At 46.9% G+C, this 71,285-nt stretch overlaps 1 protein-coding gene and 1 long non-coding RNA gene across 4 annotated transcripts in view; both read left to right on the top strand.

Annotated features, from left to right (window-relative positions):
* Window positions 1-5,693, top strand: part of LOC141578753 (uncharacterized) — a 6,444-nt gene extending 751 nt beyond the window's left edge. Inside the window, exons 2-3 of the long non-coding RNA XR_012509410.1 lie at window positions 196-273; window positions 713-5,693. This is a non-coding gene — a long non-coding RNA (uncharacterized LOC141578753). The remainder of the gene's footprint in view (window positions 1-195; window positions 274-712) is intronic.
* A 13,794-nt stretch (window positions 5,694-19,487) lies between these two features.
* On the top strand, window positions 19,488-69,408 carry NGF (nerve growth factor). Of its 3 annotated transcripts, none has more exons than XM_010968833.3 (3): window positions 19,488-19,643; window positions 61,929-62,052; window positions 68,511-69,408. In XM_010968833.3, the coding sequence occupies exons 1-3, from the start codon at window positions 19,591-19,593 to the stop codon at window positions 69,249-69,251; spliced, it is 918 nt and encodes a 305-aa protein (XP_010967135.3). In that variant the 5' UTR covers window positions 19,488-19,590; the 3' UTR covers window positions 69,252-69,408. The 3 variants fall into 3 exon arrangements, with proteins under 3 accessions (XP_010967135.3, XP_074226349.1, XP_074226348.1); XM_074370248.1 differs by lacking the exon at window positions 19,488-19,643 and adding an exon at window positions 19,730-19,807; XM_074370247.1 differs by lacking the exon at window positions 19,488-19,643 and adding an exon at window positions 19,749-19,853.
* Window positions 69,409-71,285: the final 1,877 nt, after the last annotated feature.

Genomic DNA, 71,285 nt, shown 5'->3' with positions numbered 1-71,285 from the left:
AGGGTTTGAACAAGATTTTCAACTTTCCGAACTCCTTTTACCTGTACATTAGGTGTTTTCTCAATTTCAAATCAGCATTAGGGGAAACCTTAAGGCAATGGGCTTGAATAGAGAATAAGGATAGTATTTTACATTTTTACTGTGCTTTATACTTAACACGTCACTTTCATGTCTCTTCTTTCCTGTGGGTTTCAGAATCACCCACTGAGGCCGAAAGGAAATGACTGGACTCCATTAAGCTCCTTGAAGGCCTAGACTGTTCTGTTCATCACTGTAAGTAACCTAAGTACTTGATATGCTGCCTGCTGCAGAGTAGATACTCAACTAAATATTTGCTCAATAAAGGGGTGGATGGATGGGTGGATGGATGGATGAGTGGATGTCTGGAATTTGCTTTGTTTTTCAAGCTGGATTCTATTCCCAACTCTACATACTAGTGTGTGACTTTGTCCAAATCGCTAAACCTTTTTCTCTCACCTATAAAATAGCAATAATGATATCATGTCTGCTGCCACAGTGTCACAGAGATTGGGAGCAGAGCCGGGGCTTGAACTGGGGTCTCCTGATTCCTGGTCCATTGTTTGTTCCATCGCTTTATGGGGTGGAGGGGAGGAAACTACTGCACGTTTGTCTGTCAAGCTGTGTTTTAGGGACTTTAAAATCCTCATAACAGCTCTGTAAGTTAAGTGCTATTATTATTCCCAATTTACAGATAAAGCAACTAAGACTCAGAGAAGTTAAGTGACTTGTTGAAGGTTCCACAGTGGAGTTGGGATTGGCACCCAGGCCTATCCAACCTCAAAATCCAATTTTTCCACCATCTGCCGTATTTTTTCTCAGCTCACACCAAATCCACAGTTGGAGAACTCCCAGCTTCCCTATCCACCCTGGAAACCAGACTGGCGATGTCTGCCTGAGACTCTAGCACTGCAGTGGAAGCAGCCACCTGTGCAGTTGCCAGTTTAACTGTTGACCAATACATACAAACAACTCTGCAAAGTTGGAATATCTTGGCCAAAAGCATGGTTATCCACTACCACTTCCTAGATCAGCAAATTGCTCTCTGGTGGCCCAGAATTTTTATTCCACCCAGTCTGAAAAACAGAAGGTAATGGTAACCTTTATGAGACTGGCCCTATGGAAGCATTTATGGCCCCAGATAAACACAAAGTGTATGAAGATTTATTGCGGAGGTCACAGAGTAGGAAAAGCGAGAGGAAAATGAAAACAAAACGTAGTCTTTTCAAGCCTTTTTATCTGAGTAATTGGTTGAGTTCACTTCCAGCTAGGAAGCAGGTGTACAAAGCAACTTAGGATTCAAAATTCTGATGCAGAATGTTCCAATATGGGGCACACCTGTGCTCGGGAGGAGGTGAAGGAAAGTGGGGTGGAGGAGGAAGAAACAGCTTTAATCCTGGAGCAAATGAAAACTCTTACTGGTTGGGGCTTGAATACATCTGTTTCCAAGCTGTATTTCTTTATCAGTTAAGGCTCAACTACAAGTGACTAAGAGCAAAATCAGTCTAGAGCAAGACATTGATTCATAGGTCCACACAAGTCTAGAGGCTGGTTGTTACAGACTTAATGTCTGTGTCCCCCCAGATGCATATGTTAAAACCTTCATCCTCATTGTAATGGTATTTGGAGGTAGCGCCTTTGAGGCTAATTAGGTTTAGATAAGATCATGAGGGTAGGGTCCTCATGTGGAGAACAGGGCCTTTATAGGAGATCAGAGAGCTCTCTCTCGCCATGTGAGGACGCAGCAAGAAGGCAGCCATGTGCAAGCCAGGAAGAGAACTCTCACCAGACCCCGACCATGCTGGCACCCTGACTTTGGACTAACTTCCAGAACTGTGAGAAACAAAAGTCTGTGGTATCTTGTTACAGCAGCCCCAGCTGGCAAGGACACGGGTCTCGCTTCAGGCCTGGCTGGCTGCAGGGTTTTGGAGCTGTCATTATTACCTTGTTTCTCTCTCCCAGTATCTTGGTTCTCCTTACTCTCTCAAGGCCCCATTCTCAGAATAGCTCAGGCCCCCGTGAAACAAAACTGGCAGCCAGGTTCAAGTTGGAAGGCATCTCCTTCTATCCCAGAATTCCCAGCAAAGTCCCACTGCCTTTCACTGGCTCTGATGGGGCCACATGCCTACTCCTGAACCAGTCTATGCGGCCAGGGAATGTGGCATGCTGATTGCCTTTGGCCTGGGCCACGGGCTTCATTCTGATTCTTTGGGCCTAGCCCCGCCCAAAGAACACAGACCGAGGTGGGGGTCGGGGTGCTGAAGACACAAAGAACACACGCCCAAAAATAGATTAGCGGAGCCTGGATAGGGGTCAGGCTAGACCTCAGAAACAAACCTCCAGGACCAAGAAAAGAAGGATTCAGCCAGGGAGCAGATAAATACCAGCAAAGAAAAGGCTGTGACTTGTCTCAGTAACCTTGTACACTGAGTTTATTATTAAGCTGTGCGATGTTTTATCCCAAATAGTAAGTTAAAAGGCAGAGTTTGTTAGAATGAAAATCCGTAACTTACGCATCTTAAACTCAGTTCACAGGGCCCTGCAGAAGAGCTGGTTTATCCTATAGAAATGTTTTCTAATGCAATCATTACAGATATGGCTCACTTTTCACTGTGCGTTTATTCCTGAAATAGAACATTTAAACTGATTTTTTTTTCAAATTTGAAACACTTAAAAGAGCATTGCAAAATGCTTCTATGGTGTGAAAAACCTCCCTAATTTTCTCTGTAAGTTTGGATCATGGCCTATTGGGTTTTTGTAAAGTGAGGCATCGTTAAACACACACACACACACACACACACACACACACACCCCTTACTCCAAAATCTGCAGACCACATAGCAGTATCTGCAGAAGGATCCTAAAAAAAACACTTTTCCCAACAATCTTCTTCCATATGAGTCCATCCTCGTAGGACTAAATCTCTTTAAATTCACTTCCCCAGACTGTGTTGCTCCCTGGACAACAAATTCCATAAACAAATGGCCCTTCAGTGATTTGACAGCAGAAAGACTCCAGGAGCCAATGGTCCCAGAGCCAACAAACAAAATTCTGTTTCGATACAATTTCCGTTGGGTCAGAGGTCAGGCCTCTGTGTATCTCCATGCTACCAATTAGCATGACATTTGGGCTAAGTTAAACAGCTCTCACTGGCAGCTTCTACCCCACTGGGGGGCCATCAGGACAGATTCCAAAGTAGGCATATATTGTGCATGGATTGTTCTGATTTGTTGATTTGGAAATTTTATTTGAACTGCTGATAAAAGCTGATATTTCATCAGTACTGGAACTACAGTTGTGCTTATTAGGAATTTTCTCTTGAATAGGCTGGGAACTCAGAGGCTTCCTTCAGCCAGAGGCATGTGTGGCCATCTTTTAAGAACCCTCTCTTCCAGCTGAAAATGAATTTACGAATGTGATCATGACATAAACATCTGAAAGTAGGGCAACAAGGGACACAACTTCTGCCTTTGATAAGAGGCTCTTTTTCAAACATAAAAGACAGGGGAGGGCAGATGGCAAAGGACTTGGACGTGCTTGCTGGTCCTATTTCACCCTCCCTCGCTACCCTTTCAGGAGGGAAGCAGAGCGCGCGTCTCTCCTGGAAGGAGCAGGTAACTCTCACCCTAGTGTGTTTCACGGGGCACTTGCGGCTCACCTCGCCCCCCTCCCCCCGCCTCCAGAGCAGCTCTCCCAGGTGCTCTCCTGATGCCAAAGCTCTTTCCACAGCAGCCACACTGCTCGGTTCCTCAAGTTCGGAGGCAATGGTTCTGGGAAATGTTAGCTTAAACTTCTAAGCATCCACATTAGTGATGTCAGAGCCTTTCCTGAGAGGTGGTATGGATGATATCACATACCCATCATTGGAACTCTCATTGAATCCAGCCTGCAACTTTATAGACAGGCATAGTATTATTAATCTTACCAATGAGGAAGCTGACACTGAAAACCAAGATAAGGAACTTGCCTGGGTCCCACAAGCTTTTGTGCAGCAAAGGGGTTGAAAAGGAAATAGAAAAGTATGAGGACAGGTAAGCCTCACCTGCTTCACAATTGTTCCTCGGGTCAGGCCCCCAGCAGTATTTCCATTTTCTCGGTAAGAAAATGGGGCCAGAACAGGCATGGGGTGGGATGAGGGTGGGATACCCCGCAAGGAAGGTCCAGCCATGTACCCATCTGAGCAAACATGTCCTCTATCATGTTCCCGTACCAGGTTTTGAGATAGAAAAGAAAGGAATCGTGTGCTTCTCCCTTCTTACATCCTGTCAATTATGAACATGCTCCCCATCTCACTGACTTTTTACACATGGGGGAGGTTGGGAGCAGCAGCAGCAAACAGGAAAGAGATGTCCCATCGGCCCCACACAGCATCAGATGCTGGAAACAGAATCGAGTCTAGAACTAAGATTCACGGTAACTGAACTCTCCCTGGGTCTCCACTCACAGCTATACCCTCCAAGACTGCCACGTGTAGTATATTTAAGAACATGAACCACCCTCACGTGTCTTCACTGCCAGGAATTTTCTCTCCGTATCTACACTGTGCTTTGCAATCCTAAGCCAGTCCCACCACAGAAAGCTTGGGTGCATCCTAGATGGGACAGATCAGGAAATCGCTGACTTTGCCCTGAGTTCCCTCAGGCGGCTGACCCACCTGGGAAGGTCTGATAACTGGACGGAAAAGCGCTACATCCTCAGAATCCAGATGCTCCTTATTAAGACATTTCAAGTTCATGCTGCTGAACTAATGTGTCCAGTTTCAAGGGGAGAAAGAGGCTCTGACAGCTCTGTACAGCTTCCCACACTCCGAGGGATGAAAGCTCCCTGCCACGGACCGCAGAGGATCTGAATAGTCTGACTTCTATTCTGTGAGTGTCCGAACCTGGTGACTCATTCATCAGACAACCCTCTGTTGAGCTCCTATGGTGTACCTGACCCAGCGATGGCGGCCAGGCCTTCAGAGCTCCCCACAGGGACACACCAGAGACAAATCACGACAATGGCAAGTGACCAATCTGCAGTAGGAACAGACACGTCCGGCACTGCGGGAGCAAAGTACAGGGTTCGAGGCCACAAGTGAGGCTGACCGGTGATGAAGTGTTCGCCTTTACAGAGCAGCTCAGTTTTCTTCTGCGCTCTGAGCTCCAGGGTCCATTTTTGCCAGATTCAAAGAGCAGCAGGATACTTCCTGGGCAAATGAATCCACGCCACCCGCCACACATCATTACATCCAGGGAAGTCCTGAGCAGGGCTGGATGCAGGCATTTTAGAGACCCTGAACCTGTGCAGTCTGGCCTGGCAGGGGGAGCTGGCCCTGCGGATGGCCTGCCCACGTTGAGGCCTGAGGACCTTGGGGCCAGGGTAGCGGGAGTGCTGGGCGGCTTGCCCGGTGGGGCAGCTGTTCAAGCGGTCACTCTCTCGTTCGTGCAACCAATGTTCATGCTGCGCCTATCGTTACCCAGCACTGCTCTGGACCCAGTGCTGAAAAAGGACAAAAATCACTGCCCTGTGGAGCTGACAGCCCATGGCAGCCAATCAGACAACTGATAAAAGTGGCAAGTGCTTCAGTAAGTAAGTAAGTAAATAAATAAATAAAACAAAAAATGAAAAAGCATCTGTCTATGTATATATGTGTATAACTGAAATACTATGCTGTACCAGAAACTAACACAACATTGTCAATCAACCATACTTAAACAATAAAAGACTAGCAAATGCTGTTGCTGTGTGCCAGTCCCTGTTCTAAGGGCTTTCGTATTTTTCATCTTCGTCACCACTCCCTGCGGTAGACACTAGTTAGCGTGAACCAGCACTTACAGACAAGGAAAGTGAGGCACAGAGAGGGCAGGTAACCTCCCCCAGGTCACCAGCTAGGAAGTGGAGGAGTCATGGGTTTGAGCCTCAGTGATACAGAGCCCACGCTTTCAACAGTCACATTCTGCCATAAAATACGTGTCAATTATGTGCTATGTTAGGGGGTGATAAGTTCAGTAGGAAAAACTAACAGGGAAGCAGGACAGGAAGTGCTGGAATGTCTGTGTGAGAGAGGGTGGTTTATATTTTTAATTACGGTTCTTGGGAAAATCCTCAGTATGAAGGGACCACTTGAGCAAAGACTTGGAAGAAGTGAGGAAGTGAGTTTTTGAGGGAGAGCACTCTGAGGAACAGGCAGCAAGTGCAAAGGCCCTGAGGAGGAGTAAAGGTTCTGCACTCAATTTCAGTGTAGGAATTGGCGGGGGGGGGTTGCTTTTCCAACTATCAAGTCATCTCTGACACCAATTCAACTCAATTCTGACACTATCAACGCAGAAAGAGCAACAGAATCCACAGGTTAAGGGTTCGTGTCTACAGAATTACCACCGCCAGCAACTCCACTCCACTTCAGATGCCAAGCCCAAATCCAGGTTGTCACCTATGCTTCTGACCAACCACCTATAGACTGGAGAGTCCAATGACCCCTTCCTTGAGTTTAATTAATTAAATTAATTGTGAGCCAGAGAGGCTCACAAAACTTAGAAACATTTTATCTACTGGATTACTGGTTTATTATAAAAGCATATAATCCAGGAACAGCCAAATGGAAGAGATTCCCAGGACAAAATATAAAGAGAGGGTGTGAAGCCTTCACATCCCGTCCTAGTACACCACTTTCCCAGATCTCCAGGTGTTCACCAATCTGAAAGCTCTCCGAGCCCATCCTTTTGGGTCGTCATGGACTCATCATTATATAGATGTGACTGATTAATCATTGGCTACTGGCAATTGATTCAACCTCCAGCCCCTCTCCCCTCTGCAGAGGTCAGGTGGTAGGGCTAAAAGTCCCAACCCTCTAATTATAAGGTTGGTCCTTACATGTGGTCCAAAGGCCATCTCCTTAATGAAACAAGAGACTCTCATAATAGGCAATTCCAAGGAGCTCTGTGCTAGAAATGAGCTGAGGACCAAATACATATTTCTTATTATAAGACACAAAATCTCAGGGAGCCTGCCTGGAGCGTGGAGTGGCTGGAGTGAAGGGAGAAAGGGAAGTGGAAGGAGATAAGACAGACAGAGGTAGTGGGGTTGGGATGTCATGCCATGTGGGGCGGTGGAGAGTGTGATGAAGACATGGGGTATTTTCTGAGTGAGATAAAAGCAGTGGTAGTCATGATTTCTGCTACGTATTTCCTGCCTTCTGACCTCACAATAGGATTGCTGTTCCTTGTCTCGTTGAAGCTAGGTGTAGCCATGTGACTTTCTCAATCAACAAAATGAAAGCAGAGGGGATGTGGTCACTTTGAGGCAGAAACGCTGGATGAGAAATAAGCTTTGCTGGGTTAAGCCACTTCGATTTTGGTGTCATTTGTTACCTCCACATAACTTAGCCCAAACTGATGAATACAGATTCCAAGAGGGAGTATGAGGGTGTTTTTGATCATCACTAATATTGGAAATAATGAAAAGTGATCAGATTCTAGATACATTGAGTTGAATGTGCTAGTGAATTTGCTCATGAATTGGATATTGGGTGGAAGAGAAAGGAGTCCAAGATGACCTCAAGTTTCCTGGTGCGGGCAACAAAAAGGACAAAAAAGCCCTCAACCCTCCAAACCACCCCCTTCGTGAAACACACACACACACACACACACACACACACTTTTCAAAAAAAGAACTCTGCTTTTCATTCGGCAGGCAGAATGCCTGAAATTTCACCATTAAGGAGTCATTCCTCTTGGATAAGCATTGCCCTTTCGGGCAGCTTATTTTAAAATTAAAATACCCACAAAAGCAGTTGTTTAATGTGGATGGATTTATTTTAGCCACTCAAAGACACCCTTGAAATCATCTAGTTCAAGCCTCTTATTTCATTTGAAGGAACCAGAGCCCCAAAAGGTAAATAATGTTGCCCAAGGTCATGTAGAAATTGAAGTCCAGCTGAGAGTCCAAGAGAAGAACTGACTCCCAGTGCCCTGCTTTCTCCCTGGCCTCTTGTCCAGCCTGGGCAGGAGGGTGGGGTGGGGTGGGGTGGGGTGGGGTGCTCCTGGCCAAGCACTGGCCTTGGAGAGGATGCAGGGAAAAGCAGGGAGCCACGTAAAGGAGCATCACCTCCTTCACTATTTTGTGTGGACCAGTCCCAAGCAGGACTCGGGAGCATCTTCCTTCAATGTTGCAAATCCTTCCATGATGCTAACCTTGACTTGGTTGGTCCTGAGCCAAAAACCAAAGCTGAGAAGAAAAATTATTAAAAGGAACTGAAAAAAAAAAATGCATCCTGTTCAACTCTGTGATTGTGTCTGACGATTAGCAAGCATGGAGCACATTCAAGTCCCTTCTCCCCTCCGTCTTGTTAGATGTCTTGTGCCCTGCCAGCTTTGTGCCACTCTTCCTGCAAAGCATTCTGTGAGCTGCTCCCCATGGGCCGGGTGCAGCTAAAAGCAGACAGTGCCAACACTCCTCTTAGTATCCTAGCACATTGTACCCTGGCACCCTAACTAGAATCATTTGATTCTGCATTTTTACGTCAGGCTTTAAATTTGCAAAGCGCCTGACTGTAATTTTTATTAGATTTTTTATTATTAGTTGTACCTTTTAAAACAGCTATTTGAAACCATTAATACTGAAATTCCTCTCTGACTTTTGCAAATCTTGGACAATGGCCATTTTTAGTGACTTTTGTCTTAGACCTACTCTGGGGTGTAGGGAAGCCAAACAACCTTTTTAGGTAGTTAGCGACCGGCAATTTCCCATGAGTGGCAGAGTAGGGAGAGGTAACAAGGAGTTTTAGACCAGAATCTCATCCTCTAGAAAGGAAGTAAAGAATAACCCAAAGAGAGAAATACTGCAGAAGAGATTCACAGGCTTCAAGGCCACATAGCAACTCTCAGAGCCATTGGCAGCTGAGGGACAGCTTATAATGTTTATCAGGCCCCCGTATTAGAAAAATGTGTAGCATAAACTGAAATTGTGTTACTTTTTCCTTCTGAAGTTTAACTGAATATCTATCTATATTACACAAAAGTGCCGAAAAGTACATCAAAGCCTATAAAAATGTTAACTAAGACGGTGTTTCCAATGATTTTGCTTTCATTGGAAAAGAAATGTCCCCATAAAAAGGCATAATCTGTGCCTCATTCCCCTGTTGAGAGATCTACAGATTCTGCACTCGATGTCCTGGGTAAACGTCCCTTTCTTCCAATGCAAACCAATTTTTTTCTTTCCCTGCACACGTGCAAGGAGTTTGGAAAGCTCGCTCAAGCCACACTTGGAACCGTGTGATGTTGTGTGCTGCTTCTGGACACACGGCCTGTTTCATATATTAACCGCATTCTGAATTCCACTGATGACAATGCCATATGTGCTGTCTTCAGTTTTCACCCCCATTTATACCTTTATTCCCCCTAACAGATCCCAGCTGTTATTAAAGAACAGTATTTAGGTCCCATTACAGCAAAGATTCCTCTATAACAGATGATCCCAAGCAAATGGCCCATTTCTTGGAATAATTTTACTCAATTCAGTCTCTGCCACGTACTGTATGTATTCAGATCCACCAACGCAAACAGGAGAAAAGCTGAATATCCGATTTCAATGGGCTCAATATTTGAAATGACAAGATTCCCAACACAACAAAAGAAAGGTGGTTCCCCCTTGAACTTTATCCTGATGGGACCTAATAGAGAATTCCAAGTGGGGATGGTGCTGCGACCCTATCGGGATTTTAAGGGGATTTTCCCCCCTTTTTCATTTCTCTTTCATTTAATTTCTTTTTTTCTTTTTTTTTTTTTTTTTTCACTTCACTTCACTTCAGACCTTCTTGGTCTGAGGGCTCTGAGGTTCTACCACAGGGATAAAAGTCCTTTAGCAGCTGCCGTTGCTCTGTGACAACACAGACTCATTCCTTACTCACACCAGTCAGGTCTGACAGTATGATACTGGCATCGACACTAGGTGGCTTAACAGGGATTTATCTGCCCCAAAGCACACACCAGACGCAGAGCGGAACCCAGCTCTTTGCCCCACCCTGAGACCTTAGCAGCAAAGCAGCTCTTTATTCCGTCTCAGCGCAGTGGGACGACATCGCACATTGGAGCTTTTCTTCTTGGGCCTCTTGTGCAAGCATTTTTTCCCTCACCACAAAATGCTTTTCTTTTTTTAAAAAATGAATTTGCTGCTCCAACCGGCTTGGTGTCTGGCTCTGGGTTCAGAACTTGAGGGTACGTGGTGAGGGTGAAATGTGTTTCTGGATTCTGTGGTTTCAAAGTGGCTACTCTTTCCAAACCAGGGTGGGCCCTCTGGAAACCGTCAAGTTGGCGAGGTCTGCCTTTCCCTCCTCTGTCACCCCAGCTTGATCTGAGTAGGAGGAAATGCATCCCTGGAATCAAATAATAACCCCTCCACTCAGTACTCACTCGATGCAAAGGAACATCCCAAAGTGCTTTATCTCCACTGTCTTGTTTAAATCTCCCAGTGTTTCCACGAGCCTTCCAATCTTCCTCCTCCAGAGGGGGTCTTCCTCCCCTGAGGAATCTGATGCTCAGAGAGGTCAACTTGCCCAAGGTCACAAAGACAGTCAGTAGTTAAGGCAGGCTGGACTCCATCCTTGGATAAAGGAACTTTGAAGGCCACAGGCCCAACCCCTATACCAATACAGTCTTCTATCAAACGTCAGTCATATTCTTTATGCTACATAATACAAAGGTGTGTTACTTTCCAAAAGAGACAAAGAAGAAAATTTCTTATAAAAACATCTAACTCGGCTTCAACCAAGGCCTTCCCAATCCTCCCACGACATCATATAAGCCCAGCACTGTCTTCCTCCCTGCAGCTGGGACTTGAACTCCTTGCTGGATACACGACATTGCAGGCAGTGAGGGTATACACCTGCTCGGTGGGGCCGGAGAAACCTGTCTGTCAGGAAAATGCCTTCCCCTCATGTACTTCCTTTTTAATTAAAATAACATTTTGAAAGTAAAATTATACAGTGTGTAGAATAAACAGCACAACAATAGCTGTGATTAATCTGTCAGAGATTGTATAATGTGATGCTAATAGGAAGAAATAAACTCCCGCTGAAGCTCAAAGTCAGCTCTGCACATGGGGAACTTTTAAAATTAGAATGCCAAGAAATGAATCTCCATCCTGGAAAAAAAAAAAACAAAAAAGCCCTCTGCAGGCCTGCGGGATGAGGGAGGAAAGACAGCCGGAGGGGGACATTCCACTGCCCAGAGGAGTGGGGAGCCTGGAGAAGGAGAGTCCAGATCTGCAGCCTCACCTCGTTGTCCCCCAGCATCTGGCAGCCCCCACTCTCTAACCTGGTGGCGGTCACTCCAACCTCCCTCAGCCCGCACACGTACTGCTACAATGCATCCAGCTCAGCCCCGGCAGGGCACATGGGGGTGTGCACGCATGGGGCATGTGTGCATGGAAGTGCCCGCGTCTGTGCTGAGCACCTGCTAAACAGAGCCTCTGCTATGCCTTATGGTCAGGGGCTGCTTTAGTTTACAGGTATTGGGCTCAATAAGCAAAGAAACTGGAATTAAGAACCCAGATCTTTCGGGATCTAAATCCTGGGCTTTTTTTTTTTTTTTTTTTTTTTTTGCTTCTTCTGGGGAGCGGTATAAGCTAAGAAAGAAACTACACATGTTTGACTTACGTCCATGGAAAGACAAATAACTAGTTGAGGAGCATGTGCCTAAACGTAAAGTTAAGCAATGATTTAAAATGGAGCACCTACTGTGTGCAGGGACTGTGTTAGGTGCTAGGAATGCCCTGGCCCCTGATACCCAAGAGATAACCTTGTTGCAGGGGAGAGAAGGGAGACCAACAAGCAGACAGACACTTACAGCCTAGTGCACATGCTTCAGGGGCCCAATCAGAGGGGGCGACGGGGCCACAAGGGAAGTCAGGCTGCCTTCGAAGTCATGTCTACACTGAGGTCTCAGAGACAAGGCAGGGTCAGCTTAGTGAAGGGGATGTGGAGCAGGGAAAATGTCCCAGGAAGAGGAAAGAGCATGTGCAAAGGCCCAGAGACCAGGAAAAGCATAATCCAGGGATGTCCACACAATCTGTTCATGAACAAATGAGACGTGATTTCAAACCCCACCCCCAGATTCTGTATTCCCCCAAATACTCTCTTCACCTAGTTTACAAGTTAGCCCTGCTAGTGACTGTGCCAGGCCATTTTCCAAGAATAGAATTGGGACCTGAGGGTGATCACTGGTCCCCTAAACAGAGGCAATTTTTGCCAGATTCACAATCTGGCAGAAGTGAAATCTTGTTGGTACCAAGACCCTTGTCAAAAAGGTGCTATCTTCAGGGGTGATGCGTGTCTCACATCTGCTGCATCTGCAGCATATCAGCAGATGCACCATCAGATCCCCAAAAGGGATCCCTGGAACTCCCTGCTGGTCCCAAACTGATGGCTATTTAACAGGACTACAGCCTGGGACTGAGCGGGGCTAAGGGACCGTGGCCAAGGTCAGGGTGGAATTAAATTATTAAATAAGCCAGTGCACACAACTGGTTTACAGTCTTCTTAGCTTCCATCATACTGACCAAAAAAAAAAAATGACTTTAGAGACCTAAGACTTAGTTCTTTAAGATTTTTTCCCAAATATTAGTCAGTAAGGTGTGATGCTGAAGGCATGGGCTTTGTTGGTCAACAGATTAGGTTAGTTATTTGCTAGCCGTGTGACCTCAGGCTGGTTATTCAAACTCTCTGAGTTTCAATTGATTCATTCAATAACATGCATTTGTTGAGGACCTACTACATTCCTGGTATTATGATGGGAATTTACAGTTCCTAGGATTTTACGGTTTAGTGGGCATGGTAGACTCTTGCCTGTTACATAAATGTAATAAGGATGTATGTACGTACACGCTCTTTTGCATTCCCAGTATTTGACCTCCCCCTCTTCTTCCAGAGACATGTGGTTTCCATAGGAGACTTTTGGGATTTTTGTAGCCTGAATGCCAAGAGAAAGAAAGAGTCAACATTCAGCTTTCCACATCCAGAATAGGATTTTTGAGTCCACTGCAAGACAATGATTTTGAAAGCCAGGCATTGGGGTGGGGTGGGGGAAGGGCAGTTCTGAATTCCTTAAGCTCCCATTAAAATATCAAGAGCCAGGCTTGGAGTTTTTGATCACAGAGTTTCAGGATAAGCCTGGGGTGGGGAGGGCTCCGGGTGTGACATAAGAGGAGTCCTGACAGGGAAGGAGGAGGAAAAAGCTCTCCCCTTCAACCCCACAGGGGAGTAAGGGAGGGGAAAGACAGGACAGGGAAGGAGATCATTGGCCAGTATCTCATTTTCCCTCACTCTCGGGCCTACCCCTAAAGGTGGGAGTGAGTATTATAGAAACAGAGAGGTAGGAGAGAACCAGAGAATATTGGAGCTAGTGGCCTATTTCCCTGGGCTCAGCCTCTGGGAGATGCCCCACAGTCGGTTTGGCGCCAATATGGCGGAGGAATGAGAGCATGGCATTGGTGGGGAGGGGTCCTCAGTAGAGACTTTAGGAGGATGTGGCTGGCTCCTGGTAGCCTGCACGCAGTGTGCAAAGACCACTAGACCTGACGTTGTTGACCTCCAGACTTTTGTGTTGCACATAAGCGCTTGAATGCTCCATAGGTCCCCTCAAATCCTAAACTGAAGATCTCTGCTTCTCAGCCCACCCACAGGCTCCACCACTGATGCCACATCTCCATAGCTGGCACCAACATTTACCTGGTCAGGCAAATCAGGAAGCCAGGGGACATCCAGGAGACCCCTGTCTCTCCCTCATCCTCTCATCCAACCATTTCCCATGTCCTGACAAATTCACCCCCTACATTGATTTTGAATGCATCTCCTCGCTATGCTTAGCTCCCACTTCCCCTCTTGGGCCATCATCATTGTTGTTCACTTGGATGTGAACTTTATTTTTCAATCCAAGTAGAGCAAACTGGGAGGACAGAATGGAAGACTTTGGGGCATTGGGCTAAGAAAGTGTAGCTTAAGGTGCTGCCCGTTCTCCCTCTGATCTCACTGTGCTGATGGACTTTTTTTTTTTTTTTTTTTTTTTTTTTACAAGCACCTGGGGGCTTTCTCTGGCTGCAAGAGTGTGTTCAACAAGTACAGGAAGCAGACTACTAGTGATGGAGGATTAGTCTCCCTTCCCCCAAAACAGCCTTCAACCAATTTTTGGATGGGAGTTGGTGGATAAATACCCCAGCTCCGTTACTCTTCATGAGAGATGCCGCTGAGGAATGACCGTTTTGCCTGGGAAAGACCCTAGACCCCAGATGGTCTCCCTGCACTTGGTCTGACCCTCCGAAATTCACACCTTCTTTGACCTGCCCTGTGACTCTTCCAGCTTCACCGCCTACCACTTTGTGCCCCATTAATTCTGAGCTGGCTGCAGCCTCCTGCACGCACAATGCTGTTTCACACTTGTACACCTTACTTCAAGTTGTTCCCTCTGTCTGAAACGATGCACTTCTTCCCTGGCTCTTCCCTAGCTCTTACCCACGCCTCAAAGCTTAGCTCCGGCAATAACTCATTTACATATATTTCTTAAGCCTTTGCTCTGTGCAATACAAAGAGCTATAGAAGAACCTAGAAAGGGCACCCAGTCTTGACTTTTGGGATTGAGGAAAGCACCTTTTAGAAGTGTCATCTTAGATTCTAAGAAATGAGTCTCAGAGGAAGAGGAATGGGCTCCTGAAGAGTGCTGAGGATTGGCCCTAGTGGGAGAGGAGTGGGAGAGCCTCAGGTGTCTGAACACAGCACCCACGAAGGTGTTACCTGGGCTGTCCGAGTGGTGGCTGTAGGGTTATTGGAGGCCCTTGTAGGGACAGAGCTGGACCAGTCTGAGAACTTGGAGGCTCACAGCTATTTGCATCAAGAGAGCAGAGGAAAGACTCCAGTCTGCCAGGAGACCCGCTTGCCTCTGTCTGCACCTAAGGAGATCATTGCCTTTATCAATGTGGCTGATTTCTGCATCTATCTCACCTTTCTTTCCAAATCAAGCCCACCCAAATCACAATTTTATTTTCACACACCTGGTGTATAATGTATATTAAATAACTATTTATGAAGTGGGTGAAGCAACTCACTAGAATTTAAGTTCCATGTGGCTAGAGGATGTTGTGTTTGCTTGCTGAATCTCTGGCACCTAGAACAGGACTGGCCTGTAGCGGGTGTTCAGAAATTACTCATTTAATATATGTAACTCTATAATTACAAGTCACTTAGTTATTATGGCTCCAAGAGGATAGATCTTTCTCCCAAGGTTGCACCACCTTTGAGGAGCTAAGTCTTCCCGATTCCAAGCCGGTGGCTTTCCTGAGCTGCGGTGCCCCTGCTGGAGAAGGGCTGAACTGCTCTGAGTCCCACTCGGTTCCCTGACCGGTTCCAGTGATGAGATCCATGGCGGCTGCTGAGTTCAGAACAAGGACTCTGGGTGGAGGCACTGAGGGTGCAGGTGGGATGACAGCAGAGTCAGTGATGGTGCCTGTGCACGTGCACGTTGGCTAAAACAAGAACCCAGGTAGCCCTTGGCACATAGGGACATTCAAAATGTCAGTGACAGAGGGAGCATGCGTGAGAGGTCAGAGTTGAAGCTGGGGGTAGAATCAGAAAGCAAGGAGGGAACACCCGGGAGAGGGTACACGGGGAGGAATGTGAGGTCCAGGACTGAGCCACGGGAGGCACGGGCATCCCGAGGGCAGAAGGAGAAGTCAGAGCAGTAGATGGCAAGTTGGGACAGGACAGTCATAGAAGCATGGAAAGAAAAGCGTTAGATGCAGGAGGCCATCGGAGAGCAGGCCGAGGACTGGCGAAGTCTGCTGAATTTGGCTGAAAGGAGGAAGAAGCATGGTGCTGAACAGCAAGAGCTTCACAGGCTCGGGTCAAATCTCTGCTCAGCCATTGGCTGGCTACCAGTGACTTACGCTGAGCAGAAGACTTCCCTCTCAGGTCCTCAGCTTCCGTGTTGACAAACACATGATACCTACTGATCAGGCCATAGGATGCCTTGCCCAGGGCTTGAAAGGAGGGATGTGCTCAATCATGCTACTGTTATTATGTTGGTGGCAATGTTGTTATTGCCACTGGTGACCTTGGAGAAGAAAACATCAGTTCCGTAGGCAGAAGGGAAGGAGAGGGGAAGAAGATGGGAACCAGATAGCAGGAAGTTAAGGAGATCCAAGGAAATGGTGGGTGTCAATGACTTTGTTGAGGAATCTGGTAGTGAAAGGATTTGGGAAATCTAGTGGTCCAGCAGCAGGACGGTCAGTGGTTTCCTTAAGAGAGAAAAGGCAAGTGAGTGCTCGTAAACACAAGCTTCCCTCTGTAGAGATTGAGAGTCTGAAGATATCAGAGAAGGGGGAAAGCCAGGAGCAAGCCCCATAAGAAGGCAGGGATGGCCTCTGAGAAGGGGGAGCCCCCTGACTGCACCCCACCTTCCTTCGCTCCTTTTCCTCAGCCTCTTTCAGAAAGAAGACTTGCCTGGAAGCCAAGAGGCTCACGTTCTGGTGCTGATCCTGGCTGTTCGTAATCGGCTTCCTGAACACTTGTGTCCTCCTGCATAAAAGAGGTGGCTGGAGTGATCGTGTCTGTGATTCTGTAACCATGTTATTTTACTTGGCATTAGAAAACATTTCTTCTTCTGAAGTTTTTCTCCACGCTGATTAAAAGGACGGGAAAAAATGCTTTGAGCTGAAGCTATCACTTCCTCGAGCAACTGGGACAATATTTCTATTTCACACGTACTGTGAGCAGATCCGGTGATTCCATCAGTACTGGCAGATCACTGCTGAGCCTCCTGGTATTTTAAATAGCATGTGCACTTTGTCCCGGCCTTCTGGAAAGAAGCAAGGGAGAGGCAGGAGCTTTGTGCTAGGCTGAGTGGTGCTGTTGACGAGGCACTCAATGGCTGCAGGCTTCTGAATCCTCAGAAATAATGACAATTACTGTGCACGCCACAATCTGTCCTCCAAGGCAGCAAATGTATCAGCTGCTGGTTATTTTGATACCCTGGATAAAAAGCTCTTTCGAGAAAATCGAGTACAGAAAAACATGCTTATCCTCTGCTGGTCTGCACCATTCGTTCTGCCCACTGCCCTCTCAGCTGTTTTCATTCCTCTCAACAAAGCTGGTCCAGGCCTGAAGGGCCCTGTCTCAATGACCCAGGAGAGAGACATTTTTGGGGGCCCTTCGTGAAAGTGGAAGAGGCAAGGGAAGAAGACACCTCGCTATGTGACTTGATGCCAAGGCTGGTCTGACCTAGAACCTGCTGGAAACCAATCCAGTGTGTGTGGATGGGTTGTCTGACAGCCACAAATGGCTCTGATCATTGTTGGATTCAACAAGCATTCACTGAACACCTACTGTGTGCCAGACCCTGAGCAAGGACCAGGAGAGATGGTGATAACCATGGCCGGGATCTGATAATCCAGCCCCGACAAGAGCACAAGCTCTCTGATCAGGATCATGGCCATCTCACAGTGCCTGGCACATAGTCAGTGCTCAAAAATCTGTCTTTGGAGTGTATGTGTGTTATTTCCATGCTATAATTTACTCAAGATCCTTAAATCTCAGGGACAGAAACAGAGCTAGTCAGGGATGGAAAGGAGCTCTTATTAAACCAAATGTGCCATCAGTGTGTGACCAATCATTTGAGGGGCGGGGCATCCAGTCTTATATCCTGCTTACATCATTTTAAAATTTCCCTCTTATACACCACATGAAAAAGAACCACAAGAGACTCAAATCCTTTTGTCCTTCTGGGTGATGCCACAAGGACACATCCAAAAGCTCTGGATTCAACCTTCAAATTCTGTTATTTCAAAATTTTCAACTTTATCCCTAAATTCTCAGGCAGCTATTATGTAAGGCTTAGGGGCTGGTGCTTTCAAACAAGTTTATACATGGCATGGCTGATGAACAAATTTGTCCTATTGTCTGGAAATTCCTTTGTTTCATTGATGATGATAAATTTCCTAATGGATCACCCTGACTCTGACGCGACTTGTACAGAAAGGGCCATTCGTGGTGGTCCCCGAGGCTTGCACCCATCTCCAAAGTGTGTTCCTCCACCAGTCTATATCTGAACAACTCAGAAATGGACTAGCCTTTGCTGAGATGTAACAAGGTCAGATCAAAGCTAAAGCTCCCTTCCCTTTCCCTTTAGCTAAAGCTGAAGTCTGGGGATTTCTTCCTACCTCCTCCTTCTCAGAGGATGCATAAGTGGGTGAACTTGGCTATGGGAGCAAAGGTGAAGACAGGAAGAAGCGACAACTTCAGACCAGTCTGTGTCAAGTGCCTGAGCAGGACCTCACTTTGCTCAAGTGCCCTCCACTGGAGTCAACAGTCACCCATGGACTTATATTAGGAACCTCTGTACTTCACTAGATCCCAGCACCTGAGGGTGACCATTGCCTTAATTGTGCTGGCTTAGCTTTGTCCATAATGGGAGACTCTACCTCTCCCTCATCTGTCTCTCCCTACATGTCTTCCTCCCTTGTGGCATCAGGCACAGAGTAGGGCTCAGCATGTAATCTGTTCAAGGACGAAGTGAGGACATCTTCAGGCTCAGCACCAGAGCGGGTGGGGGTATGGATTTTCAGAGACCCATGAATCCCCCAGAACATTATTACAATTAATGATGCACATTTGGTGGAAATCAGACTTTACAGGTATTTCTGGGTCTTGCTAGTATGGACCATAGGTCAGACAAGCTCCCCCGGCAGGCTCTGAATCCACGGAACCCAAGAAATCTTGGAGTGCCGGCCAGGAGATCCCACCTCACTGAAAGTCTGGATGGTGGAGAAAAAGAAGAATTTGGCTTGGGGTGGGGCAGAAGGCTCTCTGCCTAGGTCAGTTTAGAGTCAACAAAACTCTTGCAAATTTGATGAAAGTTGCAGACCCTCAACCCAGAAAAATGCACTCATTACACACACACACACACACACACACACACACACACACACACACACACACACACACACACACACACAGTTCTGCCTACAAGTTCAGAGGGGTCAGGGACCCCAGGAACGAAGCTTCTGGAAAAAGGGCCTTAAGTTAAGGCTTCGATTCTAGGACTTGAAGCCTAAATCCTCTGCCCCTCATTCCTGCGCTGGATTTGTCTCTGCCCCAGAGACCTTCAGGCTGGTTCTGGTTCTCGGAGCCACAGCTCTGTGTTGGAGGAACCCCCGCACCTGCATCTCGCGGAGCTACCCTGGGTGCTCTTTTCGCCTAGGGTGACGGGAGGCGTCCTGGGAGAAAAAGGTCTCTGGGCTTTTCTCCCCTGGCTGCCAGGAGCAGAAGCAGCTGAAGCCTAGGGCACGGAGGATGGAGCCGGGCAGACCCCCCCAGCCCCACCCCCACCCCGCCCCAGGCGCTGGCTCGAGGGAAGGGCGGGGAAGTGCGAGGAGCTCCGGGCAACTCCGCCCACCCACAGCCTGCTTGCCCATTGGCGTCGGGGGCCAACACCCCCTCCTGGTACTCCAGAAAATCCCCAGCCAGCCGGGCTTTGAGCGCGGACCCTCCAACCCCCGTGCGTTTCCTTTGACCTCTGGAGGTTTGAACCCCTCCTGTCACGGGAAAGATCGATGTCTGGTCCCCAAGATCCCTACGGGCTGGCACCTCCGCTTGGCCAGAGCAGGTGCGGGACTGGGGCCGGGGAGGGTTGGAGTGGGGGAAAGGATTTGGAGTGGGTGACTCAGGAGTCCGGGAGGAGGGGCTAAGAATTCAAGAAGCCTGTGTTAGAGCAGCAGCTCGGCGCTCCGGCACAGCAGAGAGCGCTGGGAGCCGGAGGGGAGCGCAGCGGTGAGTCAGGCTGCCCCAAGCCGAGCCGGAGAGGGGCGCAGCGCGGGTACGGGCGCGGGCCCGCGTGGCTGGGCTCCCGGGGAGAGTATGCATGGATCTCGGTCTGGCTAGATCTCCGGGCACCCCCGAGGCTCCCTTGGACTGAAGCGCGGCCGTGAGCGGAGTGTCCCGAGTGGGTGCGCGAGCGCGGGAGCCTCGGCGGGCGGGCGAGTCGTGGGGAGCAGCGCTCTCTCAGGTCGTGGAGTTCTCGATCTCCAGATGGCCCGAAGTCTGGGAGGCGACTCTGGCGCCTGCAGTCGCCGCACGGCGGTGCCAGGGACTAGCTCGAGGGCTAGAAGGGGACAGCTCACAAGTGAGAGAGAGCGAACGAGCGTGGCGAGAGGGATGCGCGGGCTGCGAGCGCACCGCGGCCGCAGGAGTGGTGGTCTGCACCGCGGAGGGCGAGTGCGCGGCGCGCGCGGACTGGGCTGTGCGCAGAGTCCTGCGAGTGCTAAGTTGCCCCCAGATAAGGGGACAAGCGGGACAAGGGCTCTGGACCTGGTGCAGGGAATGGAGTAAGGGTCTCCCGGCGCCTCCGCCTGACGCTGGAGGGCTGGGAGTTCCGAGTGAGGGCCCCAGGGGTTGATAGAGGAAGCCTGCTCGCCAAGCACCTCTACAGAGCCGCGCTGAACCGAGGTCACCAAGGCTCGGCCCTGCATATTTGGGTCACACGCCTCACCTCCAGCTGTCTGCTGCCAGGTGTGGGAGAAGCTGACACGGAGAGGTGGGGCTGGGCTGCGCCTTGGGTCCAGGCGGCAAAGACTCAGGGAAGGGAGAGAGGACACACAGGTCAGGGAGAGGCATCTTCGAGCCATGGTAAACAAACGACTCCACTCTGATTACAACTCTCCCCCTTTTCTTTTCTTTCTTTCTTCTTTTTTTTTAAATCTCTGAGATTCTCATGGAAGGTGTTTTCTGCTTGAACTTTCTCTTCTCTAGTGACTTGAGAGATTAAAATAGAGCCTGCTTGCTAGGCTGGTTTTTCCAAGTTGTTCCAGGTTGGAAGTTGTAACAGTTTGTCGGATAATTTATGGGTGTTTCATGCATTAAAGTGTATTACAGCAAAGTCTTTGGGTGCTATGGGTATTAAAGAAAACTTAGTGCACGTTCCCAGCTGGAAACCAAAATAGGGCTCTCCTGGGTGCCTCTGCCCCCTCTGTCATCTGAGGCCAATGGAAATCCTGGAGAAAAGGCACTTGATTAATTGTCCTGGCTCCAGCCGCTGGGCGCACCCACTGTCAGTGCCAGTCCCCACCTCCCCCGCCAGTGTGGTTGCATTCTCAAATTCACAAATGGCAGTGGAGGGCCCACCAGTAACTTCTTTCCAGGATCTTCAAACTCTTGAAGCTATCAGTTAAGTCTGCTGGAGGGTACAACTTCTCCCTCTCAAGGCAGTGGAGAAGGGCCCTGCCAGCCCTTCTTGCGCAGTGTTTACAGTTTCCTACCGAGTGTCTGAAACTTTCCCCTTCTGCAGAGCCACTGAAGAAAGGCTACACTAGGTCTGGATGGGTCTCTTCTGTAGCAGAAGTCATATGTCAGTGTGAGCAACCCAAATGTCAATCCATTGTGGGTGGTATTCCCAGCCCTTCAGAGGTGACTGGGGACTCAGGTGCGGGGAGTGAGAGTGGTCTAGGGGCTGAGACGGAAATGAATGTTCCTCATACGTGGGTGGTTCTCAGGGTTTGGGGTTATTATCACATGCTGTCAAACTCCTCCCCCATGCTTTCCCCCACATTTTTATGCAGGTGGGAAAAAAAGGCAGTCTTGAAGCGAAAAACATTGGGAGGTACCACAGTTGGGAAACTAAGGTCTCTGGGGCATAAGGACACACGTTTGTTTTTGACTTTTTTTTTTTTTTGAAGTAGAGTTGATTTGCAATGTAGTGTTAGTTTCTGGTGTACAGCCTAGTGATTCAGTTATACATATATATTCTTTTTTATGTTCTTCTTCATTATAGGTTATTACAAGATATTGAATGTAGTTCCCTGTGCTATACAGTAGGACTTTCTTGTTTATCTATTTTATATATAGTAGTTAGTCTCTGCAAATCCTAAACTCCTAATTTATCCCTCCCCATCTTCCCCCTTTGGTAACTAAGAGTTTATTTTTTATGTCTGTGAGTCTCTTTCTATTTTGTAAGTAAGTTCATTTGTATTATTATTTTATTCCACATATAAGTGACATCATTTGATATTTGTCTTTCTCTGGGGGAGATGTGTTTTGATAGGACTGTAGGAGTCCCTCGGAGGATTTTATAGCCAGCTGCTGGTGCCACGCCTTCCCCTGGGGCAGCATCTTACGCCAAAGCAGCCCAGGCCCACTGGAGAATTGGAAAATTGGGTCCACTCAGGGCAGCCATCCTGGTACTGGTGACTCTGCACCCTTAGCCTTCATCAAGAAGTGAGGTTCTCACCTTCTCCTACTGCCCACTCCACATCTCCCCCACCCAGAGGGCCAGAGCGAGCAGAGGATGAGGCCTCACACCCTCCTTCTCTTCCATGGAGAAATCTGTGCCGTGGCCAGGAAGGGGGCCCCAGCTGCCGACATCAGCAGGGAGGGTAGGGCATGGCAGGGCAGGGCTGGAGCCCGAGGGAAGTTTCTCATCATTACTGAGATTAAACAGATGAGAAAATCGTACAACTTTACTTTTAAATGCGAGCTGAGCACTACTGCTGCACATCCGTGGAGTGCCCTATTGCAGTGGCAACTGCTCTGGAGTGGCAGAGAAACTGCTCTGTGCACTCCGCAGGCAGCGGGAGGCGTGCTGAGGAGTCACAGAAAATCTGAGTATCCTGAGCAGACAACACATGTTCCCAGAGGTTCTCTTTCTTGACTGGCACTTCTGGTCTTGCAAACCATCAGCTAAACTCTGAGCTCCCAGGCTTAGCTGATCCTGAGAAATTAACTCTGTGATGGACCGGTTTCCCCCAACAGCATATGGTGGCCTCTAGCAAATAGATGGACATGAAAGATCCTTCCTCAACCCACTGCCAGGGACCTTGCTTCCTGACAGTGGGGAAACAGTTAACATCCTAACTCCGAACAGCATTAAAACCGGGATGGCCCTGAGGCAGAAATGCCCCTGGAGAAATGGAGGCTTTGGGGTCACTGACCTTTCGGTTGGGTGTGCCCAAGGATGGAAATGTCACTATTTAGGCCGAAAGGGTAGACCTTGAGCCACAAAATTCATCCAAGACCAGAATAATGAAAACCTACAATAAAGAAGGGTCTTATGGTGTGTGATTTTTTTCATTATTCTTCTATGGGTTACTTTACATGTTTTTCAGGAGTTTCTATAGGTTGTTGACCTCAGACTATGACACAGTAGGAATCAGATTGAAATGTTAAGATGATGTCTTGCTATTTCACTCCTGTGTTTTGGGTAAACTTCCTGTAGTAGTTTCCTGAGTTGTGAGATAGGAGGGAAAGTAGCTTTGCGACCTTGAGCGAGTCACTAAACTTCTTAGACTTTATTTTCGCAGTCTATAGAACAAGGGCAGTGGGTGAACAGTGTTTCTCAGCGGGTCTAGTGGCATTTGGGGATGATTCTTTGTTTACATGACGCAGGAAGTTTAGTATCCCTACCTCGCCCACTAAAATGTCAGAGGTCACGGTGACAACCAAAGACCTCCTCCCCTCCATATATGGCTAAATGTTTATTAAAAAGGTAATACTGATCTCGATTGAGAACTCCCTTGGAAGTTACCAATAAGGGCCTTTCTTTCAGGCCCTACAGTCGGGTCATCCATTATTTAATCATTGAACTGGGGCTTCAGATGTCCAGCCGTGGGCGTCATTCTTCAGGAGCCAGCATATCAGGCTCCAGGAAACCACTGGCAGGATCCTCAGTGCTGTGGTCCCGCCAGGCACCGTCCTGTGCTTTTGTCAATGGAGTGTGACTACAAATGACCCACAGGAAAAGGAAAGCAGAAAGGGTGGGGGGAAGGGACAGGCGGTATTAGAGCGTGGCGGCTTCCTTCTTGGCCATATGCTGTTAAATACACAGGCAGACTGCCTGCCTCGGGTGTCCCAGCACTGAGGGGAGATCCCTCTCTCTTTCACTGAATGGATCACACTCTGGCACCAGGAGGGCCTTTCCTTGAATGAGAGAACGAGGAAGCAGAACCCTCCCCAGCGCTGGCAGCACTTAATACAGCATGGGCACATGTTGACATCAAATTAATACAACTGTGCCCAAGCTGTGAGAATAAATGGAAATCAATGATGTGACATTTGACTGAAAGCAGGCTAGGAATGCTACGCTGGAGGGATGGCGCTTGTAGCCCTGGGTTTATTCTCAAGGAGAACAGCTCGTACATCCTTGCCTCTGCCCCAAGGTCTCACTGGAGGATGGAAAATAGGACCATTTGGATATTCATAGTGCAAAGAGCTAAAATGAATAATATCTTTGGCAAATATTATTGCCTGCTACTCACTCTCAAGTGGAAGAGAGAAAACTACTGAACAGTAGGACTGGCAGAGTTGGAGTTGATTCCTAATGAGGCCAAAAAAAAAAAAAAAAAAGGAAATAAGAGACTTAAAGAGATCCCTGGAGGAGGTTGAGACTGGTCTGGTGATGCAGTCTGTCAGGTGGGACTAGCAACAATGCTTTTTTTTTTTTTTAATTGAAGTATAATCAGTTTACAATGCTGTGTCCATTTCTGCTGTACAGCATAATGTTTCAGTCGTATGTATACCTACATATGTTCCAACAGTGCTGTTTGAATTGCCCAAGTGTGGCCAACCTCTTCCACGTGCAGAAAGTCTTTTTATTAGCAGTAGTATTAGTCAGTCAGAGAGGGTTTCCCTGAAAATTCCCCACTGGGGTAAGCAGATGGAGATGTTTGGCATCGCCTGTGGTGGCTGCTGCAGATGGAGAGTTCTGCAAGGGGAACGAGCTGGCTCTGAAGTCGGTGGGAATGAATGGTCCAAGCTTCCCACAGAAGCTGTCCCACATCGAGGGCAGTTAGAATCCACTACTACTGGAACTGTCTCCCAATAACCACAAAGTATTTGCTATTTGGTACAAATGGGCTGATTTTCCCATTTCCTTTGGCTGTTCCTTCGGTAGCCAGGGTTGGTGGAATGTGTTGTCTGTCTGCACGCTGCACGCTATTCCAAGTTTGCCCAGGAAGGGCCATCTGCTGGAACCCATGAGAGCTCAGCCCAGCTGGCAGGGACGTCCTGTCTCTGCCCCCCCCATCACTGTGGCTCTGAGGTGTGGTTGAAGTTACTTGGGTTTCTCACTGGTCCAGTCTGGTGAAATGCCATCCCGTGTTTGGACCTGAGAGACCTGGCTCAGATGTTAACACACTGGGGTACCACTTTGCCCTTGTCAATAACCATGTGTTGACCCCCCACATTGTACAGGAGATGCCAAGAGAGGCAGGCTCCCTTCAGATTGTGACTTCTAAGGAAGGCGCAATCATGCTGGGCTCTCACCGCCTGAAGGATGCTAGACTGGGTAAGCAGGGAGGAAGGTGACGAGCACCAGTAGCGCAGAGATGCAGAGATGCAGGAGGGCGTCTCTTGGACCCGGTGTTCCTCTTCTGTGACACAGAGCTGCCTGCTCTGTCGGGCTGTAGTGCACATTAAGTGGGATGATGTTGGTGGCACATCACAGGCCTGGCACACAGTAGGTACTCAACCAACACCAGTCCCCTTCCATCATGTTCTCACGCTCTCCCTTGGTGGCAGAGATCTGAGGGAGTCCTCCCTTCACACTGTACACTTCAGCTGGACAACAGCATCTTTGCAATTTTCATGCCTCTGTATGTGTAAAGCTTTGCTGCACTGGGAGAAGAAATCTTTCCGGTAGCCTTGAAGCTTCTCTAGGAATTTATTTGCCTATATTTTGACCTTCTGTAATCAACATCCTCATTTGGATAGAATTTTAAATAAATATTTCATCCTCAGAGTTATCCTGGCCTCATAATATCCAAGTGAAAAAAAGCTTGTGGATATTCTTCTGTAATTTTCTTTCAGGAGCCAACTTCTCCTCAGACTTGTATTTCAGAAATGTTATGTAATGCTCTCTAAATAAGGCATTTCTTGAGAATGGCCATTTGTACTGGCAGCTTTAAGAGTGTTTTGGTTCCTTACCCCACATAACAGCTCCTCCTCCTCCAACAACTCGTTTCCTTAGGATTTTATGTATCTTATCAAGTTCACAGAGAGAGAAGAGGAGGAAGTGAATTTTTCTAGGGCAGCCAGGCACTTGTGCTCTCCCACCCCAAGGGTCAGTGGCTGAGCAGCTGTTACTGAATTGCATATAACCTGTGGTTAAAGAGGGAACAGTCCCCTCCCCTCTGGAGACTCAGATCCACCGCATAGCAGGCCACTGGATTGATTTTCCTTCACCCAGTTAGCACCTTGATTCATATGCTAACCAGGGGCCTGGGCCCTGTAAAGAGTCATAATAAATATAAATCTTGATCCTGCCCAGGAAGCTTGCTCTAGAGTCAAAATGTAAATGGCTTTCAGAGGCTCATCAGATAATGTAAATGAGGTAAGGCTGTGAGCTGGTCGGGACTGCAGGAACTAGAGAGTGTTTGCCCCAGCAGAAGGGGACAGGCAGTCTGTTGCTTTGCAAGTTTGTAGGTCCAGTGTGGCCAGATCATCCAACTTTTCCAAGAGTCAACATTTGAGTTTGAATGTATAGTTTCTTCACTTTTCAAAACATCCTGGCAGACCAAACAAAACCTGCCTGTAGGTTCTTTTGTCTTCTAGATTAACACACTTGGAGCAATTGAGAGCAGTGTCAAAACGGGGACCAGCTGAAGAAGTGCTAGCTGCGTGGCTCTCAGAGAGGGCTGGATGGGCAGTGCCCTCCTGGGAGGCTTCCTAGGGGAGGGGATGTCCTGCTGGCAGGCAGGATTTTATAAAAGCAGCCCTGCCACAAAATAGAACTAACTTCAGATCCAAGCTCTGCCTCTTGCTGGCTCTACAATCACATTCCTTAATCCTTCTAAGCCTCAGTTTGCTCATCTGTGAAAGGGACTCATAATGCTGACCTGGGAGGGCAGCTGTGAGGGTGAGAGGAGGGAGGGCTGGAAGTCTGGAATGTAGCGGGTGCCCGGTGAGCCTGAGTCCTGTTCCTAGGGCTGGGCTGGGCGGGTGCGGCTTGGCCAGCCCAGAGGGCGTTAAGGGCCAGAGGCATGAAGGAGGCCCCTCACTGAGCTTCGTGAACAGTTTCTTTCCAAGGACTTGGGCCTCAGTTGCCACTTTTCTTCTCTCCTACCCTCTTCCTGCTTCTCCCTAAGCCCTGAGACAGTGTGCCCACTTGCTCTCTGTCAGCCTCCCACCCTTGAAAAGCCTGACCTGGGCCGCAGCAGAAAAACACAACTGTCCTCAGTAAGAAGGAAAAGTACTCCGGGAGGCTGTATAGACACGCACGGCAAATATTCAAGGAATTCTTAGGAATAAAAAAAAAAAAACGTAAACCTGGAGTTTTGCATGAGGCCGTCACAGGAACATGTTTTCTCAATTAACATACACATTGCTTGGAGTGAAGTCACCGAGTCCGCGGCTCATCAGGGCTGGCTTGTGCCGAAGCCACCTGATGGGGACCTCACTTTCCACGATCTAAATCTGATTCAGCCAACCCTGTCCCTGCCCCTAGCTGCTGAAACAAAATCACCCCCCAAATCCTAAGCCACGGTGGAGACACGTGCACTCCCCTGAAAAGGAGTCTCATTTCAGACCCTGGGGGGACTCACCAAAAACTGAGAGCGACAACACCGCTCTTGATGGTGGAGTGGCAGTCACAGGCCCCACAGCGCCTTGCATTTTCCTTTTCCTTGGGCATTCGACTGTACATCGTCCCGTCAGGCCACATGAGTCCTTTAGGTTCTGAAAGCAGAGAAAATAGTTTCTTTTGCAAAAGCCTGCATCAACTGCTTAAAATGTTACCAGTCAGTGCCTGAGATCAGCGATTATGTTTCCTGGATGTTTTCCTGGACTGACTCTTTTCCAAGCAAACAGCTCTGTCAGATATTTGTAATTTCTGAAATATTTCATTAATGATGTCCCCACACCAGAGGGATGGTCCCGGGCGCCTAATTAGCAGCATGCCTCAGAAGCAGAGATGCTGCCCAGCATCCAACAAGATCAAGCAGGAAGTTGAAAAACACTTCCAATCAACTGCCCTGGAGTAGAGGAAAGGAAAGTGGTTTTCAATCTACAGGTTGAGACCCATTAGTGGGATGTGAAATCAGTTTAGTGGTACAGCGCTCTCTCTCTCTCTCTCTAATGAAAGTGGCATCACATTTTTAAAAAATCAGTATGCACTGCATGTAGCAAAGGAAAGTATTCTTGAAACTTTTAATTGTATATGTTTCCACATATATGTATGCAAACTGGATCATGATGGAAAATGTATTTTTTCACTATGAGTCATGGTTAAAAAAATTTAAAAGCTACTGGTACAGACAACAGCATGGTTTCGAAAAGGGCATAGCCCTGAGGCCAGACAAACTTGGGGGTTAAATCCCAGCTCTGTGATTCCTAGTTGTGTGATCTTGGGTAACTTAAGTTCTCTGAGCATCAGCGTCCTCATCTGTAAGGTCAGAATAATTGCTTCCTCATAGGGCTGTTGTGTAGATGAAGCGACAAAGATGTCTAAAGTGTCTGTCAGTACAGGGCCTGCCACCAGGCAGGCCTCAGTAAGCAAAAGCCGCTGTCATCATCTGTCTTCTCCTTCCCCCTCCCCGACCCCCACCTCCTCCTCCTCCCTCTTTGTCTTCTTCTTTCGGCCTAATCAACCTCAGAACTATGACTTCCCTAGATGTTTTTTGTGGGTTTTTTTTTTTAATTGGAGTACCAGAAATGGACACATTGTAATTCCATAGATGTTTTTATTCCTAGACATGATCATGACACTAATAGTCCAAGGGGCCCAAGACATCCTCCTCCCAGTTACTGGGAACCACTGGAGGGGTATCACGGACTCTCCTGGCCTTGTGACCCGGACAAATGCTTTGGTCCTCATGTGGTGGTACAGTGACTCTGGAAGGAGCTTCTGTTCCCACAAATCACATCTTTCCTTCTCAGTATATTTTTATAAGGACAACAGGGCTAAGATACCATTAAAATGTTGACATTGTCAAATTCTTAAGAGGTTCCTGCCCAGAGCCGAGAGCCTAACATTTTCTTGTGAGGGAGACTCCAGGCCAACCGAGTGCGGAGGATTTAAGTTTCTCCTCTGGTATAAACAGCTTGAAGGCTCCTAGTGCGGGCGCTGGAGCTGACACCTTCGGGTAAACCCAGCCCTAATCCTGGCTCCAGCCCTCAACCTGGCCCACAATCTGTCAGTAACCCCAGCCCTCCCCTTGCCCATGGAGGGCACATGAAAGCATGACCCACACTAAGGTTCCGCTTTGGGGCCGCAAAGATGACATGTCCCAATTTTCTTGAGAGCCTGGCTAATGCGGCCCCCGAGGACAGATTGGCAGTGACAAACGGCTGCCTCTTTGTTCAGGCGGAAGCTTCCCTCTCCCCCTCCTCAGTTTTGGGCTCCCCGGGGGCTCATTCCAACCCTCTCCTGGTGAAATTCCTCCCCTGGGGCCCCATTTTCACCACTCAGACTCAGAGAGGATTATTAGTGACATCTCCTCAAATGCTGAATTCCTGTCCAGACTAAAGATTTAATGCTCCTTTCTAGGCAGTGAAGACATCTCTATTTGAGGTGGCAGGGTGCTGGGGCCTAAGGGGAGAACTTTCTGGGATCATTTTCAGTTCTGTAAGAGTCTCCTTCTGGCCTCTCCACCACTCATTCCACTATTCCCTGTAAAATTAACATCACCAGGCCGGTTGCACATTCTGAATAACATTTATCACAGAGAAGAGAGATTTGTCACATCCTACCCAGCCCCTTGCTCCTTAAGCAGGTGGGTTATATTGAACCAAGCACCGGGAGCTTGACAGGACCGTAAGCAAAGCAGCCAAGAGCTGTTTAACTCCATCGCTGTTGCACTTGGGTTTTTTTGGTTTGGTTTTGTTCGGTTTTTAGGAAAAAGCAAAGGCTGACTTACTTTTTCTGTGCCCAAAAGGAACCAAAAAAAAAGTATATTTCCACCCTTTCTGAAACTTGCAATGACAAATGGAATCAATTGTCCCAGCACATGACACCACCAAGAATGTTTCTCATACATGCAACGAATTACCTTTCTTTTCATCTGGGTTCAAGGGTATTGTGTCTGTCCTTTCCTGGAGAAAGTGTGAACCCTTAAAAATATTTTCATTTTCTCTTTGGAGGAGGTCAGACACCCCAGCCCGACTCCAGATTTCATGCCCATGTGTCAGCATCTCTGTATCTTGGAAATGAAAGAAAATATTTTGGGAGTGGAGCTTTTAAGTATTGTTTTGAATTTTTCTAAAAAGGAGTGGGACCTGTCAGAAAGTGGAGGGCTTCGGAAAGCAACAAATATGTTTCAAAGGTTATTTTTAAAGCGTATTTATGATTAAACCAAAAGAAGTAATTTTAAGTTGGCACAGTACACAGACTGTCCACCTTCTAGCCATTTCAACTTCTTAAATGATCATGGCCCTATTATAGAATTCTGACTGGCAATACTTGTGCTTGGGAAAATTCCACAAACCTGTCTGAAGCTGATTTCTTTTATGGATTGGGAAAGTTGTTATGTAAGAAAGAAAAATGGTTAAGTTAGATATAGATTATTTCTTTCAACTGAGTAATACTGAGAGTTAGGAGACTGGAGACTTATTTCCAACTTGGTTTCTTCCTAGCTGTGTAACTTGGGCATACCACAGAACCTCTCTGAGCCTCTATTTCTTAATCTGTAAAATGAGAATATTAATATTGCCCTTGCACACTGGATAGGGCTCTTGCTCGAATATGGTTGCCAGCTGGGGAAACACCTTGGCTGTGGGTGTAAGAGGCAACATGTGAGAGCCCTGGACAAGGAGTGTGAGACTCCAGGCACCAGTGCTGGCTCTGCCTTTAGTTGGGTGAGGGACCGCGATAGTCACTTGCCCCACGTGAGCAACCTCAGCTCCTGCTTGCCCATTTCAAATGCAGTAGCAGATGCGGAAGCACTTCACATGAGCCCGGGCAGAAACGAGCTGTCCCCGCCGTGGGGGGAACGGAGGCCCGGGCCAGGCCTTGAGCAGGCCCCTGCAAGGCAGAGGCCAAGGGCATCCTGAAAAAGCGTGAACGTGGAATCAGACTCTCCAAGCCTCGAGGCCCAGGGGTGGGGCTGAAGACACGTGATCGAGGGCGAGTTACCGCAGCTGTAAAATGGGACTACTAGCACTTACTTCTCAGTGTAAAGATTAAACAAGATGACTCCTGCGAGGCATTTGTTGTCCAAAACCTGGTTTTGTAGTGGTCTTGGCGCTGATCACAAATGAGTGCCCAAGGGTGACCTGGCCGAGGACAGTCCAAGGCAGATGCAGTTTCAGGGCCAGGATGCCTCAAGGACATGTCCCCTCTCCCTCACTGGTCCTCTTTTGCTGGCCTTCCCTTCTCCTGACCTCTGAATATGGGGGCACCCTGGCATTCCATCCAGGATCCTTTCTTTTCTGTGTCCCTCTCTTCTGAGATGATCGCATCCTCTCCAGGCATTAAATATGATCTACAATTCCTGGATGTCTACTTCCAATCTGGACCTCTCCCCAGGCTCCAGGCTCTTACGTTCTACTGTCATGTCCACTCAGAGATCCAATGGACATGTCCAAGGGAGGACTTTTGACCCCTGAACTACTCTTCTCCAAGCCTTATTTTGGTCTTCCCAATTTTAGATAATGACATCATTATTCCCAAAGTTGCTCAGACTCCAGGTCTAGAAATCATCCCTGATTCTACCTTCCTCATCATCTTTTATATCCAGTCCATCAGCAAGTCTTGCTGGTTTCAAAATAAATTCTGAATCCAGTCACTTCTCACCATCCCACTACTGCCTCTTAGTCCAAAGCCCTATCACTTCTCAACCAGCTGACTAAAGATCCCCTGCCTCCATTCTTGTTCCCCTGCAGGCTTTTAACCCAGCAGCAGTCAGAGTGCCCTTTTAAAAATGTCAGTCATGTCACATTCTTTCCCAGCTCTCAACCCCCCAATGGCTTTCCATCACATGTAGAATAAAATCCATACTCTTGCCATGGCCTTATTTCAGTGGTTCTTAACCCAATGAACACTGGCAACATCACAAATGGCAAATGTTTTCGATTGTCACAAGTGGAGGGAGTAGGGAGTGATGCCAGTATCTAGTTAGTAGAGTTCAGGGATGCAGCTAAACATCCTACAATGCACAGGACAGCCCCCACAACACAGGATTATCTGGCTCAAAATGTCAGTGGGGTCAAGGTGGAGAATTGCTTTATGTGGTGTGGCCTCCAGCAGCCTGTATCACTCCTCCACTTGCCTGCATGTGGAGGCCTCACTGACCTTCTTGCCATGTCTTCAACACACCACTCTTGCTACTATCTTAGGCCTCTGCACTTGCTATTTCCCCTTCTGGGACACTTCTACCCACAGATCGTCTTCATATTGTTAGCTTTTGTTCATTATTTAGTTCTGCTCAGAGGTCACCTCTTGAGCACCCTAATTTAATATAGCTCTTCCCACTCCATCAAACCCTGCCACCAGTAGACTCTGTTCCCTTACCTGACCTTATTTATCTCACAGTACTTAGTTCTATTATTTGTTTTCTTGTTTATCCTTCTTCTCCAAGGAAATATAAGACTAGGGACAGGGACTTAGGTGTGTTCATCAGGTGCTTCCTCACGTAGTAGGAGCTCAAGAAGTATTTGTTGAATGAGTGAATGGTTGATGAGTACGGCACAGACAGGGATTGCTACAGAAGGTTAGGAAAGCAGATCATCTGGGGGGTGGGGAGGCTTCCTGGAGGAGGCATGACATGGGCTGCTTTGCAAGTTTGTGGAGTCCCGCCCCTTCCGCTAAGCTGGCCCCAAATAGAGCAGGGCTTTTGGAGGCTTGGGCTCCTCTGAAGCATGAATGTCCCTGGGGGCACCTCTTGTAGATTAGAGCCAGCTGTGGACTTTAACATTCAATAGGATGGAGAGCAAAGCCGGAGAACTCAGGGGTCCGAGAGGTGCGACTGAAGAGAGGAGTCAGGAATGAGAGGCAAGTGGGAAAAAAGCAGGAGCAGGAAGGAGAAGTGTGAGCTCAAGTTGGCTCAGCTCAGGAGCAGAGCTCAGTATAAAGTGGGGGCAGGGGGAGGGCTGGGAGGGAGGAGGAGTCATCTCCGGGGGAAAATCTCCGGGCAGCTCATCCTGAGGGGCTGACAGTAGTTCCTGAGAAGTAACTAGGGGGTCTTTTGCTATCAATTTTCTAGGAGCTGAGTGTGACGATTGTGGGTCAGACCTGGGGTGTTAGAAGGCCGGTGAGGGATAAAATCAGACCTTTCATGCAGCCAGGCAGAGATTGTGTCCTGAATAGACATACTGACCTATAGCTAGTTGGTCCTACATGAGATAATTATGAAAATCATGATTCCAGGATAGTCTTGATTTCAAACACTCTGACCCATTGTCAAATGCTGGTCCTATGCTTCAGTTAAAAAAACTCAATTCCCATAATGCCAAATGTGCCAATATAAAGTCCGTGTTCAGCACAGGCCAGGGGATGAGTGGGTGTCCCCCCACCCCAGGTCAGCCCCCTGTGCCATCTCACAAAAAGAATGTTGGTGTCCAGTTCTTGAGGAGGGTGGGTTCAGATCATGGATTATTTTTCCAAGGTCTCAGGATTCCAGCATATGTAGCTCATGGAGCCTCCTATGGAAGGGGAAGGCCTGGTCCCAGGGACACAGCTCTGGTCATCCTAGCATCTCCTCCAAGTGCCACCGTGTGGGCAGGATGTGTGCCACCTCAGGCACTTACTCATAACTCTGGCTCATTTTGCTGCCTGGATACTTCTGAGGATATGACTACGGGGAATTAGCCGGCCAACACCTTATTTTATTAGTCTGTTAACGTAGGTTTAAAATAATACACCTCAAATGTAGACAGCTTACTCCAACCACCAAAAATATCATTGTGAACATTTACAAGGTCTAAAGAATGAGATAATGGTGATGAAATTTAGATGTGTTGCATTACCCTAATGTCTAGTTTAGCCCTGACTCAGTCCAGAGAAATACAAATTTCCCCACAGACGTAGTCTCATAGCCTCCTGGGCCTCGCTGTGCCTCGTAGGGCTAAGGTGATGAGTTTATCTGTCACACAGCCTTGACAGTCATCAAACACCCCTGAGCTGACCATCTCTTCCCTGCTTCCTAAGAAAGCTGCTGGCCCTCCACTTGACTTTTTGGTCACAAAATCTATCTGCCAACTTGTCACTGGGGTCCCCTCCCATCACTAGGTCTCCTTCTTGGTATACAGAGGTTTGATGCTCTCAGACTTCTACTCCATCAAAAGGTGACCTCTGACCCTTCATTCATAGTGAGAAATACGTGGCTGACAATGGCTCAGATGGATGCTTATTCTAGGGGCCAGGGCTCTCAGCAGCCATCAAATTCCCTTGATCAGAAGGCAGTGAACCACTCATAGACAACAGAGCAAGCAAAAGGCTGGCCTTGGTCCCTCCTTCCCACCGATAGTGGGACTTCAAATACATTACAAAAACTCCCTTTGATTCTCAGTTTCCTGAACTGTAAAATTGGAATAATAATAATACTTTCTTTAAAAAGCAGTGATTTAATGAGAGAATATATGTAGCAGTTAGCGCAGTGCTTGGCACATAAAACCTGTTCAACAAACAGAAGTTATTCTCATTATATTATTAAAATCTTGGAAAGTAAAATTTCAGACATCAGTCAATGACTCATGGAAATATTTTGGAGCTTAAGTTCTTCAAAAAGTGAGAGGGAAAGGAAATGGAGTTTAAAACACTGGGAGGAAATCCCTAGACAAGGAAGGCAGAAGTTCAGTGTCATGGTGTCACTGTGATTACCGTTCAATTGTGGGGTGAGCCTCAGGTAAGCCGTCTGTCAAATGGGAGTATTAATAAGGTCACTGTGATTATTAAATATAATAATGCTTATAGAACAGTTAATATAGCACCAGGCACATAAGTGACAAAAAGTTTCACATTCTTATTGTTCTGATTGTTGTTATCACAACCTGGCTTCCCCATGCCACTTTCTCTATCAACTCTTTATTCAGGTCAAGCTTCTGTATAGACAGGTGCAGCCTGAGCTCCTAAGGATTATTCCAGGATTTAGGCTGGAGCAGCTCTCCTCCACCTGCAGGGGTCTGTTCCCCAATAGGGCATTTACAGCCAGCTAAAAATCACTCCCACAGATTTCTGGGCTTCATTCCCCGCTGCCACCACGTGGCATCATCATGTGGGAAGGCAATGTCTAATTAGGTCCCATTTGTTTATTTTTGCTTTTATTGCTATAGCCTGAGTAGACTGCCCTAAGAGAACACTGCAATGATTTATGTCAGAGAACGTTTTGCCTGTATTCTCTTCTAGGAGATTTATGGTGTCCTGTCTTACGTTTAAGTCTTTAAGCCATTTTGAGTTTATTTTTGGGTATGGTGTGAGGGAGTGTTCTAACTTCATTGATTTACATGCTGCTGTCCAGCTTTCCCAACACCACTTGCAAAAGAGACTGTATTTTCTCCATTGTATATTCTTGTCTCCTTTGTCAAAGATCAATTGGGTGAGTTTATTTCTGGGCTCTCTATTCTGTTCCATTGATCCATATGTTTGGCACCTTGTGCCAATACCACACTGTTTTGATTACTGTAGCTCTGTAGTATTATCTAAAGTCTAGGAAGGTTATACCTCCAGCTTTATTCTTTTTCTTCAGTATTGCTCTGGCAATTCTGGGTGTTTTATGATTCCATATAAATTTTAGGATTATTTGTTCTATACTTCTGTGAAAAATATCCTGGGTAATTTGATAGAGATCACACTTGGGTAGTACACTTTGGGTAGTTTGGCCTTTTTAACAATATTAATTCTTCCAACCCATCCATCTTTCCACTTCCTTAAATCATCTTTTATTTCCTTTATCAATGTTTTATAGTTCTCAGCATATAAGTCTTTCATCTCTATGGTCAGGTTTAAATTTATAAGTTTTTACCTAGCAAAGGAGACCATAAACAAAACAAAAAGACAACCTGTGGACTGGGAGAAAATATTTGCAAATGATGGGACTGACAGGGGCTTAACTTACAGAATATACAAACAGTCCATACAACCCAATAACAAAAAACCAAACAACTCAATTGAAAAATGGGCAGAAGACCTAAACAGACATCTCTCCAATGAAGACATACAGATGGCCAATAGGCACATGAAAAAATGCTCAACATTACCAACTATCAGAGAAATGCAGATCAAAACTACAGTGAGGTATCACCTCACACCACTCAGAATGGCCATTGTTAAAAAGTCCACAAATGATAAATGCTAGAGAGGATGTAGGGAACAGGGAACCTTTCTATACTATTGGTGGGAATGTAATTTGGTGCAGCCACTATAGAAAACAGTATGGAGATTCCTTAAAAACTAAAACTAGAGTTACCATACAATCCAGCAGTCCCACTCCTGGGCATATACCTGTTATATATCCAATTCAAAAAGATACATGCACCCCAATGTTCATAGCATCACTATTTACAATAGCCAAGACATGGAAACAACCTAAATTGACAGATGACTGGATTAAGAAGCTGTGGTACATATATACAACAGAATACTACTCAGCCATAAAAAATAATAAAACAATGCCATTTGCAGCAACATGGATGGACCTAGAGATTATCATACTAGGTAAAGTAAGCCAGAGAAAGATAAATATCACATGATATCACTTGTATGTGGAATCTAAAAAAATGATACAAATGAACTGATTTACAAAACAAAAACAGATTCACAGACATAGAAAACAAACTTACGGTTACCAAAGGGGAAAGGGGGTTGGGAGGGATACATGAAGAGTTTGGGATTAGCAGATACAAACTACTGCATGTAAAATAGATGAACAACAAGGTCCTACAGAGTAGTGCAGGGAACTATATTCAATATCTTGTAATAACCTATAATGAAAAAGCACATGTATGTATAACTGAATCACTGTGCTGTACACCAGAAACTAACACAAGATTGTAAATCAACTATACTTCAATTAAAAAAAAAGGCAGGGTCATGCTATGTACAGGCAGGGGACAGCTCCTTTCCTTTCTTATGAAGAGCCTGGAGGTGGGCCCACCTGGCTATCACCTCTCCCTCCTGGGATGGTTACAAAAGCAAGAGAGCTGTGGACCCTGAATGAATGCATGCAGCCATCAGCAAAAGTAAAAGGGGCCCAGAACTTAGCTTTTGCCATTGGTCTTGCCAGAAAGTGCTGGACGGGGACAGAAAAGAAATCCCAGAGACAAGGGTCTTCTAGCTTCCTTGGACTCAAGGAGAAGTAAATTGTAGGTTGCCTCATTTATGGTCAAAGTTACCATGTGCTCCTAAGCAAACATATAAAAATAGAGGAGCATTTTGGTCCCAACAAAACTGGGGACTAAGACTAACTCTGATTACCATGGTGAGGTCTGTCTTAAAGCGAACTACTCAGCAGGTGTCCCTGGGTTCTCACTGTGTGCACTGTGCTTTTCTGGGCTTTAGAGGACGTGAGGACGTTTAAGGCTGCCCACAAGGGACTTAGGAGCTGATTGGCAGCTCTTCCTTGATTTTAATGCCAATGAAGCATTCAGCCTCTTGGGAAAAAAAAAAAAATCACTGGGATGAATCTAATACCACAGGGCTGGCTGTCAGAATGATTTTTCTATGACCCGGTGGCCTTGGACATGAAAAGGAAATGAAAACATTTCATTATGAGATTTTCTTCTCCCCTTCCTCCTGCTTCTGACGCCTGCCCGTCTACCCTCCACACCACACATCCACATCCACACACACACACACGTACACGCCATACGTATCACACACAAAAAGTGGAGATGTTGCTGAAGCAGATGCAAATACTCAAAAACTGTACTACGTTTCTGACTCCAATATCCATAGAATCTAGCATTGAAGGAATCATGAGAAATCATGCAGTCTTTATATAGAGAGACAGACATAAATTTTAAAAAGAAGGAAAAAAGCCAAAAAGCTAGCAGGTGAAGTGCCTTGTCTAAAATCAGGGTTAGCAGCCAAGCCCTACTCAGGTCTCAGTTCATTTCTTTTTTCCCTCTGTCATCAGCTATTTCATAAGTACCCACTATGTGCCAGGAGCTGTGCCGGGGACCTGTAATACCAGGTGGACAAAAATTGTGCAAAGTTCCCTCCCTAATGGGGCTTACAGACTCATCAGGAAGACAGTGGCCAAGAATGCCACAGAGGAATGGGCAATTTCCACTCTGAGAAGTGCTCCACGTGTGAGAGCCACATTGCTGCTAGAGAAGGGGTGTTAGGCAGGCAGCAGAGACTCCTGCAGGATGGCATGATTCATTTGAGATCTGAAAGGTAGGCAGGAAGAAGAGAAGGAGAGACGCTCCCAAGATAAAGGGAAGCCCTCTTCTTCACCCAGGAAGACTGTTCCGACAGTGGAGTGCTGGAGCGGGCTCGGACAGGCTCGCACCTGCCCCACCCAAGCTCGCCTTCCCAACTCCACATTCAGTGAGGCCACACTGGTAGCTTGAAATTGGCCATGGTGGGAGTATTGACACCCCAAAGAGCAGCAGATGCCCCCTGCTTTGGAGAACCGGTTTTACCAACACACCAAGGGCTCCATATATGTTCCACCTGCTTCCCAGCGGTGGGCAGCAGAGACCCTGCCCTTTAAGCCAAATGCCTTCCCCTTCCTGCAGAGACTCTACCAAAGCCTGTTCCCAGAATGGCACTGTCAACAAGTGACTTGGGCTCGGGGCTGTTTATGTCAGACCCTGGGCCATCTGGCTTCTAAGAAAGAACCCGTTCTTGTGGTCTTCGTCACCCCCTTGCCATCTAATGATATTTATCAACCGCCCACGCCTGCCCCGCGCTGCATGAGACAGTCGGCCAGGCAGATCTCAAGTCAGGCTCTGACCCCTCAGGAATTTGGGGCCTGGCTGAGGCTGCTAGGCTGACATTGTTCCTCCTTAGAAAACTCGGCCTGCTTGGGGTGCAAGAACCGGGGGGCTGAAAGCCCTACCAAGGGCATGGGGTTCAGAGACGGCACCACTGCTGTTTCTCCCAGTCTGTTTCTAGGCACAGGAAACACCAGGGGAGCACAGGTCAGACTTCACGATATATACGATTTCATCAAGTTTTTAAAACAACTGATTCTACTACCCTTGTACCCCCACTGTCACCCCGGTTCTCTAAAGAGATTTGCCAAAAGAAAAAGTGAGCTTTGAGTTCTTACGAAGATGGGCAGGAAGCAAGGTGGGTGGACATCACAGAGGTGGACGTGCCTTTGTCTCCAGGGCGTGTGTGCACCTGTGTGTGTGTGTATGTGTGTGTGTGTGTGTGTGTGTGTGTGTGTGTGTGTGCTGTTGGCTGCGTGTACAGAATTTGGGGGAACAAACAGTGGCCGTGGATGCAGGTGCAGATGAGGCAGTCAGGCAGGGCTGTGAGAGGGAGCTTCTTGGAGGAAAATGCCTTAGGGTTTTGTTGGGAAAAAAGAGCTGGACATTCTAGATAATTCCTTCTGATCATCTCCCGGCTCCTGGATGGGAGCCAGTGATGATCACATTTGGCCCATCCTGGGGAGGGCACCCCCTGTGCTGTGGAAGAGCAACCATTTATTAGCTTAACCTCTAATCAGATTTGAAAGCTGGGTGACACCAGCCAAAAGCTTCCCAGCCAGGATTCTCAGTGAGAGCCGGGCATGAGCATGCAGCGGTCCTGCGAAGCTACCCAACATTAGCTGCCCATAGCGCATTCTAGGCATCTTCACTTGGGCTGACAGTGAGTCTCCCGAAGGCTTCCCTTAAAAGCAAAATCAAAAGCGACCAGGGCGGCAATACTAACACCTAGTCTTGAGTTCACTTCTCAGATTATCAAACTGCACATGCAAGGTACAGGGGCCGTGCTGAGGGAGAAAGGTTCCCCAAAGCTGATGTGGCTGGAGACCAGCAGGTGGGCTGCCAGGGTGGTGGGACGTGGTGATGCTTGAGTGGTTGCTGTTTGTAGGTGCTGTGTAGTTAGAGCACGGGGGTGACGATGAAGGAGAGAGAGTGGCTGGGGATCACAGAAGATGTGCAGAAGGAGGTTGGCACAGAGTGAGGCGCCCACAGAAATGCATACAAGAGGTGGGTGGATGTGAAGACAGCTCCCAGCTACCCTGCCGGGAGGCTACATCCCCTCCTTGTCCTCTCCTGACGCTTCCTTGGAGTCCGAGGGTACCTACTTACCTTTCTGGCAATGCGCAGGAAGTCCAGGGTCCTGGCCCACATCCTGTAAGTCAGTGAGGAAGTCCAGAGCGGAGCCCTGTCCAGCCATCGGCAGCGGGACTGGGCAGCCTCCATTCTCCACTGCACTTGTGCAGCTTGTGTTCTGTATCTGGCAACCAGCCAATGGGATGAGTTGGGGCTCTGCTGAGGAAAGGGCACCTTCCACTAATTCACACAAAGCCTCCACAGACCTGGCTGCAGCCTGCCCCTGGGAAAGCCCCCTTGGGTCCCAGAAGAGAGACCTCGAGAGACGATGGGAAGCCCAGAGAAGAGGGATGACGTGTACCGTGGGGACCAGGGAAGAGGCAGCATTTGCAGGAGGGAAAGGTGAAGACAGATGCTGTGCACTTAGCAGCATCTCCTAGAGCCAGCCCAGGGTTATTTGTTTACTCTGCTGAAACGCACAAGGTCTGAAGATCAAGGGATGTCTTCCCTATTAACATTGAAACGACTAAGCAGTTTATGTTATTATGTGCATTGTCTAAATATTGTTAAATAAAACATCTTAGTACCGATAATTAACCAGACATTTCCGTGACCACAGGACTCCTGCAAGGGGCAGGGATGCGTTTCCAGTTGGACAGTGAGCACCAAGGGTTTACTTTGCTGCCACATAGTCACTTAACCAGGGTCTTCTGACTGCAGTTCCGCTCGGTGGAAGCTCTTTATCAGTCCCAGGTGAAGAGAGCTTGGATAAAGTGCAAATTATTCTCTGCGGTCAGATCCCGAAGTATGTGGGTGACAAACACAGTGGTATTGTTTCCCTGAGTCTTGTTTTCCACATGTGGGAGGAATTCCAGACTTGAGAATTTTGCATCCAGACTTCGTAGATTTTTTTTTTCTAATTGAGACAACACAACTAATGATAAAGAACAATACCAGCCTGGGTTGGTTCTAAGCTCCAGAAGGCTCTGGGTCAAAACTTGACCTCCACAGGGGTTGGACAGGCTCCAACAGCAACTACTGTCTTCTGCTGTCAAGCTGGACCACGGGCTCCACGAGACCAACTTTCCGTTGGTTTGTGGGGTGTGGAGACAGAGCAGACATGCCTGCCTGCTAATGCGCTGTGGGATGGAGCTGCTCTCTGGGCTTATTGAAATCAGATGCCCAGTCCTTGGAGCTACCCTACAACCAGATGCTGCTTCCACGCAAGCACCATCACATTGGAAAATTACAAGAGCCATGACTCCATCTCCTCACCCCCATGCAAAACTCCAGTTTTACAGACTGGGCAAGAGAAAGGCCTTCCCTTCTCCATCGCACACTCTGAGGGGCATGTGTCAAAATAAAGTACTTCCAAATAGCTAAAGTCACATAAAAATTTGAATACCAAAGACAATTCCAGAGGGTGTGCCCTAAATGTTAACATTAGTTATCTCTGAGTTGTGGGATTGGGATAAAAAAGCACAATGGCATATCTGGAATTGTACATAATGGTTCAAGAAAATTACACTCAATCCTCAAATTATATTCCATTTAATATAAATAAATCTTGAGGTTATGGGGAAATCTTTTTCTTCTTAATATGCAGTGCCATTTGAGAAAAATATATTTTAAAATGCTAGTTAGTTAATAAACTATTTCAATTGCTCTAAGATTTAAAAGTTGAATCTAAATTGTATTGACTTTGAGATTTTTCTAGGTTAAAATTATGTAATCTGAGTAAAACATTGTTAGACTGAGTTGGTTGGTTGGTTGGTTGGTTGATTTTTGAGATTTACCGAAGCAAATATATAGATACGGCCTTGGTTTCCTCCTCTGTGCAAAAAACAAACAACTACTCATAGAGCTACTGTAAGCATTAAGCGAGATAATCCTTTTAAAGTATTTACCACAATACCTGGCACATGGATATTTGACCAGTTTTGGCTCTCATTAGCTATATATATATTTTTTTCATTTTCTTTTAAAGATGACATCAAGATCTGCAAAAGAATAGGTGGGTGATGAGAAGATATCAATTGTCTCCTTTTCTGAACTTACCTGAAATAGGTGAATGTGAAGCAAATATCTAGGGCCCAACTGAAGTTTTATAGCCCCCATCAGGTCTTAGATATCTTCCCAGTTACTCCTATAAGTAATGCTCCTATAAGTAATCTTAGAAATAATCGGTCCAGATCATTTTACAGATGAGAAGACCAAGCCCAGATGTGTGAGGACTTACCCAATGTCACAGAGTGACCAAGACCGGACCAGATCCTAGGTCTCCAACCATTTCCTGACTGTGCATCTCTGCACTCTCACAGATGGTCTCTTGGTTTCTCTACTGGCTGATGTATAATGATACTGACTCCCCAGTGGTGCCTTACTCCACCCATAATATCACACGGCGCATAGCACAGCCCTGGTGTATAGCAAGTATTTGATAAATGGTTTGCTCAATCCAACTCAACAGCAGTCTGTAGTCTCTGATGTGACAGGTGCATGCTGGGCAGTATAAAGGATAGGAGGCTAAATAAGACAGGGTCTGCTTTCAAGAAGCTTCCAGAGACTGACCAGGGAAGGCACAGAAGGGGATGAGGGGGTCTCGGAGTGGGGGCACTTGTTTAATTTCATCTACAGAAGAATGAAGGTCAGAAATTGCATCACATAGTAAACCTCAAGAGTTAATTCTCCAAGCTTCTTATCCCAGACAAGCTCCAAATCTCTATATTTCCAAAATTTATGTTTACAACTCTTGACCTCTCTCCTTAACTCCAAATTGCTGTATCAACTGCCTACTCAAACTTTCCACTTGTATGTTCAATAGGGATCTCAAATTTAACATGTCTGTACCCAAACTCTTGATTCTGTCCTTGAAAACTGTTCCTTCCCCAGTGGTTTCCATCTCAGCAAATCACAGCTCTATCTTGCTGGATGCTAAAACCTTGGAGTCATTCTTGATTCTCCTCTTTCTCACTTCTCCACATCACAGTCCATTAGGGAATCCTGTTCACTCTATTCCTTCAGCTTTTACCACTTACAGTGTCCTCCCACCTCCCCTACACTGCCATCATAACCCTGACCATCACCACCTCTTGCTGGGTTAATACAGAGCCGCTCCATTGATTTTCCTGCTTCTGCTCAGTTAGAGTGCTCCTTTTAGAATATATCAAATCATGTCACCTTTCTGCTCTTCTTCTCCTCTTCAGAATAAGTCCAAAGCCCTCACCAAGGTCCATGATGTCTTATGAGAACTGACCCATTTGCCTCTCATATCTCATCTTCTGCAGCTCTCCCCAGGGATCACTCTGCCCTAGGCCCAGGGGCTTCTTTGCTCTTTTCAGCCAAGCATGTTCCTGCCTCAGGACCTTTACACTGGCCATACTCTCAGCTTAGATTGTTTCTCCCACATTTCTGCATGGCTCTCTCCCATACTTTATTCAGATCTCTTTGTAAACATCACCTCGTCGGAAAGACCTTCCTGTCACAAACTAGCACTTCCCCAATTTGTAATTCCTAAAATCTTACCATGCTTTGTTTTTTCTAGCACTTATCACCAACTGACATTTTGTTGGTTATTTGTTTTCTATCCATCCTCACTAGAACTTGAGCTCCTTAAAGCACAGACCTTTTCCGCCTTGTCCGCTGCTATATCCCCAAATCTAGAATACTGCCTTGGCGGGTAGAAGGGGCTCTCTATATATTTGCTAAACGAGTGAATCAACAATATACTTTCATTGTGTGTTTCATTTTAGCCATTTGTTTTCTTCTTATTGCTCCAGCTAGACCAGTTTTATTCCTTTCTGTAATCCCTGCAAGTCCTAGCATGGCCCACCTGCATGGGACAGGTACTCATCAAATGTGTGCCGAATTAAATTGAACAATTATTAAGTGCTAGCCACAAATTACGTGGCTTAAATCCAGTTCATATCATCTACAAGAGGCACTGTGCCCAAAGGGTTTGTTCATTTTTCTGAGAGATGGTCTGAGTGTCTCATTAGAACTTAGGCAGCAACTTTGCAGAGAAGGAGCAGCACAAACGGAGCTTTGTGTGCTGGAGAAAACGGGGAGGTGCGGTCACGGCAGAACTGAGCCTCTAGAGCCAAGCTCTGGGAAAAGCAGCCGAAGCAAATGTGACCAAAGGGTTGACTGGCCATGGGCCATTAGGGTCACGGGTCTGTCTTGGAGGGGAAGAGTTTACCATATGTCCTCCACAGCACCATGTAGACCAGCCTTGGTGAGTCGGACACACCCAGATTTTTGCTCCTGTCTGATTCTGCTACACTTCTACAGGACATGACAACTTTGTTCCCTGACTTGGGAATTGAATCCATTTGTTTGCCGTATGATCTGGGGTCTTTCTGCAGTGTTATCCTCAGGCCCCAGGCCCCCAGGTCCTGGGATAGATGAGGATGTGCTATTATGAGGCCCATTCACAGTAACCCGCTCCTTTGGAAGGAGTCCAGGTACAGAATTCAGGGTTATCCGTTGGACTAGAACATGACCCAATGTACTAGGAATCATTTTATAAATTTATCTTAAAAGCAAAGCTACTTGCAGAAATGGATTTAGCTCTGCCTTCAACTGTATCCTCAGGCTCAAATGTTTAAATGAAGTAATTCACAAAATGTGTCACTGTCTGCCTGTATTTTCTCCCGATGGCAATAGAATGTTACTCAAGTCCCCAGTTCACCATCAATTATTTTTAAACTGCTTTGTCTTTTAATAAAAGCCCTTTGGGATCTGGAAGACTTGTTTCCAACGTTGATTAGAAAAGGAAAAGCAACTGTACATTTGAAAGCTATATTAAAGTTTAAAAAAAAAAAGCTTTTAATAAGGAAAGAAACTTAATGTAATAGGCATTTTTGCTTTTACCTTTTGAGTGGGTTGGTGCCCATAAGTGATCCTTATAATTGCAATTATGTAGGGAAACCCACCAAAATCAAAGTAAGTGCAGATTTACAGAAAAACAAACAGCAGCTGTCCCAGATCATCTGGGGCGCTGGGGCCAGCAGTCTGTTGAGAATTTATCAAGCCCAGTTGAGCAGTTCAGGGCAAAAGACATTTAAAAAATAAAAGTACAAGCCCATCGGGAATATTCAGAAAAGACTCATTCAAATTTTTTAAAAATGTACATCCATTACAACAGTCAAAATAGGACTCTCTAAACCAGAGCTGCAAAGAGGCCACTTAAGAGAGCTTTCTCAAGGGTGGCATAAAAAAGTGTTCTGGCCTTTCCTTCACACAGCTTGGCTTGGAAGGACAGGACTTCCTTTTCCCTCTCTCTCGAAAATCTCCAAGTCACAAGTCTATGGGCTCCATTATACTGGGTTTTAAGCATTGGTCAATTCAAGGAACCATTTTCTTTGGATAATTTAAACCAATTATTCTCACAAGTGAATTTCTTGGTGTATTGATTCAAAATTATGTTACCAAATCTTGATTTAAAAATGTTTCCATGATCAAATAAGATTGACCTCAGATTAGTGAATCCTTCTCCAGATTCTCAGTGCACACTGGTATATGGAAAGTTCCGATTAAAGCGAGTTGTTTCTAACCTTACAATTCATAAATGCATTTGACTGTGGAACTCTTGTTTTACCAAACCTCTTTTGAAATTCCAGGGGTGGAAAACACTGATTTAGACATTCCTGTGACTTCAAGGCCAAGATCAAGGTCCATTTCCTTTTGATATCATTCATTCACTTATTAAATGGACATTGATTTGTTGGCTTCCACAGGTAGCTGTCAGTGGAATGGGGGAGGTAAACATATGAACAAACATCAACAATTTCACGTGACTGAGGCTTATCTGAACCTGTCATTGTTAACAGTCTGTACAACACAATTTAGACCCACGTTATTTACTAAACATTTCCTGTGCACTTGTCTCATCTCCTCCTCTATGTTGTTTAACCTTACTTGAGGGCAAAACTCGTGCTTTATGCTTGTCTAGTGTTCTCTCTGATACTGAGCATGGAATTGGATGCGTAGTAGGTCACCAGTGAATACGGGTTGATTGATTAAAGACTAAACTAGATGATCCCTGAGTCGTTTTTAGTTTTATAGAGTTTCTAAGAGTTTTTCTCAAATATTGGTACAACCCTATGCCTATAACACTATGGTGAACCACAAAATTACTGAGTAATTCATTAGCTCTGGTTATCCAGCGGCTGTCTTAATGCCATAGAAGTAACAAAATTAGTATCTGCTGCCCCCCCAGATAGGCAAGCCACAGCAAACCAAAGCAATTTACTCTCTGCTTATGGACACAGTTTAAGTGTTAAAACTTAGGGATTCGACCTTATTTTATCGGAGAACAGCCAAGTTTTTGATTTTATATGGGGGAATCCTGAGACTTAAGTGAATGTGTAGCTATTCTTTGCAAAATGTAATACAGATTAGGGTTAGCCACAATTGGTAACACTTGGGGAGCTGTTAATTTCTTGCTGGCAATTTCACTGTAAACTCCCTTCATAAATTTCAGACTTGAACTTGGCATTGTCATCCAGATTTTATGCACATTAATTTGATTTACATATGCTGAGTGGTTCCTAATCCTATGATAAGTAGACAGACAGCACCTCAGTTGCTTTATATATTTGAGAATTGCTCAGAACCACAGAAACTTTATTTTGTAAGTGAACAAGGAAGTGAATGTGGCGGGGATAAGTTACACTGGGTTCTATTCAGTTATGGCAAGGTTTCTCAACCTCAACACTATTAACATTTCGGCCCAGATGATTCTTTGTTGTGGTAGGTGGTCCTGTGCACTATGGGATGTTTAGCAGTATCTACCTATGAGATGCAAGTAGCAACCCTTTATGCCATTATGACACCCAAAATGTCTCCAGGTGTTGCCAAATATCCACTGGGGAGGGGATGGTGGTCAGAATCGCCACTGATGATAGAAGACCCTGGCAATTAAAGTCAGGTCTAGACTCCTTTTTTCATTTTGTGGATTATCTGTTAGCATGTGCTCAGAGCATGGAATCTTACTGTGCTTTGAAACTAGATAATTCCTATTTCCTAGCCTGTGTGGCCTGGGACAAGTTACCTAACATCTCAGAGTCTCAGTTCCCTTGTCTGTCTGGGAGCCACACACGAACAAGCTCCTAAAATTATTCCTGGAGAGGGACAGGTACATACTCAATGTTAGTGGTTCCCTCCTCCTTCTCCTTCCACTCCTCCTGCTCTCCCATCCTGTTTCCCCCAGAGCTGAGGTTAACACCACCAAATGATATGTACTACAAATAGCCGGGTGGTTTGTTTCCAATTTTTTCCTTCCACAGATCATCAGGAGCTGACATTATATACAAACCTTATGTGAGCTTTGGGGGATAAAACCGCCTAAGTCAACAATAGATGGAGGAGAATCCAAGTCCCCAACATGCTGCATTCATGCCCAAGTATAGGGAGTGTATCCACATCCATCGGAACCATTCATCAGTTTCTTATTCTCTGCTCAAGGCAACAAAGCTGTAACTTGACAACAAAGAGGATGCTCACAGATTGAGCACGTCCCCCACCTGCAGCCACCTAAAGCCATAGAATAAACCTGGTGGCTTAATCGGCAACACCGACTGCTCCCCTGCAGAATGTGGAAGCCCAGGCCAGGCACCTTGAGGGGAACACTAACACAGGAATGTATCTGGTATTGCCTGAAACCTGAAGGGTTTACAGAAAGAACATATGGAAAGATTTATAGACCTTATTTTCATTATAAAGGCATTATAACAACATTCTGAACCATTTGGAAAACGGGGGAGAAGGGAAGATCACCCAAAGTTCTAACATGCAATACAACTGTTTTCACTTTAGATACTTACTTCCAGGCCTGGTTCCTGTGCACATGTGATTTCCCTTGGCTGCAGTGATTTCATACATGGTCTTCCTGAACCTGCTTTGCCCCCTGTTCCACCCCAAGTCAACACACAAAGCTTTCTCCTTGTTCTTAAGTGTCTTAACAGTTTTCATATTTAACAGCTACACAGAAGTCCTTGAAAAAGATTTTCTGCCAAGGAACTAATGAACTATCCCATTTCTGAAGAACACTTGGCTTCTGATTTTGCAATTATAAATAATTTAGGAAAAAAAAATGTCAGGAGTACAGCTTTTTCCCTCCTAGGATTATTTTTGTGGCATAAAGTCTCAGTGGGATTAAGAGGTGAACTCCATGGACATTTCTGCGGTTTTAAATATACAGCTGTCAAATTGTTTTAAAATACATTATTCTGATTGCAAAAGCTATTCATGGCTCACTGCAAAATATTTAGAAAATACAGAAAAGTATAAAGAATAAAACAAACTCACCCATCATCCTTTAACTTGACTACTGCTAACATTTGCTGTATTTCCTTCCAGCCTTTTTTCCCGTGTCTATCTTTAATGTATGCATGTATCTAAATTGAGTTCTGTTGTAATATTATTAAGACTAGGATTCCTAAATGAGCCGCTGTATATGGTACTAGGCTCCACAAAGACAGTCAGATGAGTAATTCTAGCTTGCACAACAAGGGGTCTTGTGAAAGTGCAGGGGATGGCTGGGGGCTACCATGAGCACTTCAGGACACCCGCAGCCTCCTCCAGCCACCCACCTCCTGTTAAAGGCCATCTATCTGCCCTCTAGTGTTCCCAACAGAGGAAGCTTGGCTGATCTCATGCAGGGCTGTGTTCTAAAGGTAGTGTGTAAGAGGGCCAGTTCACCTTCATAAACCCCTCAGGACGGCCCCCCATTGGACAATAACAATCCCTCTCAATAAGTTCAACCAGCTGGTTTTTCCCCGAGTGTGGGAACAGACTGCTGTTTCTTCGGTGGCACACCAGATGAAGTAGTTGGCTTGCGAAGGGGCCATGTTGTTTAAAACAAACGAATCTTTCCCAGTAAGTCCACGCAGGCTCACAAAATGAGAGAGAGGGTGATGGGGACTGACACTGAAGGAAGAAGGGCATCCCTGCCTCCCACCCTACTCGTTTGGTGGGACTCCAGGAAGAATCACCCTCACTATGTACGTTGTTGTTCATTTTCTCTTTCTCTCCTTTCCTTCCTTCCTCCCGTCCTTCCTTCCTTCTTTCCTCCCTCCCTTCCTTCTATTTGTTCTAGTTGCTTATAATCTGCACACGTTTAACGCTCTTATAATGAGAGGCCATTATAGTTATTCAGCCTGAATTGAACATGGCTCATGACAGGGGACTGGACCTCAGCAGGCAGCCCGTTTCCCTTGCTGGAGATTGTTAGCAACCTTGTGTTGAGGTAGGACCTGCTCCTCTTCCACTTGGGCCTTTTCATCCCAATTGTGTCTCCTGGAACAATGGACAGCAGCTCTTCTCCCCCCGGTGAAAGCTTTCCTGAACTTGTGACATCCCCAATTCAGCCCATCATTTTTACTAAGGGCTAGTTTCTAGATGTCCCATCTTCCTGGTTTGCTTCTAACTGTTGCCACACTGAGAAGAGAAGGCCTGTGGGTCTTGGGCAGAGCCCGTGGTCTCCCTCAGCTTGTTCACTGGCTGGCGGAGCAGCTGTAAAGGGAAACGGCAGTGGCACAAGCAGAAAGGCGGAAGCACACCCCAAGGCAGCCTCTCTGCAGCCCCAGCCCCAGCAGCCTGCACCCCAGATTTATGGATGGCACCTGGTGAAGCAGTGATGCAAGTCCAATGTGAAATCCAAGCACATCATCATTTATCTGTGTTTGGATTTGGTTAGGGCTTTTATTAATGACAGAGGACTTGATTAAACAAAGTTTACACTATAACCAATTCCAGCTGGATCTAGGCCTCAGTGGGAAGCCCCAGGTCCCCTGCTGTTGTCCACTTGTCCTTTTCACTCACCATTTCTTTTCCAAGGCATTTTCTTTGGCTCTGATAATGGTGAGGTCACTCGATCATGTTTAAGGGCCAGTCTGGCACGGTGGCTCTGTGATGAGGGACGTTTGTGTTGAAGGTGCTGTGTACCCTGGGACATGGCCTTATCCTAAGCTATGGGATGAAATCACCGTGTCATTCTGCCAAGGCAATGTTATCATTGAGTTTGGGCTCACATTTGGAATTCCTCCAGCAAAAATCATATTCTAATAGACTGTTAATTGAAACATCATCAGGATTCTCTTGTATGACTACCAGAAGCCAGCTTGATGAAATCTGGGTTCTTTGTGGGGGAGACGCTAATTATAAATGGCTCTGATTACCTTTTGCTTGAGCTGTTTCCCCAAGGAAATCCACATCTTGCCAGCACAGGCTGAAGAGTGTGAGTCTGTTTGTGATTTGTGGGGAGTTCTAGCCCCTCACTGGAGCTGAGGTCAAGGCCATCTTCAAAGTTTTCTCTCAACTGGTGTCCCTTTCTTCCATTTCCTTCTCCCCTGGCCCCGCCTCAGCCCACTCTCCTGTCCTTGCTGCTGCTCCTTTGCCCTTTGGGTCCCCCCTTCCCCTCCTGCTTTGCTCACTCCTCTCTCTCTCAAATGCTTCTTACTTTATTTCCATCTTTCTCACTTCATTTCTTCAGTTTCCCTCTATGATGACATCAGACTTCCTAAGGGCAGGGCGAATCCCAGCTCATGATTCTGTCCCAGTCAGTGACTGCAGTTGTTGGGCTGGTCTGGTTCCATCTGTTCAGGGCTCATCCATTCATGCCACAAACACTCTTCAAGCTCCAAGCTGATGGGAAATGAGAGAGGCGTTTCTCCCTCTGTCCCTGACCTGGACCCGGCCCCAGACTGGCCCCTAATTGGAAGCAGCAAATCCAGCACCAGAGCCAGGTCCATCCTCAGTGCCAGCATTACTCAGATCCCCCATGGTGCCTGGTGGAGATGGGGCCAAGCCACATAATTCACGGCCAATGCGTGTCCTTCTGATGTGTCTGCCAAAATGTCACTCTTAGCCTGTAGGTGACAGCCACTGCTCATGGGTGAAGAGCCTCCTTGTGATTTCTTCTCCTTTCTTCTTCACCTTTCCTGCTCATGCTGTTCTTGAGAAGTTAGGAGAAGACAGCAGCCCTGTCTCTTTCAAAGAGAGTTTCTGAAGGCTGTAAGCTGGTGGGCTAAAGAAACTGCCTCATTTTCACCCCACAACTTAAAATGAAAACCATCATCTGCTACACACATAGCAGTGAGATTTCTACTATTAAACCATCTATTCAATTCAATGTGGCAAATCAGAAGGAAATGTTTCTGTTCTGTTTAGGTGTCCTGTTTTTCATAGCACGAGAATCTCATTCTTCTAGGAAAAGACCATTTCATTCATGAACAATGAAAATAACTGTGTCTTCCTAAAAAACAAAACATAACAAAAAACCAAACACGAAAAACACTGATGGTAACTCAACCTCTTCTTCTTTGCCTTTGATTCACTCTTGTTATGTGAAGTACTCACTGCTAAGAGCGTGAAGCCTGGACAATTGAACCCTGACTGAGTAATTCACACAGTTCTGGAAAATAAACTCAACAACTCACAAACTGAATCCACTCATAGATGCTCATCCACGAAGGACCCTTGACATTCGATCTCTCCACCTCTCTGTTCAGTGTTTACTGCTTTCCCCCACCCCTCAAACCAAAGTCATAGCTTGGTAATTTCTTGTTTTAGAAAGTGACAAACAGAGCAGGCAGAGAAAACACTGTATATTTTGGATGAAAAATGAAATCATTAGGGTAGGATTCTATTCTTGGTGACTGGAATTTTACTCTGGTTCTGATTAAGCGCAACAAAGATATTATATTTGATGTTTTCCTGTAAATGTATGAGATGGGTTTCTATTGCGTGTCCATGAATGGAAATATTAACAGACTCCAGCCGGCTCCATCCGTTTCTGGCTTGCCCTTCACACCCAAAAAGCCAACCAACAGAGAATCGCATTCCAGCCCAGAGTGAGTAGTTCCTGTCTTGCCTGTGTTTCATTTGTTTGTTTTTCATGGTCTCACAATTAAGAGTAAACCTTATCCAGAAAATGTATGAGAGCACATGGAATAGACACATTCTCATGTTCCGAAATTGCTCAGGGAGAAACAATTTCACATTTTAAGCATCTATCTTCTGTGCCTACATTTCTGTCAGAATGGCGGGTCCATCCGGAATCTGTGTCTTGGTGGTTAGAGTATTTCAGTGAGGAGGGAATTTCAGTGTCTATGGGCCGCCTCATGGTGGTGAGCAAGGAGGGCCTCATGACAGAGAAGTAGAGAAGTCCAGGTATTCTAGGAATTAGAAAACCAGCACTAGACTTTTAAAAGCAATTAGGTAAATTCAAGAATAGAAGCTATGCCGGATCCCACCTATACATTATCCACATCACAGAAGCAGAGATCGATACTCAATAGAAAACCCAGAGGACAAAGCTGTTGCCCTTTTGGATGGCCAGGTTTGTGAGCAGTCTGGAGAAGGGTGACAAGGAAGACCTGGGCTGCTGTCTGCCATGCCATCCACTAAGCAGTGCAACCTTGCACTTGCCCACTTCATGCCGTGTGCAAGTTACCCTATGTGTAAAATGAGGGTGAGACTGATCTCAGAAGATTTTTAATGGGCATTTAATAAGACAATCTCTAGAAAGCCCTTTGTAGGGTGGCTGGCACATAATACACAGTAAATATTGCTCATTAGCGGTAGTAGTTGTATTCACTGTTAACCTATGGTTTATGCTAGTGAACTATTTAACATATTTTAATACATCATATTATATTGCATTTAACTTACACCTAAAATATAGGCAATTCCACCCTTATCGATGCCTCTTAAGCAGCCCAAGGGAGAGGCCCAAAGGGGCTCTTCGGGGGATTTCTATCCTACACCCGCCCTCTGCTCCGCCAAGCCCAGACTCCAACTTCCAGTATCTGAACAAGTGACTGAGGAAGAAGCATGCCAGGGAGCTGGCCTCCTCCGGGGACACTGGGGGCCCTTGTCCCTCTGGCACAGAGGGGCCAAGAGAGAGCCACTCTCCGGCTAGTCTTTGACTCCCAGGGAACTCCCCTCTTCTGAGTGGGAGCCAATCACTGCATGGAGTCCAACTAGTCAGAGGAGAGTCTCCTTCTGGAGGCTGAGAGGAGGAGTCAGGGAGAGACTTCCCTCCGGTAGGGGCCTAAACACAAAGTCCTCTTGTCTTCAGATTGTGAAGAAATAGAAAAACTCAAAGATGCAGCAACAATGGTGCACTTATCCTCAATACATTGCACAGACAAGTGAAGGAACCCACCTCCTTCTGGGAGGACCAAGATCCGTAACTCCTTACCTACCTTTTGGAGTGTGCGTGTGCGCGTGCGTGTGTGTGTGTGTGTGTGTGTTTGTCTGTGTATAATGTCCTTGTAACAGCCATGGATAGTCTTCTTTTGAGATGATAAAACTAGTTAAAAAAATGATTAAACTGAGTAATGTTGTCATCTACATTACTGGAAATACAAAGTTAACAATAACAACAAAACTCAGGGGAAAGCAAGGAAAAAACAGATTCCAGAATAAGCGCTGGAAAGCAGTATGATGGAATACATCTATGGAAAGCAGGCATATTGATTTATAGACTCAGCTCTCTTCACCACCCAGTTGGAAGTTATATGGACCTAAATAATTCACTTGAGTACTTGGAACAGACTAAATGATCCCCCAGGCATGGCCCTCTTCTGGCTCTGCTGATTCTACTGACAGCCTAAGAGCAGGACTTGGGGAACACTGGTCAGACTTCCCTGCCTGACTCCAAGAAGGTCTTTTTTAATCCTTTAGTGATGGTGGTGATGGTAGTAATAGTTGTAGTGGTATTGATAGTGGGGGTGGTAATGGTAACGGTAAAATGGAGGAAGTGGTGATGCTGGTAGTGGTGATGGGTGATGCCAGGAGGGTGGTGGTCATGATGATGGAGGGGGTGGTGGTGGTGCTGGCAATGCAGGTGGCACTCGTGGTGGACGTGGTGGTGGAGGAGGTGGTTAGAGATAATGCTGCCATGCTGTATGGATCTGGAAAAGAGGCCTGTATAAATGCTGTGATAGATTTGAGAAGTGGGCAGAGAGAGGTGGGGCACTTAGGTACCAGGACTTCATTAGCACATGTGCATTGGGTACCAGGCTCTGCCTGTAACTACAACATGTGCCTTTTGAGGTGATTCCTCTCTTGGGATCAATGCAAGCAAAACAAACTGGATGAGGCAGATACACACTTTTACTGGCAGTAAATTAGGTGGGATTGTTTGTTCAAAGTTTTTTGTTTGTTTTATTTTTAATTTTTTATTTATTTTTGTTTTTCCTCCTAAAAATATATTTGAATCTATATTTGGGGAATAGAAAAATTAGGTCTGAGGAAAGAAATAAAAGTAGAAAGAAAGCAGGGGCTGCGAGTCCTGGACACAGAAGGGTGGACACAATGCAGGCAAAGAGGAGAGCCCTTCGTACACAGAGTGGACTAAATCAGCTTTAGGCAGAGCTTAAAAGTCCCTAAGGCCAGGTGCCCAGAGGATGGGTAGGTGTCCTGGGACAGAAGGTGAGGGCTGGAGCCAGGCCTGGTGGCTGTGGCCAAGGGGAGCTGGGGCAGTCTGTCAAGAACCCACCTTCCTAGGGACAAAGGGTGACACTCTAGACCAGACATGGTGGGATGAGTCCCTGGAAGGTCTCGGAGGAGCAGCTCCCTTTCACAGACAGAGGCCTGGTGCCAGGAGCTCAGCTGCTTCTCAAAGAAAGAGTGACTGCTAACAAATGGTTTTCATTATCATCTCACAGCCTCCACCCTTGTTCTGTATGTGTGTGCTCGGCTTTTCCCTTTCTTTTCTTCATCTTTTCGTGGGCTGTAACTAAACAATGAGGTGATTGCCATCCCAGTGGATTGCACAACACAACCAGCGGCTGGGTTGGCGCATAACTTTCTCCAAGGAAATTCTTAGACAAGAAAAATAAGCAAGCTGGAAATAAGGAGTTTGTTTTGCACAACACCTGTGTATGCTTTTCAGTGCTTGTGAGGAAGGCAGAACGGGGTCTGCTGAGAGCTGATACTTGGTTCCTCAGCAGCGCACCTGTCAGCATGGCAATGGGGCATTCTTCTTCTGAAATAAAACCCTACATCGCCGAAGTGAAACGGGGGCTCTCCCAGGTATCCAGGAATATAAATTGGGACCACTTGTTATTTACCAATATAATATGAACTAATGATTGCCTTTGAATAAACTGGTGCAGCCGTGGGAAGAGTTCAATTCTGTTTGATAAACATTCATCACGTGCCTACCCTGGCACATCCTCATGGAGAGGAAAACACCTAAGACCTCAAGACGTTAGTGATTCAGCAGATGCCTAAATTTGTCCCAAATCCCTGGATAACTGAGCATAGCCTTGACCATGAAGATGGTCCGTGTTGTGTTCTTCTTGTGATTCACTTGCCCTGTTAGGCAGCAATCACCCTGAGCAAAGATACGATTAACTCTACAGGGCTGGGCAAGTTTTCACCATAGCTGGGGCAGGGCAGCTTCCTGCCTCTGACTGCAACAAGGCTGAAGAAAATGGATCATTTCAAAAATGAGTATTTCAGTTCGTTACTCAGCATCTTTGTTGGGAAATGATTGCAGATAATCGTCCTGCAGCTGCAGACTGTGCTCTACGCTTGCGCAGACGGAGGCCACTGAGCATGTGCCTGGCCAGCCAGTCCACAAAGATGGGGACATAAACAAGGACTGCGACACAAACGGGATTTCTTCTTGCCAGAGACAGCCCAACCAGGACATGGGATGGACACGAGGCATCACTTCCTATTCTGCACCCAGACTCAGTATAGCTCAATGTCTTTAATGGCATTAATAAAAATAGCTAACATTTATGTAGCATCAGCTAGGTGCCAGGCACTGGGCTAAATGCTTATTCTATTTAAGCCTCTCAACAATCCAAGGTGGAAGGTATAATTATTTCTAATTTTTAGAGGAGACACTTACGCACAGAGAGGTTAAGTCACATACTAAAGGTCACACAGTTGGTTAAGCGGTAGGGTTGAAATGCAACCAGCCCCAGGCCTCAGGGCCTTGGGTAACAAGCCATCAAGGGAAATGCAGCGTCACTAGTGGCCCTTTCCTCACAGTTCTAACAGCCTACAATTCCGTAAAGTAATAACCAAGATTCTAAAATAAATAGTTCTATTTCTCTGAATCTTAAACATCTAAACTTCTTTAAAAGCAATAGGATGAGTAGCTGAGTGCCTGGTTTCTTCTTTCTCTGCATGCGTGCGTGCGTATGAGAGTGAGTGAGTGAGTGTGTGTGTGTGTGTTTGTGTGTGTCGTGATGGAGCAGGGAAATCTGCCCTTATCTTTGGAATTTCTCATTAGCCACAATGTTCTGGGTCCCTGGAGATGATGCACTCTGTGGGTCTCTTGTTAGCCCTGGAGTAAATTTCCCCAGTACAGAGTTTTGCTTTCGTTCATGATGTCATGGTCCAATAAAGCTTAAAAGAAGAAACACTAGAAGATGGAGAATGTTCTGAAATACAATTGTATGAGAATCACGTGACTAGGAGGACAGCAGGTTTTCATCTCCCCTGACCTTTCCTCCTGAGATAATGAAAGAGCTAAATGAAACCCCTTAAAATAAGCTTTAAAACGCCCATCAAATAGCCCCTCATTACAGTTAACCAGCCGCTGACATTCTGACATTCCCCATCAGGCATATATGACACTGGGACTGGAAGGTTAAAGCCACACACAGGAAGTAGCTCAAACAGCCCAGAGCCCCCTGACAAACACACACATGGAAATAAATTCTTCATCTCCAGCTCTTATCTTAGCCTCGGGTTCCCTCGGATTTGCATGGGCCACATGCCTGGGCAAAGCTGGGCTGTTATCTCTTTCATGCCTGGAGTCAGATTTTCTGCATGTGAAGTCAGCAGACAAGCCAGGAAATGTCAGCTCAGAAGAGTGAGGGAGCTGTCACTCCAGGGGGTGTGGAGTGGGGCAGCATCTGACATGCCCTCAGGACTCAGTTTCCCCAGGATGTGTTTGCTGTTGGCTCCTTTGGAACCATGTTTTCTTGGCTGTGGGGTAGTTGGGGTGCAGCTGCTTTTGCAGCGAAATTGAAGTCCAGCTGCTTCAACAGAAGTAGTCTCATCTCATGGACACTTTAACGAGTCAGGGTGGCCTTTTACGGGGACCTTTACATTCAAGTCCCATGGCTTGTCGCTTATCCCTCTTTAATTGAAGGACAGAATGCCTGACTTTTCAAAAACCGGAGAACACTGCTTGTCTGTTTCACCAAGATTTTTCCTGGGTCTTTTTCAGGGTTTAGCTTGTCTTAATTTCTGAAGTTACATCTGAATTGCATTATAGACTTATGTGTCGTAACATTGCTTGACCTGTTGCTTGGAAAACATACCACACACTGAGAGGAAAAGGCTAGCTCAAGACGAGCTGAAGACATTTAATCCTATAAAGCAAATAGAAGAGTGAGCTTGGATCCCAGTTAGCATTCACTGGCAACGTTCTGTTTTCATTCACGTATTCCATCCCAGGTGGTCATCTTGGTCTGCAATGGGCTGGAGGTGCTGGTACTGTTGGATCTAAACTTTGATTCCAACCAACCCAAGAGTCTCCTTTTTCCCGCAATACTTCTGTCTGCTCTTAGTCCCAAGTATGGGAACAACAGCCGGGAAAGGCCCAAAGCAGAGCTGAAATGGATCTTTTCTCTTGTGGTTTAAGGATCAGCCAGTTGGAACTCAGGAGATGTTTTCTTAGGGTTGCAGAAAAGTTTGAAAAACCGTTGGATTGTCTTTGGCACTCAAATGTAGATTATAGATATATCGTTAGTATTACTAAGCTGATGGGCTATGCTACAAGGACTGTTATTTAGTAGCACATTCTTGCAAAAATATACTGCCCTCGGCTCTGTAATGGGAGGCTGCTGTGTGTTTAGATGTCTTATCATGTCTACCGCATTCATGTCATTGTAATTACCCAAGTTATGGAAACCCCTCTGTGGCATCGGCATTACACAGCTTGTGAATCCACAGCTCATCAATCCAGTTGGGGAAATATCATGCAGACTGTGGCCCAGAAGGCCACGCACATTTGTAGCAAATGCTTTGATTCTGAAGCTCAAGGTCAACCAATCATGATGGTTTCTTCCTTGAGCTGCCTGACTTTCTGGGGAAATGCTGGGAAGAGTTTGTAATTTATCCCAGAAGCTCCAAAAGAGCCATTGGACCATCCCCTCTTTTAGGGAAATGCAGCAAGGCCCTTTAGAATTGTCAGTATTGAAACTTTCAGTCTAAAAGAATAGCGATTTTGCTGAACCTTAATGTCTTCCTAAGTCCTTGTTGCCAGATGCACTGTTTTCCCATTGGATGTGCCAAAACCACCAAATAGTTAAAACACGTCAGATCGTCGCAAGATGGCCCAAACTGAATTTTTCCCCCAAAGAAGAGCTCCTAGTCAGCAAATCATGGTCATATTCCATATTAGAAAATGTCTGATTAGGCTAAAAATTAGGAAAACAGACTTTCAGCACAAAAGACTTCACATTTTCTTTGTGGAAAGGCTTGGAGCAAGCACTAAGAGAGAGAGGGGCGAGTTAAGGGGAAGAGTCACAGGAACGAACGCCACAGCAGCAGTGCCACCAGTTATTCCTACGCCCTCAGGAACATGTTCTTAATGCCCAACATTCCTCGTGAGTTCTCCCAACTCATCTAGGAGGATGGAGGCTGCAGCTCACACCAGCTGCTCTAGCGTATTTGATGTGGTGTAAGCTACTCTCGGGACTAGCCATTGTGTCTGAGCATATGCAAGGAGTGAGTGGTCCAAGAATTCTTTTTAGTCAAGCATCCTCCAATTTTTGGTATTAAAAATGTCAGCAAATAATCCTCGGGCATAATAAAATGCTAACCATAGCTTCAGTACCAAAGGATGTTTTAAGTGGCATGCAAGGAGTAAAAAGAAAACTTCCCAATTGACAAATGTCAATTACATCTAGATAATTTGGGGGTGGGGTGGGGTGGGCAGGGGAGACAGGGACAACATCCCCCAGCGACTCTGCAGGGCATAGTCTCACACCTGTTTGTTGCCTACAGTGTGACCAAATCTACACTTAATATTTCCTGAGGTATATTAATTTCTTGATAATTTCTCTTACCTGCTAGCTCATCAAAGCCAGCGTCAAGTTTCCCATTCATCCTGTATAGCCATGATTCTTAGCCCTGGCTTTTTCTTGGGGTCACCTTGGGAGCTTTACATAATGCAGTTTGTATTTTGAAATTGACCAAAATATCACTGAGACCTCATGACAGTGAAGGGGCCACTGAGACAAGTGTCCGCAGTCCACAGAGACGGTCACATACACAGGCTTAACTTCAGGGTCCTTCAGAAGAGCCTTTAGCTCTAGCTGACTCAAGGCTGGTTGGTCAGGGGCTCTGGGGTGTGGTCTAGACATAAAGTTGACTGTACTAAGGGAAGTTATAGTCAAGCAGGCAGCCCACGGCAGTAAACTGACTCTGGGCTGTCACTCTCTCGGTGCTGGATCCCTCCCACCGTGGGGAGGCCGCAGTTAGAGGAGGGCCAGAGTGGGACCCTCCAAAACAGTGCTTCTCAAACCTAAGTGTGCATCAGAATCACCTGCAAGGGCTGTTAAAACTCAGATTGCTGGGTTTCACTCAGCATCGCTAGGCCTATGGTGGAGACAACGAATTTGCGTTTCTAACAAATTCCAAGATATTGCTAGTACTACAGTGGAGCACACTTTGAGAAACACTGCTTTGAAGCCTGAGGCCCAGGCCAGGCCAGCGTTGTCCAGGTCTAGCAGGGGTACACCAGACTTCAATAGTTTTTCCTTTGTGCCCTAAGAGAAGGAATGGGAACGTGGTCCTGAGATGAGCTGGGACTTATTTCTATGCATTTATAAAAGTGTGAAAGCTGACTGATGAAGTGATTACCACATGAGAACAGACAGGGTTTTAAAAATAGATATGCATTTGCGTTGTTTGTTTCTAATATCTTTCCATTAGAAATTAGTAACATTTAAATCAGATTTAATTTTAGAGCCCCAGCCTTCGCTAGCATGAGACTAAAAACAATGAAAACGATATCTATGAAAATTACTGTTTCCGTATCCTAGACAGGAAGTTGCTCTCTCCAGTAGCAACTACCTGTTCCTACGCTGAACAAGGAAAGGCCAAAGGCATAAAAGATGCAAGACAGGGTCTCAAATAAATCAGGCATCTAGATGTGGTGGGCAGGGGACCCTGGTATGAGAAGGTAGCTTGGCCCGAGGTTGTAGATATACAGTCAGGGAACCTATTGTGGCTGGTCTACAGCTGATGCCCCAGAAAGGCAGGTCTGCCCAGGAGCTGTGGAATGCTTCATTTAGATAGTCCTTCTTTCTCCTTCTAATCACCTAGATTGGAGGCCATCCTGGCTGATAGTGAAATATACAGAATATAGTCAGAGAGTCACTCTTACTTCCCTAGTTGTCCCATAGGTTATGGTGGAGGCTTTTTGTGTCACACTGGAAGGTACAGTCAGCAGGCAGGCCACAGCACTGAGCTCTGCAAGCTCACGAGCATGTGCTGCTGTATAAGCCCATCACATACTCCTCCCACCCGCCCGCAAGACCCCATCTTAAGCCATGCTGGACCTCCAGCCAGTTACTGAGCCCTGGGGCTCTGGGATGCCTTTCCTTCTCTTCTTCCCTGATGCGCTCCTGTTCATCTGTAAGAACCTGGCTCAGATGCTGCTTCCTCTGTGAACATATGTCTCTGGCTAATCTGGCCAGATAAAATCAGTTCCTTCCCCCACTATGTTTTCCATCCCGTGTCAGATATCCACCATTCTTATCGCATTGTGCTTTAAATGGTGCTCGTGTGCTGGCTTTCCTCACCTCTAGCTTATTTGCTCTTGGATGTTGTGCGATGTCTCATTCTTTTTTGGATCCCTAGCACCTAGCACAGTGGCTGGTGACGCACTTCCAAGTTTAGTGCTTAATAAATGAAATAAATGAATTCCAGTGTTTAAGCAGGGGAGAAAGCATTTCTAAGCACAAAGCAGGGATGCAGGCTAGGGAACTTTAATGCTCACAGAATCACAGGCAATCAGAGCTGGAGGGGACCTGAGTTATCACCAGTACCAGTTCCTCATCCTGTGGAGGAGGAGGCTCAGAGTTGCTCAAAGATACTCAGTGACTCACTGAAAGCGAACTGGACCAGGACACAGCTTGGTAGGTTCCAGTCTAGCGATCAGTCAGGTTTGGCCAAACATCCAGCTGCAGGGTTGTGGACCAGATCAGATCCTCCTCCTGTAAGTGATGGAACCAGACCCCAGGCTGCCCACCATCTACCATGGGGACCAGACAGCCTCCCTCTCCTGTGCTCTGAGAGTCACGTCCTAGTTCTGCAAGAGCTCTTGGTATCTATCAAGTGGTCAGGTTGTCTTGTTTGCCGCCATTAGGCATCTGGATTTTCATCAAAGCACCAACTTGTTCTCAATTGTCAGGACTTCTTCTTCTGTATAATTTACCTTAGTTACGCTGGTCCAGAGTTGGGTCTAGTACATCTACGCATGTAGTGTACAGAATAATTCCATTTCTGATGCTGGTTTAGGGGCCTGCTGAGCCGGACTCTGACATGGGGCTAGATGCACCTACACCGGGTATAAGATCAGCCATAGACTGTTTCCAGGCAGAAACCAGGTCCACACAGGTTCAGCCCCTGGCCTTTTCAGTAGTTGAGCTCTAGCTCCTCCTGGGCCCTGAGGCTGGTAAAGTCCCAGCCCTCGGGGAAATGGGGCTTGTCTAGTTGGCACATCCCTTCCCTCCTGCTTTGGGCACAGCTATCCGTCTGCTAGAGACTGTGGGGGAAGTGCCCATCTAATGCCAGCTTTCTCCTCCCACAGAGTCCTGGCCCGGAGTCGTGCAGTCCACGGGGCTGGATGGCATGCTGGACCCAAGCTCAGCTCAGTGTCCGGGCCCAATAACGGCTTTTCCAAGGGAGCAGCTTTCTGTCCTGGCCACACCGAGGTAAGCACTAGAGGGGCATCTGCTCACCGAGGTTCCTAGTTCTAGAGCTGCCAGGACAGCTGGAAGTGAGCCCCAGGGTGAGGATCGGCATCATCGGTTCCAGCTGCTGGTCAGTGGGGGCCCAGGTGGCTCCTAGTGACCCAGTGCATGTGGCCCTGCCAGCCCGTCTGGGAGAGCAAGCCGCCCATGCTCTCAGGCTGGCCCCATGACTTCCAGGGGCGTGTGGAGGGTCTGAGCCACCCACCTGTAAAGTAACAGAACACAGGGCCTCCAACAGACAGTCAGCATCACTCATTCCCTCCACATAGCTCCTGGTCTGTCTGAGCAGGCGACCTTATGGGATTGAAGGCCTTTGATCACTCTTTATGCCCTTGGCCATGGAGTAGAGAGTGGGGAGAGCCCCAGATCTGGGGACAGAGGCCTGGCTCGGAGTCCCACTTCCACCAATTTACTCTTACTGTGTCTCCTGTTTCCTTCTCTGTAAAATGGGAAGAGTAAGACCTACCTCCTAGGTTTGTTATGATGGGTAATGAGACAGTTATACCCAATAAATGATAATGATGTAATTATGATCTCTCCTCACTCATTTTAAGATGTGTCTGTAAGAATTCAGACCAGTAGATTCTGTTTTCCATTCCACTCTGGAGTAGACAATGAATCCACAGGTGCCTGTACCTGCTACTGCTTTCTGGCCACATATTTCTATCATGGGCATCTTAAGTGCTTTTGAATCAAGTCTGCATGATGCCTAGAAACCTGATAAACCAGATATAAAACAATTAAATAGCCAACTCTTCCCTGCTCTCTTGATTTATGGCTTTGGGAAGGTAAAACTTACAGTCTGTTGAATGGAATTTTTATTTTGATGGTGGAGGCTTGGAAGCGCAGCCCAGGACCCATCCATTACAGTGTGTGCTGTCTCGGGCCTCTCTGCTCTAGATCAGCCAAGGCTGAGCAGTGCCAGGCGTCCATGTGCAGAGCCTGCCGCTCACCAGCTGCACTGAGCCTCCCAAGGCCCATTTCTCTCCTCCATAAGGTTCAAGGATTGGACTGGATTAGTGGTTCTCAAAAGTGGTCCCCAAACCAGAAGCATCAGCATCACCTGGGAACTTGTGCGGATTCTCGGGCCCCACCCAGACCTACTGAATCAGAAACTCTGCGGGTGGGCCCGGCAGTCTGTGGTTTAACAGGCCGTCCAGGTGATCCTAATGCACTGAACCTCTCGCCTTGATCAACCCCGAAGCTCTTTCCAGTCCAGACTTCCCCCTAGTAAATCCACCCTGGGAGATGCTCGCAGAAGAACTGGATTTTATTCCGTCAATGCCTTTCTCTGTTGCAGCCTCCCGGGGAATACCTCCCAGGGAAGCGGAGGGGCCCTAGAATTCCTCTCTCACTCTATGCAAGCCCCAACCCTGAGAGTATCCCAGTCTTTACAGCTGAAAGCAGCAGCCAGTTTACGTTTAGAGCGGAGGCCACATGTAAAACAAGAAATGACTCTTGACCCGCTCTCGTAATGTGGCGAGTGAGATGGAGGAGGAGGAGGAGAAGGCTGGATTTCCTCAGCCACAAGGATTTCCTCTCTGCTAACAGAGTGACCCCAGTTCACCGATCTAATCTCTAGCCTGAGAATCACTAACAGCTCTCAGCATCCCTCCCTATAAGGCAGGAATTCTCTTATTCCCTCTACAATGCACCTCCAAAGGCAGGTGCCTCTCAGCACCACAGGCCGTCCTGGCCACGGAGGTGGACCCATCACTTGGCCCAGTCTAGGAGCTTCATCAGCTATTCAGGTGGGGCCAGAACCTGTGTGAACTCATTCACCTGGTGCAGGGAGTTTCTCTGATGACTGGAGTGTATGAACCATGGGAAAGCCACAGGATGTACCTCCGGCCCAGGAGCAGGCAGGATTGCTGCGTGGCCCATCAGTTGCTGGATAAAAGGCCCCTGACAGGTCTCCCCACTCTTAGTCATTTATCTTCCGTTCTGATGGGAGTGGGACAAATACAGAACATTCACACCTTAAACAGAACATGTTCCTTCATGTGAGTCCCGAATTGTATCTTCCGCAGCCAATCACTCCTCTCACAGGGCTTAGCTTAGCCCCAGAGAGAACTGTCATCTCTTTAGGAGATAGACTTCCAAGGTTGTTTTTAAAAATAAAGAAATAAAACTCCTCCCCTGGTTCACATCAACTGGGGAGAAAATGTTCTTTTGTAAACTTTGCTTTGTGCTTGAAATCACTAGAATAGAAAACACACTATTTTTTCTTTTCCTTCTTATTCATGAATTTTTTAAATAAAAGGCTTTTTTAAATTTAAAAATATTATAGAGGCACACAATTATGAGTAGGTCAACTTAAAGAAGAAAAAAACCTTTTCTCTAAGACCCAAATGAGAGATATATTTGCAACATCTTCCAACAGTACTGAAACAATCTGGCCAGGATGCACATCTCCACTGGGATTAAATGCTACCAGGTACCATGTGTTATCTGGACAGGGCACTGAGGAGCAGCATTAGACTTGAAAAACTGTGAAGTCAACTGAGTTGAACCAGTAGAGTGCCAGGCAGAGCAGAAATCTTTATAATTGCTTCAGCTCAAAGGATGTGAGGGTTGGAAGATACTTTAAACATCACCACTCAGATGGAGAAATGAAGGGGCACAGAAGGAAGGAGACTTGTCCACACACTCACTGACTCTCAGAGGTGGAGCTCACTGTGTAGGTCAGGTCACTTGCACACGACAAAGATGCACAGGATGCATTTCTGCCTCTGGGAACTTTGCCCTGTAGGGGGCAGGATAAGGGGAGAATACACTGCCTAAGAGAGCATTAAGGAAATCCTTTTAGAGATGGAGAAGGGAGAGAATTTGTCTTTTTGGAAATAGGATACGCTCTCCGGTGGACGTAGTATTTAAGTTGGGAGTTAAAAGACAACAGGAAGGACTCTGACCGGCATAGGTAGGGGGCAAGGAAGGCCTGGGGAGGGGCAGGGGGAAGTATGCCTGGCACGGAAGAGGCTGAACTAAGGACCACGGTGGGGAAGCACGGAGCCATCACTGCCTGTGAGAAGTTCAGTTTGCCTGGAATGCAAAATATGCGAAGGGAGGAGAAGGAGGGCAGGATCTGTCTGCCAGGCTGAGCTGTCCTAGTGGCTCACTGGACAACCGCTCACCAGTGGATCCTTTGAGCAGGGTGAGAGGATCAGAGCAGGGTTTTAGGAAGTTAGATGGGGCAGCCAGGGATGGTGGGCATTGGGAGAAGAGAGAGGAACAGGCCAGGACAAAGGTTGGGAGGCTGTTCTATGACCTGAACCAGGAGCATAGAGGTGGGATTAGAAAGTACAATTTCAGGAAATTCTGTTGAAGCAGAATGGAAAAGGCTGGATGGAGGGCACAGAGGAAAGAGCAGAGTCCAGTGATGAGCTGAGGTCTGCAGCTGGTGAATGAAAGAGTGGGAATTCCAGGAACAGAAAAAGGAAATGTAGAGAAACATGTTCAGGAGGATGGGGAGAGATGCCCGCAAGAGACAGTAGCTATGGAACCACTTCGTAAATCAAGCGGCCGCAAATGGGGCAGTGGCCACTGCGTAAAGAAGAGGAGCCGGGGGGTGGGGGGTGATGACCCCAGAAAGGATTATGAGGATGAAGACTTCTGTTTTGGATGTCTTGCATTTAAGATGTCAACATCTGTGGGGAGTCGCCCATCAGGAAGCTGGGGGTTCAAAGCTGGCTTTCAAAAGAGAAGCTGGGCCAGAGATCCTCGCGTGGACATGAACTGCATAGACATTTCAGTTGACCCCTTGGAAGAGGATGAGCTCACTGAAGGGGAGACTGTAGGGTGAGGTGGTAACCTCTAGTAATGGGAAATCGGAAGCAGTATGTCCCTTATTACCATCAACTCCTACAGTTGAGTCTTTTTTCAGCTCCCTATCCAAATTCTAAGTGTTACTAATATGGATATAGAAGGATGAATTTCCATGTCATTTCTTCTCCCTTTATCTACCTGATGAGAGATAATGTGTGCTGGGAAGCAGAAAGGAGTGAAACAAGAAAAGGAGCAAAAGTCAAGGAGTTGACTGGGCTGCCAGCTGACTAATCAGCTGGCTACTTATCTGCAAGATCATTAGCCAGCAAAACCAGTGATGGTCAAACACGCAGATGTGTCACTGCCTCCTCTGCACGGCTGGCTGGAGAACTGGAGCAAACAGAAACGTTGTTCAAAGTAACCGAAGAGAAAAGAATCTTGCGGTTTTATTTTTGGTGTCTCACCAAAGAGCTGTCTATTTCCAGCTGAATAAAAGCACATTACTGAGAAGAATGCATCACTTTAAAACGGATTAGGAATGCAGCATGTGGTCACAGGCACAAAAGCCAAAAGGAACCAGGCACCACGGTGGAAAGAAGCTGCCCTGACCATCCCCACTCACACTCTCATTCATTCTCCATATAGATTTTTTTTAGGACCTACTACAAGTCAGGCACTGTACACAGCCCCAGAAAGATGTAAATTCAAAGGGCACAGCTTCTAAAGCACTCTCAGGGAGACAGACACATGAAAGATTATACACAGCATGAGGAGAGGTGAGAAGGTTGTGCACAAACAGAAGACAAGGGAATGCACGCTGAGGGGTGGAGTGACTAGCTGTGCAGGTCGATGAGGCTCAGCTCTGTCCTCCAGGACCTTGCGGCCAGTGGCGGGACAGGCTGAAGTCACTGGGCTTAAAAAGAGGCCTGACAGAGGTCAAACAATGAGCTATGAGGTGATATGGATGGAGTCAGCTCTGAGAGTGAATAAGCAGCAATCTAAGTGAAGAAAACAACGTCCTTGGCCACAGAACATTGGAATGACTCAGAATTAAATAAGTGTGTGATCACCTATTAAATCCTAATAACAACCCTGTGGAATAGTGTTTATTGCCTGCTTTTTATCAGTGAGGAAACCAGGGCTCAGAAAGATTACATGACTTTTTTCTGCTAACAAGTAGCGGGGCCAGGAGTCCAAACAAGGTTTGGATCCAGTGCAGAGTTCTTTTCATGACACTGATTTAGTAGGAGAGAACACACACACACTTCCGAAGTTGAGAATGAGAAGAGATGGCTTTTGGTTGGGATGATCTGAGAAGGCCTCAAGGAGGAGGTGGTACCTGTGCCAGGCTGGAAAAATGGGCAGGGAGCAGAAATGACTGGAGCTGTGGGGAGAGAGACGGGAAGGGACAGAATTGAAAGTTTAACACCCTTTCTAGGGGATGACTCTAACCCTACCAGGAAGATCTGGGAAGCTTTCCAGAGGAGGTGATATCTGATGTAGATGTGTAGGTGTGCATAGGAGCTCACTGGAAGCGAGCTCAACAACACTCGTCTCCCAGCTAGTTAACCTGGGGGAGGTCACTGGTCGACAAGTACAGTGCAGTGCAGAGCCCCGTCTGGCACATGCTCAAGAAGGGTCTGCACTACCTCGTGGGGTCAGATGGATTTATGCCATTTGGTCTCTTTTCATGTATGATCAAATGGTTTTTTTTAATTAAAAAGAAACATTTAAGAATAAAAGAGAAAGTGGGCGAGGAAGGAAGGATGGAAGGGTATTCTGGCTTAGTAAGGGGTCAGGTTTGGATTCTATTTCTGGTCTAGTTTTTGTTTGTAACTTTAGGCCTGTCAGTTAATCTTCTGTGGATCGCTTTCCTTGCATATCAAAGAGAGATGATAATCCCAACCTAACTCACAGACTAATGAGACACTAGAAGTAAACTCATTTGAAAAGTTGAAAAACTTCACCCACATAAAGAGGAACCATTATCAGTATCACATGTATATGCGGGAACTAGAGGCTGAATAGATGGACTGGCTAAGATGGTCCCAGAGCTATACACATTTTTTTTTCTCCCCAAAATGATGCTTCATGGATTTTCAGTCACCAGATCTCAGAGCTAACCCAGTGCTGCTGGCTGAAGAGGGTGTGTTCAGTGCTGAGGCTTCAAGATAGGTCCCCAGCAGCCCTTCCCACTGCCCTCCCAGAGGAGTCAAGCTTCCGGGCAGGACACAGTGCTGGGAGAGGTGTCAAACTCACCCCCTGGCCATCTCAGTGCCAACACTACATGCATATACCTCCTGCCCACAGGCAGAGAACTCAAAGAATTCTGTAAACAGCACTGCCAGGTCATACCACGTCACAGGGTAGAATTTCAGGGGCTCTGTCCCATCCCGTGTTTGGGATGTGCAGACATCTGGGTTGTCTGAGCCAGCCCTGTTTATGCCTGTCATCCCAGTGTAACTGTTGTAGCATTGCCTTTCACTCTCAAAAGTGTCCCAGTTTGAATGGTCAATTCCAGGATCACCTTGCCCTTAGCCACCAGGGGCACCTCCTTGTCATCCTCTTAGAGATCAACTCTGAGGGACCCAGAAACTGCCTTTGTCCAACACTCAGCACTCCGTGGAATAATCCTCATTTCTGTTTCATTCCAGGTGCATAGCGTAATGTCCATGTTGTTCTACACTCTGATCACAGCTCTTTTGATCGGCATACAGGCAGAACCACACACCAAGAGCAATGTCCCAGCAGGACACGACGTCCCCCAAGCCCACTGGACTAAACTTCAGCATTCTCTTGACACAGCCCTCCGCAGAGCCCACAGTGCCCCAGCTGGGGCGATAGCCGCCAGGGTGGCAGGGCAGACCCGCAACATCACCGTGGACCCCAAACTTTTTAAAAAGAGGCGACTGCGTTCACCCCGCGTGCTATTCAGCACCCAGCCCCCACCCGTGGCTGCAGACACTCAGGATCTGGACTTGGAGGCCAATCGTGCTGCCTCCTTCAACAGGACTCACAGGAGCAAGCGGTCAGCACCATCCCATCCCATCTTCCACCGGGGGGAGTTCTCTGTGTGCGACAGCGTCAGCGTGTGGGTTGCGGACAAGACCACCGCCACGGACATCAAGGGCAAGGAAGTGATGGTGCTGGGAGAGGTGAACATTAACAACAGTGTATTCAAACAGTACTTTTTTGAGACCAAGTGCCGGGACCCCAATCCTGACGAGAGCGGGTGCCGGGGCATCGACTCGAAGCACTGGAACTCGTATTGTACCACAACCCACACCTTCGTCAGGGCGCTGACCATGGATGGCAAGCAGGCTGCCTGGCGGTTTATTCGGATCGACACAGCCTGTGTGTGTGTGCTCAGCAGGAAGGCGGGGAGAAGAGCCTGACCTGCACGACAGCCCCCACCCTCCCCAGCTCCCCACCCACTCTCCTGCGCCCCTCCCTACCTCAACCTGTAAATTATTTTAAATTATAAAAACTGCATGGTAATTTATAGTTTATACAGTTTTAAAAAAATCATTATTTATTAAATTTTTGGAAGCAGCCTGTGTGCCAGCCCTCCAGTCATTCTGTCCGGTGTGACGATCTGCCAGTCCTGGGACGGGTGCTGTGGGGAGAATGGTCCACAGCATCCGCTGGCTCCCTCTCGGGGCCACCTGTAACCCTCACACTCCCAACCCCCACAGCCCGCCCTGCAACTTCAGGGAAGGCTAACTGGGTTCAGATATTAGCCTAAGCCAGGCGTGATTAGGAAGGGAAATCGGCTGGATTGCAACTTTGTTCTGCATTCCAGAGGCAAAGCTACCTAATCCTTGGATTACCTGCCCCACAGCCTGGGTCTGTGAGCCTTGATTGCTTCACTCCAGGAAGCTTGTGGAGTCACATCAGAAGGCAGATCCCTGCTGGGCACAGGGCTGCCCCGACCTCAGAGAGCCCAGGCTGGGTCCTGGAGGGACTCACTAGATAGCTAGGAGGAGACTTATACCAAAGACCTATGAGGCTGGCCCGTTTTTTCAGGGGGAGATCTGCTTTTTGCTGAAAAGCTCTGTGAAAGAGTTGTAACAAAATAATCCCATGAGGCCTGTCACGGTAGATCTGATTTCATGTTAAGATTGCCTTAGTTCTAACGGCTGGCCCTCAATTTATCCCCCAGTGGCTTCCTGCAGAAAGACTTCATTACCCAAGAAAACATAAAGGCCTCCAACACTCTTGCCACCCATTAACAGCCCCACAGCAACTTCCAATGGCCCCAGCGTGGGCCTAGAATCGGAGAAGACAGAGACAGGGCAGAAAAGAACTTTTTTATTCCTAACTGAGTGATTGTCACAAATGGCCAAAGGTGGATGGGGTCATGGGATCTGTGGAGGGGGGGTGAAATGGGGGAGAAAAAGCAAAGATGAGTGAGAACCAACAACCGGGGAAGGGCAGAGGAGAGGTGGACCAAGCCAAAAGGGAACTCGACTTTCTGCTCCTCCCCAAACGGAGGACACTAAACAAGGGAGAGACAGGAGAGCAGAGGACAGGGAGCACAGAGTAGAAAGAGGTGGAAGGTGTGTCATCTACCACCATCAGCATCCCTGGGCCTCCAAGAAATCCAATACCCTGAGCAGTTTCCCCTTTTCTGAGAAGGAGTGGGGGGAGGGGATTCTCACCAACATCGACTGCATAAGGAGAGTCTTAAAGCTGGAGGTTACAGGGACTCCAGGGTACAGCCTGGAGCAGCGTTAAGCTGCTACCTTCCCCTGCAACATTTTTGTTTGTGTTTTTGTTTTGTCCTTTGTATTTTCCCAGAAGGCACAAGTCCCCCTCCTACCCCACCACACACACACACACACACACACACACACACACACACACACACACACACACACACACACAAAGCACTTAAGCACTTACACTGAGATGGAAATTTTGCTTTCCTACCCACACCCTTCCCCCCCAGGGTAAATGCCTTACTCTAGTTTTTGTAAGAACAGGTCCAAATTGTCCCTCTGATAAAAAAAAGCAAACGGTGGTATTCATTCATCTGTAACTCCCCCGTTCCACTGCCCAGCCCCCCACAACCCAATCCAAACGGCAAATTAGAAACATAGAGAGCTCTGGCATGAGAGACATTTGATTAGGGTGAAAACACGATGAAATGGACCCTGCTTTTCCTATCAAAGCCACTGCAATTGGAATAAAGATTTATGTTCGAGAAACACCAACCAGAACATTCTGTGCTGAGATACTTGGTCAGATAAAGGTTGTGGGGAGAGAGCCCTCCCGCTGACCTGTGTCTGTGGCTTTTTCCTGGGCTCCAGTGCCAGTGGCCTCGGCCTTCCTGGCTCCTCCTACAAACAAGTCCTGGGGGCCCTTCCTCTTAGGGCTGGACAGGCTGCTGGGTCCTGGATGTGGGGAGACAGGGCTGCTGGGGAGGT

This window comes from Camelus bactrianus, chromosome 9 (genome assembly GCF_048773025.1).
Source record: "Camelus bactrianus isolate YW-2024 breed Bactrian camel chromosome 9, ASM4877302v1, whole genome shotgun sequence".
NCBI classification, from domain to species: Eukaryota; Metazoa; Chordata; class Mammalia; order Artiodactyla; family Camelidae; genus Camelus; species Camelus bactrianus.
The sequence above is the reverse complement of the archived record's forward strand: the minus strand, read 5'-3'. Positions and strand labels throughout refer to the sequence as shown.

What these genes read in the sequence shown, in the direction of transcription:
- NGF (XM_010968833.3), top strand. Translation starts at nt 19,591, where the DNA reads ATGTCTGGTCCCCAAGATCCCTACGGGCTGGCACCTCCGCTTGGCCAG. An exon ending in CCTCCGCTTGGCCAGAGCAG is followed by an intron (nt 19,644 to 61,928) that starts GTGCGGGACTGG and finishes CTCCTCCCACAG; the next exon opens with AGTCCTGGCCCGGAGTCGTG. An exon ending in TCTGTCCTGGCCACACCGAG is followed by an intron (nt 62,053 to 68,510) that starts GTAAGCACTAGA and finishes GTTTCATTCCAG; the next exon opens with GTGCATAGCGTAATGTCCAT.